This window comes from Strongylocentrotus purpuratus, unplaced genomic scaffold (genome assembly GCF_000002235.5).
Source record: "Strongylocentrotus purpuratus isolate Spur 01 unplaced genomic scaffold, Spur_5.0 spur5_scaffold_10, whole genome shotgun sequence".
NCBI lineage: Eukaryota > Metazoa > Echinodermata > Echinoidea > Camarodonta > Strongylocentrotidae > Strongylocentrotus > Strongylocentrotus purpuratus.
Window position 1 is genome coordinate 11,679,840 of NW_022145595.1, and position 72,089 is coordinate 11,751,928.

The following is a 72,089-nucleotide window of genomic DNA, read 5'->3' on the forward strand; positions in this document are numbered from 1 at the left end:
GTATATGGGACTACACGAACATGTGGCGTAAAAATCCATCCCGATTTTTACAATGTTACATGCCATATTTAGAATATGAAGGCATTTGAAGAGCCATGCTTTTCAGGGAACATGTTTTATCTGATGTTCCTCCACACTTGCATAATAACAATGATAACGCTCACAAATTATTTTTCACCTCTTCCCAGAACTCGACCTTCTCTTTAAGGTTCATTCAGATATGACACGTATTTGATATAGGTGTAGCATGGTGGAATACACTGGGATTAAAGACGAGTGTGAACATGCTGATTAGTGCCTAAACTTGAAAGTAGCCACTTTGAAGAAATTATGAGTCCAAAGGGGATAGTTGATTGATAAATAAGTGGCTTTGAGATAGACTATGTAGTTGGAGGGACAAGGGAAAACTCTTAAGAACAATTTATTGATAAAAGACTCTTAAAGTTAGAGTAATTTAAATAATCCTTTTTCCTTCTCCCTACCCCTCTCCTACTCAGGGGCGGATCTAGGGGGAGGGGGGATTCGGCGTTTTAACCCCCCCCCCCCCCCCTCTGGCCGCCAAGTGAAGAAGAAAAAAAAATTAGACATAATTAAGTGAGTGGTTGTTGATGTAAATGGGTGAACAAGCTTGTGTCATTAAGTAGATAAGAAGCACGATATGTAAGGGGATAAACGACTTGAGAAACAAAGAACTGTAACCTTTTCTTTAATAAAATAAACGGTGGAATAAGGAATATTGTACATCAATAGGCAGTAATAAATCTCATATTTCAGCATAAGGCCTACACTTAATCTTTAGGGTGAGGTTTCCTTTAAGATCTTTTCATACCCTTGTACTTGCACATGTTTAAAGGTAATTGGTAACCAGATGAGAGAAAGTGGTGCTTAGGTAGTGACTTCAATGCTAGATGTACAATTAAAGATAATCTGAAAATTTGAGTAAAAACGGACCATTATTAATGATACAAATTGGGAAAATCTGATTGATTCCTTAATTCTCCCAACTATTATTACAATTTAATTACATTTTAGGTGAATGTAAATTGTCACAAGGCAATACATTGGCTCTATACATACCATTGCTGACATTTAAGTGTTGAAAGATTTCTAATAGCCTGTTTTATGTCTTTTTTTTCTTGGAAAAACGGTTGGGAAAATTCAAAAATGGTTAGGAATTTACTGTTAATCACTGTTGGAGTGAGGTGTTGCACTGCACAGTGATGCCTTAAAAGAAAAACACAGATATCTTTGTGGTTTGAGAATTTGTTCAGGATTTTTTTGCATGTCTGAGGGTTAGTACAGTAGAAGGAATATAATAAGTAACATTTTATACCAAAATTAAAGGTATTACAAAGTTTTGGGAAATTTTGAAAAATGGGTGCATAGTGATTCTTTACAATTTTGATATATTTGGATGCCTCTGGGGATGAATTAAAAGGACTAGAAATTTTAGCCCCTAAAACACTTCTGCTTTCGAGAAAAATTAAATATAAAGATTTACCGGTGCTCCCTGTAAATTTTGAAAAATTTCAAATAGCTCCTACGGCCGTACAATGGTAGCTGCGACCATGAAAATCTCAGAATATGTAGTTGTGGTATATAATTTCCGAACGGGAATAGCTAATCGGTCGATTTTAGTCAAGAAACATTTTTTTGTTTTCAATGATATTTTATTTTCTGCTTTTCACAAACAAGAACAAAATTTATAATAACAAACAATAACAAAATCAATACATAAAATAATCTGCATGTTCATATTATTCCATAGAATATGATTTTACATTCACAGCTAAATAATACAAAAGAACTTTTACTATTTACATCGATACTTACACCAATGTTCAAGACACTCCTATAATGTTTTAAACAAAAGATGGCGCTAGACCGCATTTGACAAGTTTTTTTCCTTTTCTTCCTTTCCCCAATAATATTTCATTTTCTCCATTGCTTATCACAAACAATAACAAAATCAATACATAAAAAAATCTGCATGTTAATATTATTATATAGAATATGATTTTACATTCACATCTAAATAATACAAATGAACTTTTGCTATTTACATCAAATAAAGGATGAAACATGCATGCATGAAAAAGGCATGAACATAAAAAGACATTTAAGAGAAGAAAAAAAATGAAAAAATGAAAAATACTTACATACACACATACACACACGTGCACAGACACCCACTTAAAACATGCCTACATTTTGTGGGAATCTCGACCATTATATCAGCCATGTCCATTCCATTGCTTCTATTCGCTTTCCTTATTTTATCTATTCTGCACGAAGCTATTCTAAATTGTCCCACTTTCTAAAATGATATGTGAGTGTACCTCGGTCCCCAGCTAATTTCTTCTCCTCCTTTCTATTTTCTAATAATCTTTTCTTAATCTCCAAATAAGTTGGTGGTTTTTGTCTATTTTTACTATCTATAAATATCATATATTTTATCAAAATTATGATATGATTTAATAACTGTTCCTTCCCTATGTTAAACTCAACTACCCCTACATGGATACCTTTCCAATTTATATTTGTAATCTCTACTAAATTAAATAAATTCCCACACTCTTCCCAAATTGGTTTTACTTTCTCACAAAGACAAAATAAATGCTCATAAGTTTCTTCATATTTACCACAAAAAGAACATAAATTACTATCAACCATTTTAAATGTATATAAATGTAATTTAGTATATATAATATTATAAAGCATTTTAAATTGAAATTCTCTAAGCTTACTATTCAATGTGCACTTTCTAAGTCTTAAAAATATTAGTTGTATATCTTTTCCATGAATATTATAAGTCTGTTCTAAATGTCGTTCTGCATACGATTTTTCTACTCTCTTATTTAATAAAAAAGCGTATATAATTTTTGAGGTTATTTGATCGAACATATATACCTTTTCAAACATAATAATATCCATATCTAATTCCCTATCTATATTTGAGTGAGTATTTTTATTTAAAAATTGTTTCCATGAAGACGGGATGCCAAGAAAAATATGTTGTATTTTACTAATTTCTAAACTATTTAAACCTTTTCTTTGAAATTCCTCATTAGATTTTATATTACCTTCCTTATCAACAATATGATGCAACTTATACACATTTTTGTTAAATAATCCCTCATCAAAAGGAACATGACCATCGATAAAAACAAATCTATTACTATAGATAATCTCATTCCTCCTAGAAACACTTTCCTTTAACAAAAATATTCTCGTAGCCATCCAAACATCCAACATGTCTCTATAAAATGCTGGTAATACTAATTCAGATATACCTACGGTTGCATTATTATAAAATATCAAAATTCCTCCAGCATCTTTAGTTAAATAATTAAAATATTGTTTCCATCCCATGTTTGCATCCCCCGTTAAAAGTCTCTTTACCCACATAATCCTCTGCACTAAAATAAATAAATGAAAGTCCGTTAATCTTAGTCCACCTCTACAATAATCCAAGAACATTACATTTCGCTTTATCTTATCATTTCCTTTCCACAAAAAGTCAAAAACCAGTTTATCCAAATCTGTAAATACCCAATTTGGTACTGGTGTCAGCGCCGATACATAAATCAATTTTGACAAAATAAATGTTTTTATCAATTGAATTTTCCCCATTAAAGTTAAATCTCTTTGTTTCCACCAAGACAACAACTTTTTTATTTTACTCAAAATTTCCTTATAATTTGTCCTTTCCTGAATTTCAACATCTAAAGAAAAATATATACCCAAAATCTTGACCATTTGTACTACTTTACCAAATGGAAGAGCAATATTTTCATTTTGAGAAGGGCCCAACAATAATATAAAAGTTTTTTCTTTATTAATTTTTAATCCAGAATTTCTAGCAAAATTTTCAAACAGTTCCCCCACCTTTTTAAATGAATTTGAGTCCCGAATAAAGAGAGTCATATCATCTGCATAAAGAATTTGTTTTACATGTACGTTATTAAAAGTAAATCCTTGAATTTCAGGGTCTTTATATATTGAACGAGCTAAAATTTCTATACAAAGTATAAACAAATATGCGGACAGGGGGTCCCCCTGTCTAACACCTCTCTTAATATTAAAGTACCCAGTAGATGAGCCCCCATTAAAGACACAACTTTGAGCATTATTATATATAGTCTCCACCCATCTACAAAATGATGGTCCAAAACCAAATGTAAACAAAACCTTCTGCAAAAAAGTATGTGAAACTGAATCGAAAGCCTTTTCAAAATCAATTATCATCATATATCCAGGTATTTCATTGACTGATGTATGATGAATTATATCATCTATCATTCTAATTGCTTCACCTATATTTCGATCCTTTAGATATCCCACCTGATCGACAGAAATTAAATCATTTAAAACTTTTTTAATCCTTATAGAAAGCACTTTAGTCAAAATTTTGTAGCCTACATTCAATAAAGATATTGGTCTATAATTTTTTATAAATAAGGGATCTTTTCCTTCTTTATGAATCAAACTAATGACCGCCTGCTTTTGTGATGAGGAAAGTTCCTTCTTTCCAAAAGCTGAATTTACAGAATCTACAACTAAATTTCCTATCAAAGGCCAAAAGAGTATATAAAATTCGACACTTAATCCATCATTCCCCGGGGATTTATTTAATGCCATTTCTTTCATGGCTGCAATACATTCACCGTTTGTTATTTTACCTTCACATAATGCACGCGAATCTGAATTTAATTTTGGTAAGTCCTGAAAAAAATCATCCACAAAATCAATTTCCTCTTCTGATTGAGCATAAAGCTTACTATAAAATGTATATATTTCTTGCATAATATTTTTTTGATCAAAACTTATATCTTCATCAATATAAAGTTTATTTATCAATGTTTTCTTTTTATTAGACTTCATTAATTGGGTAAAATACCCAGTGTCTCTTTCTCCGCATTCATAGTGTGATGCTCTAGAACGAATTTTAATACCTTCATTTATATAATTATAACAATCCTGTAAGTCTTTTTTGTTTCGTTCTAAGTCATCAACTTTTTGCTGGTCTATTCCATTCAGCAATTCATTTTCCAGCTTCAAAATATCTTCTTCCAAATATTCAATTCTTTGTTTTCGTTGTTTCGCCTTTTCTTTTGAATATTTTCTACTAACATTCCTAATTTTCATTTTCAAAAAATCCCATAAAACTCTTTTATCTTCTATCTCTATTCGAAATTCTTCTTTTAATTTAATAATTTCCTCTTTAATACAATTGATGTATTCATTATCTTGACATAAACTATTATTTAATTTCCAATAGGATCCCTGAAACTTAAATGAATACATTAACTTATCGTAAAATTGCAATTGAATGGCTGAATGATCCGGAGCCGTAGAAGGTATTATATCACATTTTAATACTACATGTTCTATTTGCTTAGAAACAAACCAATAATCTAATCTACTTTGTATACATGAATTTACTTGCCTATACGTAAACTGTTTCTTCAATCCATTCCTTACCCTCCAAACATCCAGCAACTCAAATCTATCTAAAAATTGTTCAAATAAAATATGAAATCGAGACTGAACATGGTGTTTACTACTTCCAAAATAATCTAAATCATTGTTTAAAATAATATTAAAATCTCCCCCAATAATGATTGCATTATTTTCTTTATTAATTTCTTTTACTATTTTTTCAAAATTGACCAAAAAATCAATCCTTTCTGATTCCCTTCCTCTTACTGGCAAATAAACATTAGCCATTATCAAGTTCATCCCCTGAATAATACATTCCATTATAACATATCTACCATTATTATCTGAAATAACATTTAACATCTGAATATCTAATTTATTATCTATTAAAATAAGCACCCCTTTACTATGGTTTGTCCCATGACTAAAATATGAACTCCCATTCCAAAGCAATTTCCAAGTCTCCTCCACTTCAATTGTACTATATGTCTCTTGTAAAAAAACAATATCAGCACCTTTATCTTTACACCACGTACAAATTTTTGCTCTCTTTGACTTTTCTCGAATTCCTTTGACATTTAAAGAAAGAAGATTACATTTGATAAAAATATCTTTACCTTCCATAGCTATATATGAATATGAACATGTATTCTTTCCTCCCTATATAAGGTTCTAATACACAGGATGGCAGAAGCAGGCTCAATAATATATAATTACTAACAAAATCAGCATACTGGTCGAGATCCCCAACTACGTAGGCAATGCAATTAACACTCACATACAGCTCACACAACACACATACTAACTTAACTAAACGAAATTGTAAGATGTATACATTCCTTTCTCGTAACTTACAGTGTAATTGTATATTACAAAGCTGGCTTACATTCTTAATTCCTGGCCAAGAGGCAAACAATGTCTGCTCCTTGTCATTAGCGTACTGTATAGTGACCTTACATAGATATTCAAATAAGTTAAATCTTGAACTGAAATGTAGTCTAGTGCAAAACACAATATGCATCATGGCAAAAGAGGACAATGACCTGTCATTCGAACAAATGCTTTCTTGTATTAATATGATTAGGTGTTTAATACCTATGTAAAAACTAAAGACACATAAGAAATGTTTATATAAATTGCGTTCAGATAGAGCTCTCCTATTAATATTCTGACAAGAATAATTTATATCCATCATAAAGCCATACAAACAAAAGTTATAAAATATCCTACGAGAGACAGACATTATGCTGAAAAAAGATTGTATCAAAATCATCCATCCTGCAACACATGCTTGCAAAACAAGTCCTTTAAGAACTCTTCTGAAACATCGAATATGGTCAATATACTTGATAAAATTTGTGTCAAGTAGTTGGAAATATAAGAACATGCATAGTGTATACCTTTGGAATCTATCCTTTTCATTTTGTCTCTTGCCTTTATAAAAATTTTCAAGTAGATTGAATCTTAAGCCAATCTGTGCTCTGGTGCTAAAATCTGTATGCATCATGAAAGAAGACGAAAATTGCTTTATATTTGAACAAATGAATTCTTGCATTAATGAAATTAGATGTATAACTCCTATGCATAAAGACAAGACACATAACAACTCGTTATTTGTACTATGTAATAAAACTCTCTTAAATACACAAAATAAATGTTTACTCATCATTAAGCAAAATATTATCTTACAAGAGATAAACATCATGTTGACGAAAAATTGTATAAAAACCATCCAACTTGCAACACATGTATGCAAAATAAAAAGTCCTGTAAGAGCTTCTATGAAACATTTTTCCTCCATATGGTCAAAATACATGAACATTGGTTCAATAACTTCAATCTGTAATAAATCATGAAAATAAAATATATATAGGCATATCACTTGATAACTTGATGATATATGCTTCAAAATGAAAAAATTCTTGATGTTTCGTACACATTGCTGCAACAAAATCACATATAATTCAAAAATAAACAAAGCGAAGCAAAAGAACATGGTGCTGAGCGATTTCTCAGATCATCTGTGGGAGCTCAATCCTTGAACTGCGCTATAATTAGACCCAAAGTGTTGTGATAAGAAATATGCTAGCAAGTTAGGGACCATCATTGGTGTTCGCATGATCTTCTGAGTGGACTTGAGCAGTAACTACGCGAGTCGAACTTCTTGAAGAGTGATCTTGGACAAACGTTTGTTGGCTCACAATATCGTCGGTAGCTGCAAGGGCCTGGGCCAGGTTGCTGCTCAAATCCAGGTCAGCGGGTGGGCTCTGCGTGGTGTCGGTAGCTAGACTTCGGTCGTGAGGAGGAGATGCGTGTTGTGTAGACGTGCCTTCATGGAAGGGTGTTGCAACTGGGGCCGGGGTTGGGGATCCGGTATAGAAAGGGGCAAGCATTCCACGGCTATCTCTCCATTTACCAGCAGAAAAATGGTAACGCACTTTGTTGAGAAATGCTCTTTGTACTGTATCCTTCCATTTCTTTTTCTCATCTCGATCTGACTTGGTAAGATCATCAATCACAAACATGCTAACCTTCTGTAACTTCAACCTTTGTTGAGAAAGGACGTATCGCTTATCCTGGTATGACAGCATTTTCACCAGCATATGTCGAGGAAAATCTCTTATCTTAGGACCATCTCGATGAGCCCTCTCTATCCCTCCTTCCAGACCAAAGTGAAGCTTAAGGAAGTTTCTAGTAACCTCCATTGGATTTTCATTTGCATTTTGGTGTAGCCCAACTATACGAAAGTTGTTTCTGCGCGAAAACCGCTCTAACCTGTTTTCAGCAACAACAGCTTGCATCAATCAAAGTACGTTGATCATGCTGCTCAATTTTGGACTCCAACATTGCAACTTTCTTCTCAAGTGGGTCCATTCGTTTCTCCAAATCAGCAGTACGCTTTCCCTGGAATTCCAGGGCTTCTTCAAATCCTCCTAGAGTGGCCTTGATGTCAGTTATCCCCTTTCTAACGAAATCTTCAAAGTCCGACTTACTCGAATCCACATACGTTGAAGAGGGGATTGGTGGACTAGAGTCCCCCGAGACTCCGGGGACTTGCTTAGCGACAGGTCCGCTCCGAAGATTCAAATACATGGTTGATTGGTTATCCCTCGTGGCCATACTGATTACTGTGTATTATAAGAGCTCCCACGTGCACACGTTCTTACGCTTCAGTCATGATCACCGTACATTGTTTTACAGCTTAATGAATATTTGACCTTGAGAGGGAGCTATACAACATAAAGTGTTTATTATTTACAATTTCATAACTTAAGAGTCGATTTCGACCGCGACAACGATCAGTGAATATTGTAGGATCGCATATGCTTCCAATATGTTCATTTGAACCAAATTCACGACCCCATACCAAAACTTTGTATTACCTTTAAGCAATTTTGTCATCTACCTTCAACAATGTTACCGAGTCACTTCAACAAATACTCAGTTCTGAGACAAACTCAAAGATAAGCAATGACAGGTCCAATGCAGTCTGCGAAAGAATTACTCAACAAAGCTTTTTATTTCTGTTATTTCTTTTGTTTAATTATAATGAAATGCACATCTAAAAAGGGATGAATTCTCTCTAATATCCAGTAGTTTTTTACTTTCATGAGAAAATGAGAGAAAAGAATCATTTCAGAAACGAGAAAGAATAAGAAAGATTAAAACAATTGTGGATTTTTTAAGTTGTGATCAATTAATCCCACTTGAATTTGCACAGCTTTAGTTGCCTTGTACACATAGTTATTCAAAACATAGTTGCCTGTCCTGTATGACATCCAACATGAAACAATAATGAAATTCATCCCCATTTTGGGAATGAATATAAATTATAGAGGGGTGCTCTAAATATTTTTTGTTTAGAACCAAACAAGTTGAGAGAACTACTTGCAATAGAAGTCACAGACTAGCCAATTTGTGTTTGATCAAAAACTTCAGACTTCACAACTTGCCCTTAATCAGATCTTTTTCCAAAAACTATCTCTGATAAGGTTCTCTTGTTTTAAATAGACACATCACTCACAAATTCCTATGCTTTTAGGTTTGACTAGATGACAAAAATATTTATTTGAGTTGAATTACACTGATTATTTCAGGACTCCAGTACTGTTCAAGTTATGATCTAAAAATATACATGTATTTCCATAATGGCTATACAACAATTAGACTTCAAGCATTGTTTGAAGGTTCATACGTTTTTTCTGATGCCTAACTGTGTCCATTGAGTTGTAAAACTATACTAGCAGTACACATAAGAAACGGTATGACCCATACTCACAAAAGAGGTTTAATTTTACACCATGTTCTAAACAACTAATTGACTAGGGCTGGCCCAAAAAGGTCTCCCAAACCCAAAATGTGTCTTCCTTTTTTTATACAGTGTAACAAAGTGAGTTGTTCTCTTTCTTTTTTTTTTAAATAAATGCATTTTTCCCCCTTTTTTTCAGTAGACAATACATTAGGCATAGCTCATTGCACTATTAAACATGTACATGGGTATATATACAAACTTGACTGAGGGACAACGAACCGTGAGATTATTTGGGCAAATATTTCAGTCTTTTTGTGTTTCTCATTTTAATAGATACACATGTAAAGGTAGTCTGTTGAGACATGCTCCATTGGCGCTAAATTACCCACTGGGGTAAATTAAGAGTTATGGAATTCCTGAAGAACATCTAAAAACCTAACCTAACATGGAACATCCTAAAAAGAAAAAGCATATTATGTGTCATCTTTATGACACATTCATGAATAATTTTCTAAATTTGCAGCTGAACTGGTTTTCCATAAGAAAAATTTCCATGTGTCTTCAAGAAATTTTTTATTAAAAAAGAGATCAAATACATAAATGTTATAGCGTTTCTACCAAAATTTCATATATATATATATATATATATATATATTACACATTTTTAATTTTAATAAACAAACTAAGAATTATTTCTCCTTTTTTTTTCTCAATGGAAACTGATTTAAACATCACATGGTTGTTTTTTGGCAAAGCGATGTCCTCTTCTTTGGCTCTTAATTTGAAATAAATTAACTTTGTAAAAATGTACATTCATTTGGTATATAAAGTAATTGCATATGAACAGTCACCTTTAGTAAAAAAAACAAAAAAACATGTACATGTAATAGTAAAATAACCCAAATTCAATGCAATCGTGACAAAGTAATGTCTTCACTTCGATATTTCTGTAGTTCTTGTAATGCATACAACACTTAATAACATATTATATACTTAGAGTTAAACAAAAGAAAACAGAGAAAAATACAAACTGGTACCCGTTTACTAACCAAACCACTGCTGGAAATGCATTTCAGCAGTGGTAGCGAAGTTGCTAAAATATCCTGCCTTTAAAGAGCTATTTGTTCAAATTCATTAAGGTAGGTTACTAATCTATTTAAATTTTCTTCTCAACACCCCTACTGGCACCCTATAAGAAGCACCTGTTAGGAGTGTGAATTGGTATATGAAACGTTTGAATACACAAGAAAACTTGTGAGTTACTTTGTAAATGGTAATGTATGTCATCTTCAGCATTCCTTTGTTATTCTCTACATTTTGCTGATATAAACTACTTATTAAACTGCGCATGATAAAAAAAATAAGGAAAACAAATATTTGACAATCTCACTCAAAATCCAGATTTTTTTAATTAAAACAGGTTAATTGACTTTGTTAACTGCAGCCATTTTAGAGTTCAGCAATATCCATGGACTTATCATTGCAGTTAGCCAGGGTCAAAGGTTAGCGAGATCCATAGGTTTATCTGGAAGAGCGTTCTCAAATGCTGGGTTCAAATGGTAGCAAGGTCCATAGATTTATCCGGGAGAGTGCTCTCATAAACTGGGTTCTCGTGCATGTAATCAACAGGACTATCGTATTCATTGTCGGCACTTCCCCCAGTCGGGTAGTTCTCTAGTCCATCAAAGTCTATGATAATTAAAACAATGTTGAAATCAATTATTAATTCAGTATTCAATGGGTCAACTTGCATATTAATTAGTTAGAAATCTATATATTTTGTAGCATGGATTGATAAATCTGATTATTTATTGAGACAATTACCCCCTGGACAATCATCCTCCGGATAACTACCCCCCCCCCCCCCCCCACCAGGACAATCACCCTCTGGAAAATTACCCCCCAAGGACACCCCCCCCCCCACCCCACCCGCTGGAGGACAATTACCCCCATGGAAAATTACCCTACCCCTGAACCACCCCCAAGGACAATTTATTTTTTACTATGATAATCTTCCACACTAACGTGAAAAGAAGAGCTCACAAATTCTCAGCTAAATTCCTATCTTAGACATCTTACCGGTACCTCCCGATTGTCTACGGTCTCCACCGTACTCGCTGGACGTCACACTGGACGATTCCCAGAACTCGTCATGTTTCCCGGACCATAGCAGCTTGGCTTTGGGAAGGACCAAGAGCAACAGGAGAATGAAAGCCTGGACGATGGCATTGATGCTGGACATCAGCGAGCCTGCATCGAGGTCGACAACGACGACAGCAGCAATGATCCAGGCAACCATGACACACAGGCAAACTTGATCAAGGACAAAAAACAAACAAGGAGAGAGGATAATAATAATCATAACAATAATAATTTTGCTAAATATATTACTCATTGCAGATGTAGTATCGAAAATAATATCACTAGTGATATTCGTTTGTCTCGCAATGTATGGTCAACAAGATAACATTAGATTTTATCACCTGACAAAGTGTTGCAGCGGCACACGAAACGTTGTGATCTTTTAGATCCCTTGTTGACCATACATTGCGAGACAATCGAATATCACTAGCGCTATTATTTTCGATAATAATTATTTTGATTACCCAGGGTCGCCTCATGAGCATCAATGCTGTTCTGCCCGTTGGCCCTGCAACTGTTTTTACATACCCCATCAGTTGCCAGGTACCCATTTACACCTGGGTGGAGAGTGGCAAATGCGTATAAATGTCTTTCCAAAGGAGGTTTGCAGCAGGGTGGGATTCGAACCCTATAGCCTTCAACCTCCACATTATCTCCTGTTTAATTATTCTTGTTCGCCTCCTTTCCTTTAGTCTTTGTTTCTTTCTTTTTCCTTTTCTTCTCCTTCGATCTTCAGGCTCCTTCTCGTAATTCCTATTCTCGTTGGTGCCAGGCTGGGATTTGAATCCTCGAACCTTGAATTGAGGGTCAAGTGAATGTACCACTATAACACAACACCTCCACTCTAGGATCGAAGTAATAAAATTGAAGGTTAACATTTTTTGGATGATGACATGATAAGCATCAGATGCTGAAAGACTTCTGGGTTTTTTTTCGCAAAGATGAGGTTGTGTACTGGTCATGAAATAACCTGTGAAAGGCACTGTGTAGAAATTTTTATTTCTAGGTGGCATTGAACTACAGCGGATGCAAATCACTATTGTCCTGCAATTGACAAGACATTAATCTACATTTGCCACACTCGATTGACCCAGGTGAGGTAAATGGGTACCTGGCAGGAATTAATTCCTTGAAATGCTAGAGTGCCATAATGGAAGCCATGCTAAAGCCGGAGTAATAATTGTGGGGCGCCAGGAGTGTTAAACCTGACAGACATAAGCACTATGCAAGAACCCACTATTATTATGATTATTATTATTAGCATGTGTATGACAATGTACAGACATAAACCGAGCCTATTCTTATTGATGGTTGCAACTGCTTCAAATCAATTGCAATCTTATAATCAATGGCAACTCTGTACTAATGAGATACAAGTTCGCCATTGATGGGAGGACTCGCTGTCCACTTTCAAATCAATCACAACTCTTTGTAAGACAGGGCTCTAGCAATCATTCATGAGGTGAATTTAGTATTTTGCTGTCTGTTTGTTATGTATACATACTCGAGAGATGATTCGGTCAAACCTGTCTATGGCGACCATCCAAGAGAAACACAAAATGAGGTCTTTGTAGACAGGTGGTCACTAAAGCAGGTTTGACTGTACTTGGTACTTACTTGCGATAGTTGCGATAAAAATCGAGAACTCTCTTGTGAAGACCACTTTGATGGAGCACCAGGCCTGGATGGAGATGACCAGCGATACAATCATCAAGAGATATACATAGAGAAGGCTAAGAACTGTATCCTTTGACGTGTGTCCACAGTACGCAGTAACACTCTCCTGACCCGTCGTCGACGCGTAGCTTAAATGAGTCGGGGGTTGTTGAACCAACCATTGTACCAAGAACACCACCTCAATCATGATGAAGACGAAGAATAGCAATGCCTGGCTGGAGTTGTTGATGAACGGCGCCCTCTTCCCAACGATGCGACGTTCCCGGATCCCGATACGGTAGAGCCGGACGAGCAGCAGGAAGACGGAGACGTAGCAGAAGGCGAAAGCGATTCCGGTGATGACACGCTGTAGGGCGCAGATCATAGCTGATTCGGGAGACGAGTTGATGGGGACCAAGATAAACAGGAGGAGGATTCCGAGGAGGAGAGTGAGATGAAGGAAGGAGGACATGCCACGCGCCAATGGATTGTTCCATCTTGCTATCAGGATGATGATCATGACAGCAGTGAGGAAGGCCCCTGTGGCAGCTATGGCAATCAGGATGTAGAACTGGATGCTACCAATGGATGTGAATGCTGTTGCGTTACCACCGCCAGGTATTCTTGAAGGTGGTGGAGTTGGTCTAGTGGATGGGAGTGGTTCGCGGGTGAACGGTGGTAGTGTGGTGGGTGGAACAGAGCAGGTGTCTTGACAAGTTGAACCTGGACTACACTCGGATTGTGCTGGACCTCGATTAGAGTTGGCATCAAATAGCTGCACTCCATCTGTGTTCAAAATCAATCCAACTCGATTCCAGCTACCAACCTAAACGATAAATCAAAACAAAGTTTAAACATTGAAAATCTAAATGTTCATCCTTAAAAAGATATCAAGTTTACAAATGATAGTGAATGTTTATTATAAAGCTATTAACCAGTTAACAGACCAAAGCACTTTTACAGTCTTATTATGACCTCAGTCAATGGGTTCAATTACAGTGCACACTTTCCACTCCGGAGGGAGCATTCCATCCAGTCGCACTTGCTAATCTAATGAAATGAAATTTTGCATCCAACCAGGGACCCACATAACACCTGGGTGAAAAGTAGCGATTCAAAATTATTAAACAGCTTTATTTTTATTAGGTTTTTAAATCCATAAGGTATAGTAAGATCAGAGTCTTAAAGTGGGGGTTCATAGAAAATCACAAATATGGCAAATAGCATATTACTAGAAACTGGTATGCTAACAGATGGCCATCATGCAAGTTTTAGGTCAACTACATATCGGGTGATTTATAAAAATACAAATAAAACAACCTCCATAGCATCGGGGATACCGGTATGCGAGAGATTCGCCGGAAAATAACGATGTTTTAATGCCGTCACAATATGAAACAACCATGCCCAAGCAGACGAAATCCCATAAAGAATGAACATAGTTGCAATGCTTTTATTTCTCAAATTATAATGAGTTTAGTGTATATAAATGTGATGGAATTTTACACCATTCAAAAAGGGATATGACCCCCATTCTGATAACTAAATTCTTTTGTTTGTAAATACACAGGATAAGGTTTAAATGAACAGTCAAAGAAAACACACTTTCAAATTAAAAAACCTCCGGAATGATAGCATAGACATCATTTGTTCCCTCTTGAACGCCGAACATGCCGCGGTGTATGCAGCTGAAAATACAATGGTGTCTTATTTTGTTTACAAGCGACGGATTCCTTTATTTTTTAAATCCTTGCATTTTTCATCAAAATAATACCATGCACGGGGTTTAGAGTGAGGCAATAGATTAAAAATTTCGTCTGAGAGCATTGAAGTTAGAGAAATAACTGAAGGAAAGATGACAAAACAGGCACTGAAATTGTGTGAGATGTCATGGGACATCGTCTGCGTGTGCACATCATGTTCAACATGTGACGTCATATCTCAGCTTTTCAAAAGATGCGCAAGACTCGAAAGAAAAAGTCACAAAATTTCAGTGCAAGATTTCTTGCGTAAAAAAATTATCGCGAAAAATGTCGAGGGGGGGGGGGCTTCTAAAGCCCCCCCCCCTCCCCCCGGGTTAAATAGGGTTAAGACTTGTTGACTGTTTTGCCGCCGCGTTCACTAGCAAACTGGCAATTTGTAAGAACCTACGAACCTGTCGTAGAGGCCACCTCTCTACAAAGGTTACCTGTCTCTAGTGGTACCCTATGCTGTCTCCCTCTATTGAGAAGAAACATGTGATGTACCGGTAGAACCTTTCTAGAAAAACCACCTATCTACAGTGGCCAGTTTTCCCGTATCCCTTGGGTGGCCTTAGACGGGTTTGACTGTACCAGTAAAAAAAAAGCCGATATGAAAAACTGACCTTACTGAAACTGTTAGTTTGACCATCCTGCTGTCCATTCCAGATATCAAATTGACCAGCTCTCATTCCATTGGTCAAACTGATCATTTGACCTCCAATACCAGTGAAAGGCACATTAGCAATTGCATATTGCAGCGTCTCAGGGTTTGCCGTTGCCTCTACGAAGCTGGCACACAAGCCGTTGTAGTTCTCACCACAGAGCTGCCATAGGAGGTTGTGTGTCCCTTGTGCTACGGCACTTACAGCATTGATGATATCCGAAGAAGCACCACCATACTCCAACACATCTTCAAGAGATGCGTGGAGGGTTCCGGAACAATCCCCGTCGTTGTCTACATCGCACTTGAACTTGTCTTCAAGGTATTCTACAAACCAAGGACTGACACCCTCGTCTGTTGGATCAAGGGCAGTGAAGTACTGCTGGAAAGCTACAGGAGGTGGTGGTGTGAATAAAGCAAGGGATCCTGCAAAGCTCTGGCTGATACCATCAGCGGGGTATTCTTGAGGGAAAGCTAGGATGAACGTCAACCTTCTACCGCCTCTAGCTTGGCTTGCTTCCAGAAGACTTTTGGTCTGGACAGCGTCTGCAAAGACCACTACCACATTGATATTGCCATTATCTTCAATCTGTTGTAGAACGGAAGCTGGGTCGTTACCAGTCAATGCTGCTGTTAAGCCAACACAGATATCGGCCTCATATGATGCTTCAAGAAATGTATTGAATACTGCAAGAAAGAAAGAAAAGAACAAGTATTGTGGAATGACAGAATAATAATATCTATTAATTATTAATTTATTATTAGATATATAATAACTACAATTTCATTTTCTATGTGCTTTACATTATAAAACTGAAACAGAAAGTGCCATACAGAATAATGGTTGCAAACTTCCAACCAGTAACTTTTCTATAAAAATAATATTGATTGGTGTACTTTAAAGGGAGTCATCAGTTTCCATGTGCAGAAGGTCATTATTTAGTGACACCAGACTTGATGGAAATGTCATTATGGGTGAACAAGTCTGCACACAGCAAACCTGTAGGTCAATCAAGAAATACCCCCTCATCTCGCTAAAAGTCTTCCGGTGTTGCAAATGTCAGAGAAGGACTTTACCATATGGGGTAAAGCCTGGTGGTCATAACACTGAAGGTTAATTCTGGTGATTGACAACACCTGTTATTGGGAAAACAACTGAATAGTGTCAAATTCCCCAAGAGAGCCCACGTCTATGTGTCTTTAAAGGTAAAGACCAGTTCTGGTCATGCGATTGCATTGTGAAAGAAACGTTGTGGAATCTTGGTAAAGTTACAAGCGCTGTACACAAAAATATGCATAGGGGACTACACTAACATGTGGCATTTAAATCTGTCCCGATTTTATGATTTTAAATGCCATTTGGCATTTGAAGAGCCATGCTTTCTAGGGAACAATTTTTATCTGATGTTCTTCCACACTTGCATTATACAATAACACTTACAAATTATTTTTCCAGAACTCAACCCTCTCTTTAAACATTAGACTATAACTCACACGTATGCTGTTGCCTGTCCTGACCATCATAGACCGCACCGACGTAGCTCCATGAATAGTGCATGAGAAGACTGGCTAGAGCATCGGCTTTATCATTGTAGCTTGCTGTAATGCTTATTAGATTGGAAGATGGATTCCCCACCGATGAATAAGATATCTGAAAGATGGAGACATAGATCATTTCTTATAAATAAGTTTGAGGATCAACCATTCTCTTTGGTTTACAGTGTACTGTAAAGAAAAGAGAACGGTCTGTTCAATTGGATGAATTTCACACTGATGAATAAGATATCTGAAAGATGGAGACATAGATCATTTCTTACAACTAAGTTTGAGGATCAAACATTCTCTTTTGTTTACATTGTACTGTTAAGAAAAGAGAACGGTCTGTTCAATTGGATGGGTTTCTCACTGATGAATAAGATATCTGAAAGGTGAAGACATAGATAATTTGTTACAACTAAGTTTGAGGATCAAACATTCTCTTTTGTTTACATTGTACTGTTAAGAAAAGAGAACGGTCTGTTCAATTGGATGAATTTCACACTGATGAATAAGATATCTGAAAGATGGAGACATAGATCATTTCTTACAACTAAGTTTGAGGATCAAACATTCTCTTTTGTTTACATTGTACTGTTAAGAAAAGAGAACGGTCTGTTCAATTGGATGGGTTTCTCACTGATGAATAAGATATCTGAAAGATGGCAACATAGATCATTTCTTACAACTAAGTTTGAGGATCAACCACTCTCTTTGGTTAACAGTGTACTGTTACGAAAAGAGAACGGTCTGTTCAATTGGATGGATTTCACACTGATGAATAAGATATCTAAAAGATGGAGACATATCATTTCTTACAACAAAGTTTGAGGATCAAACACTCTCTTTGGTTTACAGTATACAGTACAGAAAAGAGAACGGTCTGTTCAATTGGATGGATTTCCCACTTATGAATAAGATATCTGAAAGACAGAGACAAAGATCATTTCTTACAAACAAGTCTGAAAATGATGCCAAACAGGTTTATCGTAGAGTACCGATTCTTAAACTTACCTGAGTATATTGATATTCCTGTGAGACTGTTGCTGTATTCGACACCATGTCGGGCCTTCCTCCACTCAATACTGCGGCAATCTGGAACCACGGTTGATGATTCTGAGTCAATGCACCACTCAAGAATGAGGAGAGCTCGCTCACACCACGACTAGCACTCTGACAGGTATCCAACGCAGTAGCGCCGAGGGTGATACCCGGTAGGATGCTGTCATCCGAGTTGATCTCATTGATGGCATACAGCAGGGCTTCGGCATCGACGACACCCTCGATGCGCAGTGAACCGCAGTCCGTACTGACGTCCTGCGGCTGGTCGTGTGCAGCAAACAAGGCTGCTATCTGGAGCTCGCCTCCCCGTTGGATGACCGTGGGTCGGGTGGCCGAGGCTTGTGAACATTCTGCGCATCGACCGGTACAGTTACTCTGTAGAGAAGAGACTTCTACTGCATCGTTGTAGAATTGAACATTCTTAGAAATCACAAGGTAACCTGATTCCCACGTTCCAACCTGGATTTATACAAAAGAGAAAAAGGGAAGAAAAAAAAAATAAAAGAGAGAAAAAACTAGATGGAACTTCGACTGCGCGCAGTCGAAATGATGCCTCCGTCATAGAGCAATTTTACAAACCAAAACAGAAGAAATTGTTCAAATTCAAGTTCAATTGTAATCCATTAACAAGTTCTCAGAATATCGTGATTACAAGCAATTTCTCATATACATATATGACCCTTTGATCTTTGACCACATGACCCTAACATCTACTCAGTTCATTGGCTCTGCAAGATGTCCCGAGTTAAATAGTAATCCCTCTGTCAGTTCTAATGAGAATGCGTTCACAAGCTATTTTTGCATACATAATGAGCCCATGACCTTTGACCTTTGACCTCATGACCCAAGAATCTACTCAGTTCATTGGCTCTGCAAGATACATACATGATCTAAGTTTGGGAGGAATCCATCAATCTGTTCTAATGATAATGCGATCACAAGCTATTTTTGCATGCATAATGAGCCGCATGACCTTTGACCATGACCTCACGTACGTACAGACGTACGTATGGACGTATGGACGGACGGACAACCCGAAAACATAATGCCTCCGGCTACTTCGTAACGGAGGCATAAAAAGGATTTTGATTATAAAATTTAAATTCCCTCTGCACTAGTTTTGCCAGGAGGGATTATCTCATCAAATCAGCTCTCAATTAACATAAGAAAAAGGGCATCATGGGGGATCAATGGGTACCGCTTAGGCATTATTGGCTGTATAGAGGGTGCAAGTATAGCTATAAGTAGTGCAGTGGGGCTTTAAACCACTGCCATTGAAACTTTTCCTCTTTTCATTATTACTAACATCAGTCTTATTCCATCTTCATATTGCAAAGATTCCTCTTGATAAAATGGAAATCCTTCAAAATTGAAGACATGATTTTTTTAAAGCAACTCTCCTTCCCACCCCAGCCACTCACCCCCACCCCCCAAAAGGTCAAATTTGGGTAAAATATCTTCATGTTACTCACCAATGAACTTGTGTTTTAATAATTAATAAACTGCTTACATGTAAATATATTCCAACAGTTTTTGTTATTTTCGTTATAGATAATGATGTTAACCAATTTTCTTTTTTTTTCATGTTCCATCAATTACCTTGCCATCGACATCACCCCTCTAATAATTACACAAAAAGTTTGACACAAAAAAAGATAGAAGAATTAAAACGGCATGACAATGGTGGAATAAATACCTTGTTAAAAGTAAGGCTGTCATTAAGGTTGATGATATTGTATCTAGGTTGACCATCACCTTGTTCATCAAATGCGAACTGTCTCTCATCGGCACCAAGAAAATTGGCCCTTCTGATATGATCATGAACGATCAACGGATTGCTGTAGATCTCATCGCAGGTTTCGTACTCCTTCAAATTCGGACACAAGCTCTTTATGGCCCCGTCAAGTCCAACAGCAAATGCCAAGACAGCATTGATGACATATTGGACTTCTGTAGCCTGGGTGAACTTGTCACTGAAATCCTGGTAGCCTGGGGCACAAGGGGTATCAAAGCGGTATGGTTTGCCACTGATCTGACATTGGAAGACATCCATCACGTAATCTTGCCACCAAGGGTTGCGGTTGTTGTTGTAACTGGTGTGGAGAGTGAAGAAGGTCTCAAACTCTTGCGTGGTATTGTCTTGCAGCTCAACGATAAGTGCCCCTCGAGCCACCCTGGTTGCATTTGCTGTGATGTCCTTACGATTGCCCCAGGTATCGGTGCCGATCCACTGCAAGTCAAAGGCTTCCGCATCCTCTGCAGCCTCTAGGACACCCTTGGCGTGGACACCTGATGTCAGGAGGACAACCACCTTGGACTGAGGATTAGACATCAGTGATGAGACAATGCCAGGGTAGTTCACCACTCCTGTCGCAGGAACGCCTAGAGCCATAGCAAGACAGATTCCTGCATCCCTTGCATGCTTCCTAAACTCCGCATAGATATCATTCCCATAAGCATTATCAGAGTAAACAACAGAAACGTAAAACCAGTCGAATCTTGAAATCAGATCGACCAACGCGCTGGCTTGTTGGGAGTCGGAAGGTAGCGTGCGAAGGAAATACGGATATTCTTCGTCGTCGCTCAGTTCTGTGGTGGAGGCCCCAAAGCTCACCTGGTTCACCATCAAACTATTGAGCACATCTGCGATAGCGAGGGACGTATCGCTGGTCTGTCCACCTATTATCCCTGCAACACTCATGCTGGTTGGGAAGTAGCCCGTCCTGTACTCCACCGTACCCGCTACATAGTTAGACACCTCTCTGCGGGCTTTATCACTGCTCCCGCAGGTATCGAAACCCACCGCACCAAGCTGGAAGTTCTGCAGGATGGTGTCGTCATCGTTGACCTTGTCCACAGCAAAGAGGAATGCTTCAAGGAGCTGCATGTTGTATGTATCAACACGACCTGTGCATGTGTACTGATCGTCAGCCTCCTCAGAGATACTAAAGAAACCTGTAGGTCAGTGAAAAAGTCGATGGATCACATGGTAAATCACACAGTACAAGTACAGAGATCTAGATGAACAGGAGGGTGTTTCATGAAGCTGTTTGTCAAGTTACGCATGACTTTACGAATGGGATGCTCAATCACTTTTAACTGCAACACCTTAAGTTAAACTGTGCAGATGTAGATTAACATTCTTATTATAACAAGCACTTTTAATGCAAAGTATATTTTTTGCCATAATTTAATTGAGGTTATTGGAAATATTGTCACACTTTGTTTAAACATCAGGAAAAACTTTGGGCATCCTATCTTCATGTTCAAGTTGTTCGTAAAGTCATGCGTAACTTTACGAACAGTTTTATGAAACACCCTCCTGATCACATACATACCCACTACCTAAATGTGAATAGTTTGTATTAAACAAAGCTCGGATGACATGCAAGTGTCAAGATTTAAAAAAAAGTAGGCCCATAAAGTAAAAAGGGTAATCAATGTTTGCTTCATAAACTACATCCTGTGTGAGGAACCTTTACATAAAAAAAAGGGAAATTTTGATAAAAATATAACTGTCAATATGTATTTTCAAAGGAATATTAACCAAACAAAGAGTTTGCAGAGTGCAGGTGTCTCACTATGCTTATAATAATACTAATAACAATAATAGCAATCAATTGTCAATTCAATACCTGGAATGCCCCAATGAGGTGTAGAGGTGTTGTGGTCTAATTGATAAGTCTCTGGACTGTGAACCACAAAGTACAGGGTTCAAATCCCTGTTGCAGGACTAATGTTGATCCTTTGGCAAGACAATTTACATTTGCCACTCCACCCAGGTGAGGCAAATAGCTACGCAGCAGGAATTAAATCCTCAAAATGCTTGAGCGCTGAAATGGCAGCCGGGCCAAAGCGGGGGTTAATGATGGAGCACCAGGAATGACCATGTGCCAGACATAAGCGCTTTACAAGACTCCACTACTATTAATATTATCATTACCATGTATTAAAGGAGGGCATTGAATCTTGCTATCCAGCATTTGAATTTGAGGGTACAGTGACACAAAGACGTAACTCCATATTTTGCCAAAAAATGAGTATTTAAAATAAAAATGTTCCGAAACATGTGGGCTTTCCAGGAACACAAAGACTTAACTCCACCCAACACCCCGTTGATGTCAATGGCTAGTGAAACATAGATCTAACTCATTAAGGCCCAAGTGGACCTCTATCTTTAAACCACTTTTTCTCAAAATGGCCAAAATGGAGTTACGTTCTTGTGTCACTGACCCCTCGAAGTGCGCTTTTCCTCACCTCCTATCCAGAGGTCTCCTGGTATATAAGCTGTTTGACCTCTCCCAATAGTGTTGCATTCATCGCATATCCCTGTGCACTGTGTCGAGGGGTCAGTCACGGCTTGCCCATTCTCGTTATAAACTATCAAGTTTTCATCAGTCGTGACAAAGGCATAGGAGATATAGGAGGCAATCTGCAAGTAGAAAGAGAAGACGACAAAATGTAGGTTGTGTTTGTGACATGTGATATCGAGACCAGTTTCAATTGCAAGGTTTATCCCTTGCAAGATGTGACTTTAATTACAGCACAAACTTCCATAAGCCCCCGAGGAGAAAAAAAATCTTGATAATAAATGAATTTATGTACGGCACAAGCCCCCCCATAGCCCCCCCCCCCCCCCTCCCCCCACATAATTCTAGGATTGTGCCTGCCCCAAGGGAGTCGGGGATGGTGCATGAAGTCCAGTGACCGATGTTTATACCCATGTGAAGCAAAAGTCACGCTTGTACATCTCTATTGAAGGCGATCGAGATTGGTCAGTGGTAAAGTGGTCTCGTTACCGAGAGGTCTCAGTTTTGAAACTATTAAAGTGGTTTCGCTATTGCCTTTTGGTAAGGCATTAATCCTCATTACCAAGTCCCACCGAGAGCCGTCGGTTTCATGGTTGCTAACATGCTTTCTTAGTAGTCGGGTAAACTAAACCATCAAACCATCAAACCAGCGGGGTGTTTCACAAAGATTCTAAGTTGAACTTATCTCTAAGTTGGACTTATTCATTTATTTATTTATTTATTTTGTTTTATTTACCCAGGGTAACCCCATCAGTGAGTAAAACACAATACTCGGGGGCCCTGCAATAGTACAACACAAATTACAAACATGTAAATGAATACAAAACAACAAATATTACTAAGACATCAGACCTGCACGAAATATTAAACTTTTAAGAAAAAAAGAAGAAGAAAAAAACAACTATAAGGCTCCCACAATACCTCCGCTTGCTGGAACCAACTGGACAGCAGGGTCCGAGGCACTACCTCTAAACACTACTCTCCCTCGCCACCCCATATTGAATTTTTATTTTTTTGTTTGTTTGTTGATGTGTTTGAGTTCATACCAAATCATCTACTGATTTCTAATTCTCCAATATGAAGTAGCAAAGGACTGCCTAGAAACAGCGCCCCGAATACCACTATCCAGCCGATTCCAGAGAACGGAAGCACAATGGGAAAAGGCTTTTTTACCAGCCTGTGTGCGGACAAGTGGCACCACAACACCATTGTGCACTGCATTTCTTGTCCGGTGTGAATGTATACTTTCTGAACGTACAAAAAGTTCAATGAGGTAAACTGGTGCTTCCCCGCGGAGTACACTGTGCACTGTTTTGCATTTATGGAATTGCCACCTTTCTTCAATTGAAACCCATTTTAATTTGTTATATGCCTGTTCAATGGGAGTAGAATAATTGACTTTTAAGATCAACCGGGCCATTTTCTTGTGTTGTCTTATTAAACCGTCTTTCAAATAGTGTGCACATGTGGACCATGAATTGCTACAGTAGTCAAAGTAAGGTAATATAAGTGAGTTAGCTAGGACTTTAGAGCTGTCAACCGTGAGGTATTTTCGGAGTCTACCAAAGAGTGCAAGTCGGGAACCAATCTTTTTCATTGTTTCTTCAATATATTTTTGCCAGGTTAATGTCTCATCCATCCAAACTCCAAGATATTTATAGGTGTTAACTCTTTCCAGCTCATGGTTGTCAACAGCCAGATTTATATCACCACAATTTGTAAGTTTCCTATGGGAACCAAAAAAAACAAAAATTATGGAAAGCCGTTAGCATTTATGAAAATATTTTGTAAAGTTATTTTAAAAGGCATAAAATGTTGATTCAAATCTTTCATATTTTCTATTATCAAGAAGATTTCATGTTCTTGATGTTAAAGGAATTTATAACAAGTCTAAAATACTTGAATTTCTGCTTTTGAATAGATTTTATTTTAAGGCTACAAATGGCTCTCCATAATATCTAAGTACAACTTAGAGATAAGTTCGACTTAAGATCTTTGTGAAACACCCCCCAGCTATTATTACAAGGTCTTACTTGAACAGGACTGAGACTACCAGATCCAGACTGCTGGTAGTTGTAGATATAGAAACTGGAAATCACATCTCCGACGGAATTAAAGCGAATAAGCGCTTGATCGAATGGACTGGTGAACGACTGCCGGGTGATTTTTTGGAACAGTTCACTGCCTTCACTGGCAATCATTTCTGTACAGATCTGGGTAGAGGAAGGACACTTCTCTCGCTGGAGATCATGAAGAGCTCTTGCCATGGTGTACGTTGCGTCCACGACATCAGCAACGGTTGGATCAAAGATATCATCATCAGATAGAGCTTCATTACCTAGGAACAAACAATATCCAGATCAAGATCAATTATGTAAAGACGTATCATGATCAAAAATTATAAACAAGGGAAACGCTCTCGGCGGTCTCGCCTGCATTACGCAATTCGATATGATGAAAAATTGAGGTTGGAACATTATTTATAGGCAAGGGTGGCCCATTAGCAGGCCCCCCAAAATGAAATCCTCTGAGTATAATCAGCATTTTGAAGTGAATATTGATTAAGAATCATGAAAAAATAAGAAAATTGATTCATTTATTCTCATATTAAGTTGTGAAAACATAATCCAAGTCTACTGACCTAAAATGAGCTTTGACCTTGTAACCTGGAATTTGTGTCATATGACTTGTGATACTTGATAACCCTTGGGTACAAGTTTCATGGAATTTGAACAAACACTTTTGAAAATATGCTAAAAATTCGAAATCTTGATGTTGATGCCACAAAAAAGTCTAAGTTTGTTGACCTAAAATGACCTTTGACCTTAACTTAGTGACCTAAATTCTGCACACATAATTGGGGATACTTGATTACCCTATAGTCCAAGTTTCATTGACTAAGAACTTATACATTCAAAATTATATCAAAATTTCAAAAACTTAACCTTAGGTTAAGTTTTCGATAAAGATGCCACAAATAGTCTAAGTCTGTTGACCTGAAATGACCTTTGACGTTGACTTTGTGACCTGAAATTCAAGTCACATGATTGGGGATACTTGATAACCCTATAGTCCAAGTTTCATTGACTAAGGACTTATACTTTCAAAATTATATCAAAAATTCAAAAACTTAACCTTAGGTTAAGTTTTTGACTTTGACGCCGCCGCCGTCGCCGCCGTCACTGGAAAAGCGGCGCCTATGTCTCGCTTTTTTGCTACGCAGGCGAGACAAAAATTGCTTAAAGCCCCACTGTACAACTTGTAGCTATTTGCTCCCTCTATATAGAAAACTTCCCCAATCAGTGCCTGTTGGTCCCCCATGATCCTCTTTCTCTTATGTTAATTGAGAGCTGAGTTGATGAGGTTTAATCCCCCCTGGCCAAACTAGTGCAGACGGGCTTTAAAGTCATTATTTCACAGAGACAGAGGCATATTATAAGGATCTACATGTACAGCTACAACCCCCTGCTTCCTCAATTACGCTGGATAGAATAAGACCAACACTGACAATCAGACAAGTCAAGATTCACTTTCTGATGCACCAAAATTACCAATAATTACACCTCATACAACCAAGGTGCATCTTTTGATAAAGCACGTAAGTTTTTTTGATAAGTTACCTAGACCAATTTTAATTTCACTTGCCTCTCTCAGTTTGAAAAGACTTCCAATTCATATTTCGATTTGGGAGTCTGCTTTTTTTTTCTTCCTTTTTTTTATTATAATTTTTTTTTTTTATAGGTGGGGATCTTCTCTTGCTTCCCATATTTCAGCTTAATTTGGTCCTTGCATCTGCACATTAGTGAAAACACACACCTAGATGGAAAACAAAAAAATGCTTTTACGGCATCACTTACCTGTACATGGGGTAGTATATGTAGACTCGTATCCATTGAGTTGACATTGAAAATGATCCATCCAAAACTCTGCAAACCACGGATTCCTGCTGTTGGTTTCCGGTCGTAGACTCTTCAGATAACTCACAAATGCTGGCGGGTAGGTACGCCCAAGCCTGCTAACTTGTGTAAGGCCTTTCAAAGTTGTGTCATGAAAAGAAAATGATTTCTGTTTTCAAGTCTGTTATCATCGTCTAACATCTCATAACTTCTATTTTGATAATCCCTCATGAATAGAATTCAAATCAACCAGCATCTTCAGATAAGGTTGACTTGGATGAATGCAGTACAATATTTTAAAAGACTTACCAAAGAATACATTTAAAATTAGAGATCATGAAAGTTGGAATACTAGCTTGTGCATAACTCATACAATGATCATGTTATGTTATAATTTGTTTTGTAAATATTATCCTGTTTGATATATTTTTGTTCACCTGTCTGAAAAAATAATTTTGCTTGATGATTTATGAAAATATATCATGTTTACAAAATGTCTCACTCATGCAATCAACCATCTATAAGCAAAATTGACGTGAGGAATAATTCAGGTATAAAAGAAAGTGATATAAAGCAGACCACAGACATGTAACTTTATAGTTGGACTTCGATATGTACCATTTCAATTGTTTTGAAACTGTTTTGAAGAAAACAGAAAGATTTGAAAATATTCAATTCAATTCAATATGGTTTCCTTTTGACAAAGCTTTGCAGCCACAGACTGAATTGCCCATCTTTTACAATTTCTAAATATCATTTTACATCACTTTGTACCATAAACAATTACATTCAAATGACAAATTACATTTATTTACAAATTCAATGCTTGAGAAATATGTAAAAATTAAATTATTTTTCATTACGTAAATACAAAATATTAACAGATAAGAATAAACATGTATTTGATTAGATACTGGAAGTGTAACAGTGAAAAAGTTACTGTTATTATTACTGAAATAATATAAATCTCACCTCTAATAGTATCGATATCATTCTGAAGATAATCGTCCAGGGGGAACAGAGAATTACCGACCAGGTAATACTGTCCAATGAGGTTCCTAGACGAGAGCTCCGATAGAAAGGTCTGGACCAAAGACGGTTCCAATAGAAGAACAATGAACTTAGCCTCAGACCTAGCTGCTAATTTATTGAAGGTATCATCCCAATCTGTGCTGGAATCGATTGATAGTGCTTGAGACACACAAATAGAGTTCTAAAGAAGAAAAAAATAGAAGATGTGTCTTTATCTTAAAGGCATTGTTTAACAATGTTAAATCTGAGATGCACGGCCCTACATGTTATCAGTGTATGTGATATGGTGTACCAGTAATATTGAAGCCCTACAAAATTGGAGCTTTAAAATGATCATGAAGTGCCTCAAAAAAGTAAAAATCTTTGAGTGACTGGTTTTACCTTACTTGTTTTCTCCAATAGACTGTAGTGTTATGAAAACCCGGCGTTAGGAAAACAAATTTTTAAATTTCGATTTCCAATCGCAAATATCTTGATTATCAGACAGGCAATCGGCTTGTAAATTTCATGAGGTTCCTGACTGACCTAAACTTTTAATTATGATTGCAGCATGAGCTAAATCCAGGATTTTGTTTCAGAATCTGAAACAAAGTTTCCTAATCCCTTTAAAGCTTGAGTTCTGGGAAGAATTTTGAGAGCTTTTTAATTTTTTATATGAAACTGTGGAATTACCTGGTATCAGAGAAAATGATGTCCCCTGAAAAGACGTGGTTCTTCGAATGGCCTTATATTGTAAATACCGGTATGACAATTAACAGCTAAAGTTTGTGGACCAGACTTTCAGGCGACGTTTTGGTGTAGTCCCATATGGACAATTCTGAGTACAGTGCATGTAACTTTTAGCAAGACTGGGCCAATTTCTTAGCATTTGGACGACTCCAAAACCTCAGGCTAAGTGACGGTATACACCAATACTTATTTGCCACATGATCAACCTTTTCCAATAGCTTCTACGCAGATCCTATCACAACGCAATCGCATGACTAGAACTCAACTTTATCTTTAACCATTTTGTACTTACATGTACACAGTGCATACTAACATGTAATTGTCAGGGGTGATAGTGAGCCCCCCCCCCCCCCTTGAGTAAAAAAAAAAAAGGATTCGGGGAAGAAAAGAAAATGGCATCTAATAACATTCCCCCCTTTTGAGTAAGAAAATTGGGAGAAAATTGGGAAAATCTGGAAAAATCTGGAAAAAAGGTGGAAAAAAAATCGGGGGAAAAACAAGAAATTATTTACCAGCCTTCCTATGCTTGTGAAAACAGATCTCGCAGATGAGAAGGTGGAGGTATAGAGCATCTGGACGTAGCGGATCCCCCTCGCACCCAGGGCTCTGGCCAAAGGGATGGTGTCCGCATACGTGTTGGGGGTCAAACGGGCCATGTTGGGAACGGTCCGTCTATTGGAGAGTTGACTGTCGTACGAATCGTACGCTATGAGTGGAACACCGTAGAAGGATAGGATGCGATTGACCGTCCAGATTTCATCGTCGCTCTCCGGGCCGATGACGCCGTAGACGAGCTCCTCGTATCCATCTTTGGTCATTCTTTGACCGGACCCACCGGTCCCAAAGTCTGCTTCTACTATGAATCGTTGGGCTGCTTCTCCTGTCATTAACAAGAATTTCAGAAATTCTTTGTTAAGAGAGTCTCCAAACAAAAGAAGAAAACTGTCTTAGGGGCCACCTCTCTATACACCTGTCTACAGTGATCACCCACATTGCATCCTTGTAGATGGACATGTGTGTTGAAGAACCTGTCTAAAATGGCCAACAGTCTATATACAGTGACCATTCTTTGTGTTTCCCTAGGTTGGCCTTAGTAGACAGGTTTGATTGTAATTGTATTAAAGCAAAACTTTCCTTGGTTTCTAGTTTAACAGACTCATCCTGTTACAACAAGTAGTTCATCCATTGAGTTTAAACTATTTTCTCCAAGAACTTCATACATACAAAGGATGAGTTTCAGAAGGGGCATTACACTACAGGCAAAAACCTTCTTTTTTTTCCCTTCACATGCCAAGTTTTGCTGGAACTTATATTTCAGATATATTCAAATCTCTTCATTGGTTAACAGTCTCAAAAGAAATTTTAAAGAATCATGTTTAAGCTGTTACTCATTACTTACAAAACGCTTCTTCATTCTTCACCCCATTACTTGTATCAGATTTTGAAATCGTACAACCCACAAAAATTTTCGCTCGGGTTTACAGCTCCACCTCTGAAGCAGCTTTTTTTTTAATGCTTGAAAAAACTCTGACAGTTTTTGCAATGTAAATGCTCTCTCACAAAACACTGGTGAATAACTCCTGTTTTTGCTCTCTTGACTCTCAGTGCTAACGCATGCAGAGCAGGGACAAGCGGCACGCGCGCTATACTCGCTAAGAAAGAACTAGCACACAATGGTGTAAAAGAGTCTGTTATCAAAATCTTGTGGTTGGGAAATATCACCCCCATAGCAATAAAATAGCAGTCGGTAGTGAATTTCGTGCCTGCAGTTTTGACCAATCAGAGCCCTTGAATCTTCATATGCGGTATGCAATTGATAAATTATTTCAAAGTTAGGGCAGTTTGAACTGGCAACAAAATTAAAGACATCGTGTAATGTTAAATCTGAGATGCATGACCCTACGTGTTATCAGTGTCTGTGATATGGTGTAATATTGAAGCCCTAAATAAATTGTGCTTATAAATGATCATGAAGTGCCTCAAAAAAGTAAAAATCTTTGAGTGACCGCTTTTACCATACTCGTTTTCCCCAATTGGCTGTAGTGTTATGAAAACTGTTAGGAAAACGCCAAATTTCCAATCATAAATATCTTGATAACCAGACAGGCGATTGACTTGTAAAAGTCATGGGGTTCCTGACTGACCTAAAGGTTTATAATTATCATTGCAGCATGAGCTAAATTTTGTTTCAGAATCTGAGACGAAGTTACCCAATCCCTTTAAGCAAAGACTAAACATACCAGCTACTCTCTTATTAGAGCAGGTGTCCAACCCGTCCATGCCAAGCGCTATGGCAGGCAAGAGGTCTGCGCCGTTGTTGATTTGATCCAGAGCATACAGCATGGCTTCCAGACGAAGGACGCCCTCGCGACGGATCGGACCGCACGCTTGAGTAGAGTCATCCCAGGAGTGCACAGAGAATAGTCCACCTAAGATAATGTCGCCACCCATATACACCTGAAATAACACAAACAGGTGAACAATTCTTTTGTAAAAAATGCTCTTCATTTACATTTTAAAAACCCACAGCATTTTACCGCTTCATATCTGATTGAGCATTAACATACCTAATTGATTTTGCACTAATACTTCCTACTGAAATGAAGTTCCTTAAAATCATATTTTCAAATAAATATACATGAAAGTCCCAAATTCATCATTTAAAAATGCATGGACAAAATTAGCGCAAGGGCAATTAATAAGGTACATCCCTGTATTGTCCTCTTAATAATAATAATAATAATAATAATAATAATAATAATAATAATAATAATAATAATGATAACAATAATTAAAAATCTTGATTCATATAGCACTTCAACAAATTATCGTCTCTAGGCGCATATATTATTATTACCCTATCATCGGATTCGCTCATGCACAATGTGCATCATCTCCACTCCCTGTGGAGCCTTCCAATCATTGTGGTCACCATAGTGCTATGTCAGGGATCGGACCTCATGACATTTGTATTTCCAGTCAAGTGCTCCACTAAACACTCCAACACCTCCTCATTTACCTTTAACCACTATCACAAAGGTCTATAGATGATTCATAGTAAAGAATTCCCCAAATAAACATGATACCTGTTGAAGAATTATTTTCTTCTTTCCCTTCTCCTTTCCTTCCTTCCTTCCTTCCTTCCTTCCTTCTTATAATCATTTACCAGCAAGGTGCCAATCTCCTCTATTTGCAAATAAACATTATGTCTATTGTCTACCACACCTGCATGAGCAAAAGGTTAAGGATCTCATTCACTCACGATACAGTTTAAGAGTAAAACTTAACCCCCACAAACTTTCCCAAAATACTGGCACTTTAAAATTTTCACACATTTTAGATGATTTGGTGTGGGAATTTCATTTTCGTGGCTGATTTTTTTTATTGTCACAGGATTGCATGTGGTCTGAGCTTATCATAAGCCATATCTATTATTCTATTCAAATAATTGGAGCCAAAATTGTCAATGTTACAAGAAATTTAACGGGGGGAAGGGGGTATCTGCAAGTGTACCGGTAGTTAACTATCAAAGAAAGTGATGTTTTAAAAGCAATGTAAAAGTCTGCCTAAATCATAATATCATAATTACGTACACCAATATCACACTTTTGTGTAGAGATAAAAAATTCCAAAATTTCCCAAAAGGGCCATTATTCATAAGGGTCATTACTCATAAGGACCGCTATTCATAATACGAAATCAGGGTCGCTATTCATAAACATGAAGAAGGGGCGCTTTTTATAATTTATATTGGGGGTCACTACTCATCAGGGTTGCTATTCATAATACGAGAAGATTGAAGATGAATAGCAACCCTCATTTCGTATTATGAATAGCAGTCCTTGTGAGTAGTGACCCCCAATGTAAATTATGAATAACGCCCCTTCTTCATGCTTATCAATGCTGAGCCCAATTTCATATTATGAATAGCAGTCCTTATGAGTAATAAACCTCAATGTGAATTATGAATAGCAACCTTCATCTCAAATTGTGAATAGTGGTCCTTATGAATAACGGTCTTTATGCCTTTACGATTAGTGACCCCCTTTCCGATTTATTAATAGTGGTCCTTCAGGTATAGGAAGTTAAACGTTATGAATAGCGGTCCTTATGACTAGCGAGGTTACCCCTTCAAAACACCGTCTTTGAAAATTTGACAATCACATCACATGCTTGTCTTACTCTTTCAAAACAAAAACCGAAATTTATTCTTTGATATAAACATTGTACAACACAAGATTTGTCTTGCATGCTAACCTTGAAATTCAGGGCTAAATTACTGACAAAATAAAGTAACAAAAGAAAATTTGATTGACATGAGAATATATTTTTATTATTTTACGAGGAATACAAGAGAAAAAACATTTCCGTTAAAACAAATTGATGAATTTGTTTACGGCATGAAATTCTTATTCTTCAAAGAGAGAAAGTGACAATACAAGGGAGATAGAGAGTACCGATAAGAGAAAGACAGGGAGTAAGACTGACATACAGAGAGAGAAAGAGAGTGTGTGTGAGAGAAAGAGAGAGAGAGATAGAGAGAGAGAGAGAGATAGAGATATGGAGAAAAAGAAAGATAGAAATATGGAGAGAAAGACAGAGAAATACAGAGAGAGAGAGAAAGAGAGAGAGAGAGAGATAACAGGAAAGAGAAATACAGTGATACAGGTAGAGAAAGCGAGAGAGGGGGAGATAGAAAGAGAGAGGGAGAAAGACAGAGAGAAAGACAAACATATGGAGTAAAAGAAAGACAGAGATACAGAGAGAAAGACAGAGAGAGAGACTAAAAGGAAAGAGAGAAATACAGTGATACAGACAGAGAAAAGAGAGACAGAGGGAGAGAGAAAGAGAGAGGGAGAAAGACAGAGAGAAAGACAAACATATGGAGTAAAAGAAAGACAGAGAGAGAGAGAGACTAAAAGGAAAGAGAGAAATACAGTGATACAGACAGAGAAAAGAGAGACAGAGGGAGAGAGATAAAAGGAAAGAGAGAAATACAGTGATACAGACAGAGAAAAGAAAGACAGAGGGAGAGAGATAAAAGGAAAGAGAGAAATACAGTGATACAGACCGAGAAAAGAGAGACAGAGGGAGAGAGATAAAAGGAAAGAGAGAAATACAGTGATACAGACAGAGAAAAGAAAGACAGAGAGAGAGAGATAAAAGGAAAGAGAGAAATACAGTGATACAGACAGAGAAAAGAGAGACAGAGGGCGAGAGAAAGAGAGAGGGAGAAAGACAGAGAGAAAGACAGAGATACAGAGAGCAAGACAGAGAAATACAGATAGAGAGAGAGATAAAAGGAAAGAGAGAAATACAGTGATACAGACAGAGAAAAGAGAGACAGAGGGAGAGGGAAAGAGAGAGGGAGAAATACAGAGAGAAAGACAAACATATGGAGAAAGAGAAAGACAAACATAAAAGAAAGACAGAGATATGGTCAAACGGAGAGTAAGACAGAGAAAGACAGGCAAATATAGAGAGAGAGAAAGAAAGAAAAAGAGATAGAGATAGAAGTAAAAAGAGAGAAAAACAGAAATAAGGACAAAAGAGAGAGAGAGATAGATAGAAAGAAAGACAGACAGAGAGAGGAAGTTGATTATGATAGACTCCATACCATGGTATTGTTTGTTGCTACAGCTCTACAAGCTTCATCGAGGCATGGTACTCCGCAAATAGATATCACAGGTTGACTAGAATCCCCTGTCCACAAGTCTACATTGGCTGGGTCAAAGGTCAGCATTCCATCTTGCCATGAACCAACCTGGGGAACAAAAATTATAAATGCAATCAATAAAATTGTGTATAAAAAGAATAATTGCGATCAAACAAGAGGTATATTAAAGGTATCTTTAAAATAGAGAAATGTAGCAGCACAAAAAGATGGATCCAGAACATAAACATTTTAGGGCATAATAAATAGTGATATTTGGTCATTAGAAGTTCTATTTTAACATACCAGTATATCTTAATGTAAATTTAGGTAACATTAAGCCTCATTGTACATGTATCTACCAGCGATCCGCCTCTTGACAATGTGGTTTTATGCACCTCTGTGTGATGAAATCATAATTTTCAACAGTTATGCAGTTTTGCATTCCAGACGAGTCTCTTTGTGCCACTATTTTATCGCCGAGCTACCTGTTTTCATGTGCTTATTATCCTATTTTCTAAGTTCATTACACAAACAAGACTATGACCTTCTATTCATGTCAATTCACCAACTACTGTACACGTACGAACACAAGTTGTTCATATTTACACCTTCTCATTTTGAATGTCTATTTATTCATTATTCCGGCAGATACGCTCAATGAACTTTAACAATAATCACCATATTTCATTCACTACAATAGATGTCTGTGGATCTCGCCAGGAATAAAAGGATAAAACACCTGTAAACTTGATTTTTGAATATTCTGATTTGTACTTAACTCTCTTGAAACCTTTGCCTACCAATATTCCCTCATTCCCATAGGTTTTGATACAGCTTCTATATACCCGCTTCCCTTAGGCATGGGGTTCATTCTTTGTTCCATTTAAAACAAAAACTTTTGAAAAAAATCTACACGTTATTATTTATTCTGTTCCAGGAAGGAAATCCATTTGCACACCCAAGTTCCCCGAACCCCGAAACCAGAATTAGCAAACACCAACAATTTGTAAAGGGTTTTCCCTGTAGAGTACATGGTAGTTCAAAAAAACAACGGTGTTTTAAATTTTCTTTTCCGCCATGACGGTAAATTGACCTCATGTTGTATATCACTGACATTTATGGATGGGATTTGATACCCAAGGAAATGGAAGGATTCATGCAGATTTAATCAAACCTCATGTCCAGATTCATATTTTTTCCACAACAATTCTTCAAATAACCGGTGTGTTGGCTCAGTCAGAAGAGCATCCGCCTCACAACCAGGAGGTCGTGGGTTCAAACCCCGGCCGCGTCATACCAAAAGACGTTAAAAGACGGGAGTTGCTGCTACCTTGTTTGGTATTCAATAATAAGGGATAGAGCAACGTAGAGCAACATAGAGCAACATAGAGCAACGTTGATCTGGCGCTGCTCAGTGGCTACCGGGCTCACGATCAATTGGGCAAAAAGAATTTCCATTTTCAGTTTAACTTAATAAAATTTGGAGTGGACTTTAAAAGATTATTATCATTATCATTATGGACCAATGCTGCCTGTAAGACCTAGTGGCAGCAAATATGAGAAGGCTCTTTAGTGTGCCAAAGCCTGGCAGAGCATTTGAGGACACGAAAGAAGAAAACAAAGTGTATATATCCTTTTCTTAAACATGATATTATTTATATTTTTTGCTTGATAAATCTTTATACCGGTAGATATTTGTCACAACTATGAAATTTTAGATGGTTACCATTTCGGTTTTTTTTCTTCTTTATTTTTCATTTTTTTTAAAATTCAGTTATGAATTCTGAGTTTTTGATCGATCGGGTGGGTGGTACATGCACAACATTACTTATTATAGGCTCTGTAAAGCTTGGCTTGTTAGAACTCTTGTGAGCAATGTGCCGCGGGATTCCATATCCTCAAACTGCTGGCGAACAGAGCAACAAGACCAAGCTCTGTAATTATTAGGATCTCTGTCCAGTAGTGCCGTGTTTGTGCCATCGAACTGGATCGACCAAATCAATTGATTCATAATATATATATATTTTTTTCCGTAACATGAGAGAAATTTTAATAGTTTCATACTATTAATTAAATGTAATGTTAACTTTTATTGTATAATTGTTTTAAATGGGGGCATGCTACAAGCACCCCGGGGCAACGTGTCTGACACGGCCGATTGTAGCAACTACTCCGAAGATCAAGATACATTAATCTTGATCTAAGGAGACACGAACGAACAATTATCATTATTATTTTGCTGTCCACACAATGTGCAGTGGGAAACACACAATAACTGAAGAATATTTTGCCCTGTCCCTCCATGTCACACTAGATTTCAAATCAAGCAGATAAACCGTGAGGGCAGTCTAAATTCCTTGATTCAAATCAGATATAGGATAGGCAGGCCTCTGACACATCTACTCAAGGAAATGTTGAATCATTCTGAATAAAACTATCATGTCACTTTCATTTTGAATTATATATTTCATAAATAACAGTGAATAGCAGTGGCCCTTAAATTGAGCCCTGCGGCACACCATATGCTTAGGGATGTGTTTTGTCACCAGATTTATAAATCGGTACAACTTTAGCCTGCTAAACTATTGCAAATGGTGCAGTTTATTCTTTGTTAAAGTGGGAAAAACAATCAAGACCGAGACAAACTTGCATGCATACAATGAAGTATTCAAAATGTACTGTCTGGAAAGGGTAAGCAGTCTCCTATAAAATTGATTTGGGAATAAGAAATAAGTTGACAATGTCTTTCATTGTCTGCCCCCCAATTGAAAGTTAAATGAATTGCATTGAATCTCATCTACACCCCAGTGCAGCAATGAAATCATATTTGTTTTGATTTGGCAAATATGACCTCCGATCCATGATCACTAGACCATTGAATAGCTATTATTCATTGTAGGATGATGTTTTCATACAAACGTATGTGCATAGCTAGCTCTTTGTATGCAGTACCTGTTTAACATCGAAAGGAAATTTTAGTAGAGGTCCCGGACTCCTCTTTCTTCAGACACCAAACAAACATCAACTTCAAGTCTTTTCATTTCTTTCTGTCATTTTCACTCAAATAGGGCCATCGAGATCGCAGGTACATGTATCTGAGTCAATTTTGTGATGCTGCCTCCCTACACAAACCTAATAATCTTACTTTCCTTTCAGTGTTTGTCATCATCATCATCATCGTCTCCATTACCTTTCCAATATTGTTTCGTTTTGTTTCTTACACGTATGTTGTAAGAAAAATCATTTCACTGTAAATTCACACTTTCTTTTCAATGAGATATTTCCAACACCCCCATCTTCAGATTTTCTAAACTTGACTTGGCAAGTTTTACTGATCAAAAACAAGACATCCAATGCATGATCCTGCATGAGTAATGAGTGTTATCTTTCAAGAGAGCTGTTTATTTAAAAAACAATTGAATCTTCTTCTTCTTCTTTTCTCCTCCTCCTCCTTCTTCTCCTCCTTCTTCTCCTTCTTCTTCTTTTTGTTCTTGTTGTTGTTGTTCTTCATCATCTACTTCTCCTTTTTTTCTTGATCTTCTTCTTCATCGTTATTTTACTTTCTTTCTTTCTTCTGCATCAATCTCTTTCTTTTTCTTTTCTTTTCATTCATTTTGAACCTCATAATAGTCATGCCCAACTGAACAGTTAAGTACACATCAGAGTCATGCAATATTTTACAGTCAGGTACCTCTTCAAATATGTTTAGGTGATAGGATTTCTATTATTTGAACAAAAAGTAAACTTAAAACACACCTCACTGATGTTTGCTTAAACATTCCGCTAGCAAATGTTAATGATTTATTACCTCATGACATATGATAGATGATAGTAAGATCAGCTCAAACTTCTAAATAATACTTTGATTTTTGAGTAATTTACCCTGATTCTAATTTTCCTATTAGTCAGAGGCCACAACCATTAAATATAATTGAGTACCTTAAATTTTGAAAGCCAAGCTTCATATGTCTCCTGCACTCATGAAATTAACAATTAAATTTAAAATAGATAAAATATGAAAGACCGTATTATTCAAATCTGTGCTTTATTACTTTAAAAAACTAATCATCTTCAAACCTAAACATCTTTTTTATAATACCATGCATCTCTTAAAGTGCTTTGAATCCAAGCATCCCATACAAAAATTCTGAACTTTAAAAAATCATGAGTAGTTCTACAAGTATTTGGTACAATGTACTTACGACATTGTAATAATTTTTTTGTCATACATGTATTATGAATATCATGATCAGTAGTAAGTAGGGTCATCTATTCAATTAATTTCTCTTTAACAATGTCAAAATCTACAGTTTTTGTAAATGTGTAGCATGCTAAGGCGGCTGATAACTGCTGCCGTCTGTGTCGGGCAGAGCAAGAGGATGTTGAGCACCTTGTTGCAACTTGCCCAGCCCTATCATCTGTGCATCAAGACCTTATCAAACGTATTAAGGATAAGCTCAACACAAAACAGTTTGCAGAATACTTGAGTCTGTCCCTGCCTGCGCTGTTCTTGGAGTTGGAGATCTTTCTCACTCCTGGACCCAATCAGGAATAGTGCCAAAACAAAGCTCCATAAAGATATCCTATATTTTATATGCAATCTTCACACGACCAGTCAAAGTCTACTTAACAACAGTTAAGTACCCCAACACTTAACCAATAGAAAGCCATTTATGGAACTTCAGCAGACTCACAGTGCCGACGATCTCCAATCTTAGCGGAGGAAGGATACAAGAGAGGGAGAGATACTTACATTTTGAAGTGAGTACCCAGCACTAGACGTCTTCATGTTAAAGATATTCAGCATGGTATTAGAAGCGCTTCCATCCTGTCTGAAAGCCTGTTGACCGTCCAAGGGGATTGATCTCACAGTAGCAAGCCATTCCTGCGGTGTCGCAGCCAAGAGCTGTCCACATACACCCATCATGCCGGGGCATTTCTTCTCCTGTAAAAGACGCACTGCTGACATCGCTATCTGGACGGCATCTTTGATTCCTTGATAGTATGGGCTCCTGACGTAGCTGTCGACAAACTGCTGGGCCTGTACACTCCCGCACTGTGGCCTTCCACCGCTTGGCGAACCTACGTTACATCTGGACCACAAAAAAAAGATGAAAAAAACAAAATGAACCATCAAATTATCCAAGTATTACCAGTAATTATTGAAATACCAGTTTGTCCTAAAAAGAAGTAAAAAAATGAATGAATGCATAGATGATTATCAGGGTCATTGAGGCACTAGTGGTGGTAAGAGGGATACATTCACGTCTTTCAATCGACAGGTTGAGGGTTCAAATCCTTGCTTTACCTACATGTAGGTTAACTGAATGGGTCTGTAGAAGGAATAAATTCTCTGCATTTCAATGAAAATTTCAGATTACTAGCAGGCCACCAGGAGCTTCACTGCATGATTACATAGGTACAATCAAATACAAATACTATTACATAGAGAATATTATTGGGAGAAATAGTACTTTTTATAGCTTCATCTTTCACTAAATAGTGAATAAATGACACACATCATATAATATCACGATATTCTTACCCTAAAGATTCCTGGTAAAATTCAACAAACCACGGATCAGCTGTAGTATTGACTGTAGCTGGAGTAAGGCCCTTGAAGTAATCATCAAAGCCCGAGTTGATGTCGGACGTTGTAGGAGAATAACTCTGCGGGAGAACACCTAGCACGCCCCTGGTGACCGTTGGCTGTTGGTCAAGGCTGGAGGGATCTAGTAGAGCCCGATGTCCAAGCACCTTAACACAAACAAAAGAAGGCAACTTGTTTGGAATACATTCTGAGAGCTTCCCCAGTTTAATGAGTAAGAAGGAAACTCTACTATTTCTCTGATACACCATCCTACTTCACAAGTTACTGTAAACGTGGAAATATTTGCGGTACATTAATTCGTGCGGTACATAAATCACGCTAAGATCGGCAAGCACAATTTTAGAACTCGCGAAAATGTAAGCATGACTTCTTATGCATGTTTTGAATGGGCTGCAACGCGAATTTAAAGGTAAAGACCAGTATTGGCAACGCCCCAATTTCAAAAAATGAAATGGAAGCTCTCATTACCAATCATGTGAAAGAATATGTTTTGACTAATACATGATGATAAAAAATTTGCCGGGAAACCGACTACTAATTCATATATTTGGTAAATTTATTTCTCTCATGGTCTGGTGAGAGAGATAGGGTAGTCCCATATACATCTTTCTGTGTATAGTGCTTGTAACTTTACGAAGAATGAGCCAAATTTCTTATCATTTTGATGATTCCAGAACCTTGCAGATGCTAGATGCTAGATGATCGACCTTTTCTGATCAATTCCACAACGTTTCTTTCACAATGCAATCGCATGACCATTACTGGTCTTTACCTTTAAGAACCCGCGAATATGTTTTGGGGTCGCACAAGAATAACAGCGTTTACAGTACATTGTAAGATTAGAGAGCATACACAAACAAATTTGTGTAACTGTTTCTCTCAGTTTCTCAATCTATCTTTCCCTCCCTCTCTTCCTAACCATCCCTATCTCTCTTTCTCCTTCTCCCTCTTCTACTGTATCTTCCCCTATACATTGTTGTATCTCTTCCCATCTACCCTTCTCCCACCCCCCCCCCCCCAACTCCCCCTCTCTCCCTTTCTTTCTCTCTTTCTCTCTTGCTACTTATTTTCTCAATGTAGCTTTGCCTCTCTCTATATATATATATATACAAACTTGGTTTCATCTTTCATCTCTAAATGTAACTCACCCACTGCAGCTCTGCACCTGATGCATCGGCGGCGTCATAGAGGCCTTGCGCAAGGTATGACGACGTGAACAGCACCACGACTTTAACCTTAGGTTTAGCACCGATGTCGGTCAAGACCTGATTGAATACACTCGCTTCAGCGGTTCCCTCAGGTATCCTACTCTGGACAGACACGCAGATACCGTTAGATTCGGCGATGTCCTGAAACGTCTGACCTGCTGACCTCTCTCCGGAGTTATCTGTAGTCACCATGGCAACGTAAGTCCAACCCATTCGCTTCAGGATAGCAACCAATGCCTAGGTAAATCACAAATGGAATACGCAATCCATGAGGTAAATAAAAGTATCCAAATATACATACACATGGACACATGATTAAGTTCAATTTGCTGAAATCCAACTCAGAAACACAGAATGCAGCATTTCTATTTTTTGTAAAATTTTACAAATCCCTGAACATTTATATAGAGAGGTTGCATAATTAATAATTACATAATTCTTCTTATTCTTTATCAGATATTTCTCAAATTTTCATCTACTGGTACCCTTAATTTTCTATTTCTACATCTATTCAATTTGACTTGATGCCAATGTGAACCCGTATCAGTCATACTAGTACCGGGGCCCCGTTTCATCTAACTTCTTACCAATAACCAATGCCAAAGCTCTATAACAACTTTGCTCTCAGCCAATCAAATGCAAGGATTTCAGTAGCTTATAACACGTTTTATAACTTGTCATTGAAAACAAGTATTATCATTATTTACTCATACTAAAAGCATTTACGCTGTCCGACTCTCGACAGATGACATCATTGATTTAGTTTTCTGGGGGATACTTGTATCGATATCATTTAGGGACAGAACCTTGAGAATCCAAGTCTTACTCTTGCGATGTCATCATCGGATGGAATCGTACGTGAGAAGAATGAATACTCGTTGTCTGACGTCAGCATAGCTTGAGTGGCCGCGTAACTGATGGCAGGTACCATAGCATCGGTCAGGAGGGCGTCAACGGCTGGACCCTCATCGTTAATCAGGTGACCAATCACAACTGAGAAAGAAAAAAACATGGAAGAATTTGACAGGAAATTTAGATAAATAAGCAATTGATGTATTATGCTTCATTCATATCCTAAGTGGGTGTATACAAAAATAATTTCTGCATTGAAGAAAAAAAAATCACTCAGTAATCTACTTTTAAAAACAATATTAAAAAATTAAAAATACAAAAACACACAAGTCAGTTAAACTTTGGACAAATAATGAACAAAGTACACTTTTGCAACTTAATGAGTATAGCATCTTTTTAAATGAGATTATAGCATTGTTTTGTATTAGTTTGTGAGGTGACGATTTATATCTTACTTACTTGGTTTAAACTAAATACAGCATTATCACATTACGGTGTATATAAGTTTCTGAGGTGGGGGTTTATGTCTTACTCAGTTTAAATGTAGCTTTATCACATTGTTGTGTATTAGTTTGTGAAGTGGCGGTTTATATCTTACTTACTTGGTTTAAATGCAGCACTGTCACATTGTTGTGTAGAAGTTTGTCTTGTTGGTGTTCTGTCACCCAAGTATTCCATCGCTCTCTGCACGGCAACCTGTCTTGAGTTGCAAGTGTCCCATGCCTCCAAACCTGTCAAAATAAACATTAAATTTGAATTGAATTGATATGCCCTTTTAGAATATTCCATGATTGCAGACATACTGAATTGACATGGATAACAATCATACAAAAATGCATACAAATCAACAAAGGGATATACTATTACAAAAAAAATAAGATTATATCCCTGGGGGGGGGGGGGGTACTCACATATTAAGACATACAGGGTGTGCCGCTCTAATGGGTAACTTTTTCCCAAAAATTCCTTAAACATGGGTCCCACTTTTAACAAAAATACCATTAAAAATAAGTCCATTTTTCTTTTTTCGAGGATAATGCCCCCTAATAATGGATATGGGTTTTGAGGCTTGAGCGGCACACCCCGTCCAAACCAAATCTGAGTATCCCCCTGGGGATTATATAGACTACAACTAGGTTCTATAATCATCAAATTCAAAGCTGCTTGTACACATCATTCCAAATTACTGACAATGGCAGAGAAAATTGAAGAGAGAAGTTAGAGGGGTTGAGGGAAAACAAGAGAGACCACCCCCCCCCCCCCCAACATCCACACACAAAAATATATATAGTCTGTGGCATACTATAACTATACATGTAAGTGCACGTAGGTCTATAGACTAATACAAAATTAAAATGTGGCCCTGAAATCCCCCCCCCCCCCATGCCCCTATCTGCAGCAATTTTAGACCAAACAGGGCACATAAAGGAGTTGACAAACTTTTTTTTGGGGGGGGGGGGTGCAAGGGGGGGTGCTAGGGTGGGGGTGGGGACTTGTCAGATAATTTTGAACTTATTCGCCCCCCTCGATCATGCAAATGAAATGCCCCATCCTTTCCCCACCCCTTCCCACAAAACACAATCTGGTTTACTTGTAAGGTCCATCTTAACTTTTGAACACAAGAAAGAACTTTGAACAGCTGTATGCACGTGCCCCCCCCCCCCCTCCCCCGATAAAGATAAATTGGGGATTACAAACACAATATGCAGCACTCGGGACTGTTACCAATTTTGATTCCATTTGTAGCTGTTGCAGCATCGTTGTTTATTGTATGAATGGCAGCTTCTAGTAACTGAATGTTTTGATGGTCTGAAATGCCATTTCCACATGAAAACCCGTCTCCACTTGCAGCGTAGAATGGAAAAAGAAATCCAAGAGTAATGTCCCCCGGAATAATGCCTCTGCGATCGCTTTCACACTGCGGACGAGCAAATGGGAGGACGGCAACGAAGATCAAAAGAACCGCTCTTTCGATGTTTCGCAAAGTGATCATGATGGGCTATACATGTATTCGTCTGAATTCCTGCAAATCCAAATATTTGAGAGTAAAATTAATCAAAATTCACATTTTTGTGTTTTAGTGTTGCTGTGAAACACAATAATAGAAATAATTTGAACAAACAGGGTCATACAATGTAACAATATACTCAGGGAGGAAGAAACAATTCTCCGCTTAAGCGGAGGGGATATTGCATCTCATTAGAAATGAGATGGAATTGGGATGGACATAATAATTAGTTTGCAAAAGCGTTTGAACCACATTTGCAATATAAGATAAACAAATTTTGACGGTAGATGCTGCAAAATACTTTCAAATGATCCCTCTTTTCGGTTAGGAATTATCCCTGCATGTCATTACATTGCCATATACTCGGGCATATACTCTGAGTAGTGATATTGTTCATATCACGCGCAACTAATCTCGACTTTCGAAATTATTTGTTGTCTCCTACTTTGTTCTGGAACTGTCACACCTCACTGTTTATTTTTCATTAAGCTTATGTTGATTCAGGCTAACTTTTATAAACTATTACCCCCCCCCCCCCCCCCCCCATCTAGCTTTCTCCAAGGAAACCTAGATCTACATTTAAACAAATGCTTACAAACTTTGAAGTTCGGTACCTAATTCGGTGGAGTATATTAAATCGGGGTCATTCTGCATGGCTGTTATTTTGATGGTACAATATATTCAGAAGAGTATAGGGCTTTATACAGCTCATGTAATATGATTTTAGCCTAAAATGTAAAAATTTAAATTAACAAAAAAAGGACAAGTCATAATTTATAAGAGGAAACTAGGTTTTAGGTTACGTAGGAACCATTATGCAGTGATTATTTTTTCGGAAATAGAGCAATGTAAAAACAAACAAACAACTTACAAACAAACTAGAGGCCGCCCTGGAATTAATTAAAGGAGACCCCCCCCCCCCACCCCCAATCATTCAGAAAACCTCCCAGAGATGCCAAAATAATCATGTTTTAACGGACCTCAGTGATCCTATTAAACAGAAAAGAGATGTAGATATGAAGATCAGACTCTAATTTCCTTGGGTGATCAAACTGCTCTAAAATAAAAGGTATACAATTTCAAACAATAATGAAATGCAAGATGATTTGTTTTTCTTCTCCGCTTAGTCGCTACGTGACCTGGCAAATAATAGAACATGAAAGTACAAGGGCGTCACTACAATACAAACTTTTAGGCTCGCAAAATTATGATTTTCTCTCTTCGTAAGGGTGCGGGGTGTATCTTGACAAACACTTCACCGATCAGGTCGTCTGCTCTCCCCCACAACAATTACAACAAAAAGTATTTACTAGAAAATAACGCTAAAATCGAGTCGCTGCTCGTGTATAGAAGAGTTGCACAATGCTTCGTTGTAAACATTGTAAGTGTACATCTAATGTATATGTTTAAAAGTAAGTCTTTTTTTATAGATAATTATACAAATAAATTTTGAGTCATTTGGACGCATAATATAAATTATGCGGAAGTTTTTTTTCCATAATTATAAAAGATTCCCCATCATTTTCATAACAGTAATCTCGACTTTCAAATTCATAACTTTCTTAATCCTTCATTTTTTTTCACTATCGAAATTGTCTTAGTAATATGGCCTACACACGACGTCAGTAGCTCACAAGTTCACGGTATAATAATACTGAAGCCATAATAATGACCCATTATAATGTACAATATTGATAATTTAAGGCATAATTGATTCAAATAGGCCGATTTATTAACAATTGAAATTTGTATGGATATTTCTTTCCTTGGGATACTGACGAGTTGTTCCACTATTAATAGACATGAATAAGTGAACTACAATACTTGGAATCCAGTCTGCATACACCACTTGTTGCTATGTTGGACAAGCCTCGAGTAAGCTGTCAGGTTGTCAAGAGCAACCTTTGTTTAAAAAATATGCACAACATTTGGAGAATTATGTTTGCAAACCGGTCAATTGAGTCAAACTGGATCGAGCTGATACAGTATCAAATCGAGGGAATACATGAATAAGCAGCATGCATGCAGTAGTTGAACTGTTACGCTCTGGGACATCCATTGTGCGTGGTGGAACGGACTCGGGGACAGAATGGACATAAAATCATGGAAAAATTCAGAGAGGTTGGATTTCTATTCAGGCAGTGTTTATGTTAGGAGTGAATTCATTGTGAACACAAAAATAGTTAAGGACATGGCCAGCCAAAAGCAAAAAAAAAAAAAACAGTTCTCATGGAAACGAACTTGGAAACGAATGGTTCTTGCGGCTCACACCGAGGTCACACCTCCCTAAAATTGCATTTGATTTGCGAAATGATTACAAATCCCTCTTCTCCTTAAAGGGAATTGTTAACATTGTTTATAATTTCAAAAAACGCTTTTAGTATAGTTCACTGGAATATTTTAACCTCTTAACAAAATTAATTTATACTTTTTAAATCACACTTTATATCAGATCATGTTTGTTCTTTCTGTCCTCGACCGTCTCCGTCTCTCTCTCTCTCTCTCTCTCTCTCTCTCTCTCTTTTATCTTTCTCTCATCTCCTCTCTCTCTAATCTCTCTTTCTCTTTCTATTGATATCTTTCAATCTATCCATACCACTTCCTTCCTATATACGCGTGAGCTAATTAGAAAAACAAGAGTTTACTGCATTTACCTTGTTTCCGCTTCTGCATTTAATATACATGACACAGGAGAGAATTAACATGGAGTATAGACGCAGAAAATACAGTTACATGTTTGTGTATGTCAGAGAGGACTTGTTTATTTTTGTTACCAGTGTAACGTATTATTATTGTGTTAATAGCCTGACCCATAATGCCCGACAGATAAAATCACCGCAATCCAGGCCTATGTGGATTTCCTTTCAAACTTATTTCAGAAATTGATCGTAGATCGAACATAATCATGCAAACCTGCTGTATATCTACATCACCATGCAAGCCGACACTTACAAGCAGCATATAATCACGATTGTAATAGAAGTGCGAGAATAGTATATAGGCCATATAATATAAATAATAATTATTCTTTTCGTTTACTCAGGGAAGCCTCATTATCTTTAAAGCTGTTCTTCCTGAGGGTCCTGTAATGAGTATTACCCCAGCCATTGCCAAGGTACCCATTTACACCTGGGCGGAGAGTGGCAATGTGGATTAATGTCTTGTCAAATGACGTAAGTGCCTGGCTGGGATTCGAACCTTCAACCATTAGATTAGAATCACTATACCACCACACCTTAATTTCCCACCAACTTTTCTTTCATTCAACTCAATTTGAGTAAACAGCCCCAAATATCTTAGGTGAGTTTAAATTATTCTTTAAAGTAAGCTTGAAACGCTTTTAATTATAGATTATAGATGTTTTATTATAAGTTAAATGTACCGACAAGAGCAGGTACCTGGGGCGAATTTCAACTTTCTTTTGTGTTTGTGCGCTGATCTGGTGTCTTTTCACTTCAAAGTTTGTTCACGAACAAACAAATAAAAAAAATAAAAAATATATTCTCACAATTTTGGGGTATCTTTTCACTTGCAAATACGCTGACAGCACCCTTAATTCATCCCCTACGACATCCTAGCCCCTAGATGGTGACGGTGCATGGATGGGCGGGTACACGAGGATACCTCTTAAGACTGCCGTCCATACTTCATCATAACTCTACGACAATGCCAATACGTTAACAAAAGTATAGATTAACAAAACAGATTTCAGATCCACATTATAGCGATAACCATTTGAATGAAAGCGAACTCTCCAAAAATGAACGACTATAGAACTTACCAATGAGAAACGATGCAGAGACAGCCACAGCCTACTACTGTATCATGGCAAATAATCCAACGATGTGAGCAAATAATAGAGATCAGAAGAATAATCACAGGAAGGCGGAAATATGGTTTGATTTGTACTGCTGTGAGCTGCGCATTGAACTTCCAAAGTATAAAACGATTCTATTGAAGGAGTGGTATAGTACACAGAAACTTGGTAAACAGCACAGTCTTGCATTGACAATGCAAACGTTCAAGTTGTGCCGTTCAGTTCGTGAAGTTCCAACACTGTTTAAAAAAAAGTTACCTGTGTAGTTTTCCGAGTTCACACGAACAGTATTCTATTGCTAAATTTAGTCGCGTGCCCTTTTTTTCTCCAAGTAGAATAATTGACAAATCAAAATCAAGAAACTATTTACTTATTATACTCATCATTCTATTATTTAGTATCATTATAATTTTTCTCGACTATTCGACAATGTTCGATGAGACGTTCTATTTTCAACTTTTCATCATTCATATTTCATTTTTATGTACATAAATATAACTCTCCATTCTTACCCTACCCTTGGAATAACAAGCTGCGATAAAAATACTTTTTTGGGGTCGAATCTGCCCTTGGCGTTGCCTGGTATACAGCCATGGCAATGCAAAGTGTTGCGTTAGGCCCTACCCTTCTTTAATAACAATCGTCCATATACATTGCGAGGTGTTTCTCACCTTATATGTTTGTATTCGACTGTACTGATATTTGGAGTGGCTGACGTCATGTACGTTTATATCTGACACAATTTCAGGTGCCCTTTTGAGACTTTTGAGAATAGAATTTCATCCGGGGGCATAATAGGGGGCATAATATATTCTCGTGTTCAAGAATATACATAAAGACGTGTGCTAGGTTTTGTTTTTGCCTGGGGATGTACTTCTTCAACTTTGAAAGAAAGTGTTAAGCCATTGCGTTTCCTTACCAAAGGTTTGTCATTCTCTTAACCCATTGCCTACTGTAACATGGAGGCCCCCAGGGCTCAAATTAATTTTTTGTCCACGGGGGCTCTTCCAAAAAAAAAGAGCCCCGTGAGCCTTCTCACGGGGGCTCTTTTAGTGCTGACGGGGGCTCTTATTTTAATACAAATTTCCATTGAATTGGTACCCATGAAACTCCTAAATTCCTTGGTATTTTATCATTATCATTTATTTAAGTCGGCAATTTCCCTCTTAGAAATGTATTTGTTACATAGCTGTTATTGACTTTTATCCCCGTGATGACATTCTCTCCATTTCTTCCCGGTCGGCACATAATGTCCTCCTCATTATTCGGAGCAACCTTATTTACATTCTTTCTTTACTTTAAGTCTTTACCATATCCTTCCAAAACACAGGGGCGGATCTAGCTTTTTGCTAAGGGTGGGAGGGGGTAACCCGAATGCGATGTGGAGTATTGTCCACGAGCTGCGTAGCGGCGAGGCGATTTTTGTTGTTGCTATTTTGAACCCCCGTAAGTGATGTTTACATTGTCCACGAGCCGCGAAGCGGCGAGGCGATTTTTTTTTTTTTTGGTGCTATTTTGAACCCCCGTTAGTGATGTTTTCCTGGCATCTACTGACATCTTCTAATACTGTGTAGGTCTGGACACATGATAGCATTTCCTATGCACATCACATTTTCACTTGGCAGCCCAAGGGGGGGGGGGGGGGGTCAAACCCCCTAAACCGCCTATTCCCCCCCCCCCCGTCATATTTTTTAAATCATGTTTTTACAAGAAGTTCAGAGCTTTTGCATCACATAAGCTTTGCTATAGGGCAATCGAACATGTGTGATTAGTTCATTTGTATGAAACGGACTGACGAAAGTTTGAAATAAATCGGACACGTAATAAAAGAAATATGGATGTCCGAATTTATTGTGATCGCTAAATCTATGCGAATCTCAAATTGGCTGTTTTGTAAGTGGATTGTAAGGTATTCATGGACAACTCCTGCGTTTGTCACTTGACAAAAAATATCATTAATTTCTGTGTTTAAGTGCCCCCCTCCCCTTGGGGTACTACTCCAAATTATCATAGGTTACCTGAAAACAATCTCCTGAAATACCTGAGTATACATTTTGGAAAAATTGACACTTTAGTCATTTTATATACTGGAAGAAAAAAAAGGAAAATTGTTCGGCACTTCGTCAGTTTTATTTTGATACATTATTTAATTAATACTTATTTATTCTAAATACAGTTGGCACAAAGGAAGTACAATTTAGGTTATTATCTCACTCTGCTGCATTATTATTACATTTATTTGATCGATCTTGTACACTGGATCAGTGGTGCCAACTTCAATTTGTGAAGGAGGGCGAAAGAGGGCGCCATCCCAGTATCTAAAACTACAGCCATAAAACCCGTGGAGACAAAGACAATATGTTTTTTAGAGAAAATATACGGGTTCAAAATAATGGCTAGATATATATAGAAAGGTCATGTAATCGAAGCCTGGCACGATAAAATAGCGATTATAATAATGATAAAAACGTTGCTTATAAAGCGCATTTCTCTAAGCGCAAAAAAAAAAAAAAAAAAAAAAATTGCATCGGCCGGGAATTGAACCCGGGTCCCCCGCGTGGCAGGCGAGAATTCTACTACTGAACCACCGATGCTTCACGAAAGCAAGGCCAACACAATAAACAGTTTGAACAGTTTGAAATTACATTCTAATGATATGGTTTAATAATGTAACACTTTTATTGTCAGCAAGGACAAATCTTTTTATTCATTAAAGATGATTGTGATTCGTATTATAACAGTGTTATTAAATATCATGAATTTTGTCAGAACTTGAAATACGGTATAAAGATAGCCTTGATCTCTATTTTTATAAATCGACTAGAACCAGACAATCGTGACATCGGAATCGTATTGCATCCTTTGTTAGTAGGGGTCTCCAAACTCCTAAACATTAAAACAAAGAAGAGAACTCATATTGTTTCATCAGCATTCTTGGGCGGTTTTAATCTATGGACGAAATGTGAATCAACAAGTGATTCATTATGGGTATGTTGCACATTAGGAGATGGTGTCATTATCTTTTTCAAACCAATTTTTATATCCCTTTCACATTAAAAAAATTTCCTGTATTTCGCATTTTAATTCGGGGCACATGCCCTACAACCCCCTCCAGCTACACCATTGATTGTAAATGTTGACTGATATCTTAATTAGAAAGACTAGGAAGAACAAGTTGGAACTTGTAGAAAAAACACACATATATATATATATATATATATATACACTTATACACTTATTTTTACGATTAGGTAAATAGTACCAAAGAGATACCAGCTCTCTTTGATAGTACGAATTTCCTCGCCATTCCAAAGTAAACAAATTAATTGTCTTGTTTTTGGTCAAAGAGGGCGCTATGCTACATCTGCGTCGAGATTATGTATAGCTGGTTCTATTCATCAATGGAGAGGAAAGTTTAATTTTTCCTTTATAAAAAAAGAAAAGAAAAAAAGAAGCAGACATGGAGATTTATTTTAACTGGTGTTAACAGTGGATCTATAAACGAATTCAAGTCATTGGCAAATCCCATTCATTTAGGGGAGAGGGGCACAAACAACAGTACTGATCTGGCTCGTTTTCAATACACATTAAGTACCGATACACGGACACACCCACAGAATCAGTGTGCTAACTCAAAAGTGTGGCCCTCCCTAGCAAAAAGTTTTAGACCACTTTTGGGAATTATGATGTAACGCCACATACATTTTAAATACACCGCCAGTGAACAAGATCCATACGATATTTCGCTCTTGAAATCCGGCATCAAATTTATCTACATATTCCCCAGACGTAATACGCGCGTTGGCAACACGAATGAATACACACCTTCCCCTCGCACGTCTGTGTGCTCCTCCCCCTTCCTCCATCTACTTTGTTTACATGCCACGCCCCCTTCATGGGAACATACAAGGGGACTTTCCCGCGTGTATCGTCTATGTTCATTACGTAATGTACACGTTATAGAGATTAAGATATGCTTTGATTGATCAACCCTTTCCTTTTATATAACGTGTGTAGGTTTTAGAGGTGAATGACCAACACTGACCAAGCTTTTCACGGCGACACTGGACGTACACATACACGATTCGCTCATATTCATTCCGTAATTGGGGCTTTGGTGTAGCTGATGTCAGTGTGTGTGCTGGTAATGCATGTATAGTGAGTTGCGTGAGTTAGTCGCGGGCAGCGAGAGAGAAAGAGAGAGAGGGAAATAAGGAGAAAACGTGCGTGTACGGAAAGCGATGTATATTTCTGTACCAGTTTTCGTTGATCTCACGTTTTACTCTCATCCATCGGGTTTCTGTGAGTGTCACATCGTTGCTGCGTTATCCCATTGAATATTCTCACCAACCGGTAGACATCTCTGTCTACATCAGCGTCCACGCAGCTTGTGCTATGTACTGAAAGATGTAATCATCATCACGTCATTTTCGCCTTGGAAAATAAGGGTTTGTTTTTCAGCACCGAAGGGTGTTCATGGTGGGCGGCCACCCGTTTACTCTGGGGAGTTAATTACTGAGGGATTCGCTGGCGATCAAGTGTGTTTTGTTTGTGATCTCCGGGTCGAACTTCCCTGCATCGGGAGTGCAGACAACGAATGTGAATGTAGTAACTTCTCGCGCAACCTGTAGATTTAGCGCAGCTTTGCAACATTGTAAGCCGGTTTTTAGCACTCGTGTTTGATACCGGGTTGATTATACTAGTATACAGCAGTGATGCCCATCAGCAGATGTGCTATGGAGATGTCTTAATTCGTGAGCATTTCTTGTCCGTGTTATATTGTGAGTGTAAGCTGGTGGATACTTGGACGTCATCGACTGTTTCATTGTCGTCATCGTCGTCGTGATCATCATCCACCATGGGGAGTTTAATGGAGCTGCAGAAGGTTTTACGGCAGAAGGAAGAGAGGATAACCGAGCTGCAAGCCCTCCTCAAGTATCGAGATGAAGAGCTGGCGGAGATGCGAACCAAACTTGATAAATTCATGTCGGTTTTACCCACCTCACCATCTCTGGTGAACATCTGCCGTCAGCCAAGGTTGAAGCGAGCCCTAGGAATCTCCGCCGAACCCCAGACACAGAGGTCGGTCCAGGAATTGACGGCGCAGGTCTTTAATAAGTACCCCAAATCAAAAAGGTAAGAGGAAAAAAAATGGATGAATGATTGAATTTGGTAGATAAATGGCGACGAGATGCGTGGTAATTAGAACATTGAGGTGACAATTGGATTGAATTATGATATCGTTCGAAGTTACAGGTATGAGAGAGAGAAATATACTAAATCATAATTACATCCTATCCGAGAATTCAGAGTGTCAGGCAGTGGCGTACCTATGGGGGGGGCAGGGGGGGCAGAGTGCCCCCCCTGACGGGCTCCAGGAAAAAAAAAGAAAAAGGGGAAAGAAAAGAAAAGAAAGGAAAAGGAAAGAAAAAGAAAAAAGGAAAAGGGAAGAAAAAAGGAAAGAAAGAGAAAAAAGGAAAAAAAGGAAAGAAAAAAGGAAGAAGAGAAAAGGAAGAAAAAGGGAAGAGAAAAGGAAAGGAATAAAAATGGGGAATTAAAAAAAAAAAAGACCATGGCCGTACGCACCAGGGGGGGGGGGCAGTTGACCCCAGATATATTGAAAACTTACAGTTTTTTTCCTGAAAATGTAGTGTAGGTCTATACCAAATCCTTCAATTCTACTTTTGAAAATGCAAAAGTACCCTCATGACCAGTTCGGTCGCTCGAACTCCCTTCACTCCTTTTGCTTTTGAAATTCTTCGAAAACTTTTAACGCATCTTTCCCCCTCCCCCACCAGAAAAATATTCCGCATACGGCCCTGAAAAATGAAAACAAATGAAAATAGGAAAATATAAGTGATATAACAAATTTGAAACTCTTCGCTGGCGCGAACTGCTTGCTAGCCTATTTTGTATTAAATGTTTTCACTTGCTCGTCCCCCTGAAAAAAAGAAAAGGATTAGTATTGCCTGGAATACAATTGTGCCTGCCCCGACGGGCCCCGACCTGCAACCATGGCAACAATAACACACAATTATGTACCAAATGTTACTAAAAGAGACTAATTCATTTTTCTCGCTCGCTACACACGCTCGCGAATAAAAGGAATTGAATCGCGTTAAACGCGATTGCGTCCATCCTGACCTGCACCAATAAAAACAAGTTTATTTATTAATTTCTATTAAAAGAGAATTTATTTTTTTTGCTTGCTCGCTATGCTCGCTCGCCAAAATGGAATTGACACCGCTAACGTGCCCGCCCCAACCTGCAATAACCAGTTAATAATTATGTACCAAACGTTATTCAAAGAAGTTTTGGTGTGCTCGCGTGCTCGCCAAAATGGAATTAACATCACCTTATAGACATGATTGTGTAAGCCCTGCCCTGCAACAAAAAATCTGAAATAATTTTATGAACCAATTATCATTACAAAAATTTTGCTCGCTCGCTACGCTCGCTCGCCAAAATAGAAATAACACCGCTTTCAATAATCACGTCCCTGACATGGAACAATGAACCCAAGTTTATATACCATATTTTCCCTATAAAAGAGAAGAGATTTTTTTTGCTCGCTCGCTACGCTCGCTCGCCAAAATAGAAATAACACCGCTTTTAATTATCACGTCCCTGACATGGAACAATGAACCCAAGATTTATGTACCATATTTTCCCTATAAAGTGAAGTGATTTTTTTTTTGCTCGCTCGCTACGCTCGCTCGCCAAAATAGAAATAACACCGCTTTTAATAATCACGTCCCTGACATGGAACAATGAACCCAATTTTTATGTACCATATTTTCCCTATAAAAGAAAAGTTTTTTTTTTTCACTCGCTACGCTCGCTAGCTCGTGGAATGATGTGCCCACCACTAATAACCTGCTACAATATCATTAAAAAGAGAAATGTAGGGGGTTGCCTGCCCGCCAAAATGGGATTGACATTACCTTAAACACGATTGTGCCCGCCCCCTACCTGCAACAATGAAACAAATTTTATTTAGCAATTCATTGAGAGAAAGATGTATTTTCGCTCGCTAGCTAAAATGGGTATAACTTCATCCTAAACATAATTGTTCCCGCGCCCGGCATGGGACAATTGAACCAAGTTTAAGTGGCAATTATTAAAAAAAGAAGTGATTTTTTTTCTTGCTCGCTACACTCGTTTGCAAAAAAATGAAATTAACGTCGCTAACAAGTGAATGTTCCCAGCCCCAACTTGCAACAATACCAGTTTATATACCAAACGTTACTTAAAGATTTTTTTTTGCTCGCTCGCTCGCCAGAAGTGAAAATTAGCATCGCCTTTTTTGTTTGTTTCGGTCGCTTGCCCCCCCTGACGGAGTACCCCAGGTACGCCACTGGTGTCAGGGTGGAATTTTCTTAAGAAAAAGTTTGTTATGACACATTTTCATTATTTGTTTTGATGGTTTGTTTTACCTAATGTGCTTAGAAAGCATGTGTAAGTTGGTAAGTAAGCAACCAGGGAACCGACGGCTTTAAGTCCTCACCGAGGGACTTGGTAATGCGGATTAATGCCTTACCATAAAGGGTACTAGCGCAGCGAGTTGGTTTTGAACCCGGGATCTACCTCCCGGTTACGAGACCACTGGTCTACCACTGAGCCATCCCGTATCCTCACGTCAGAGTTAATAAACCCCAAATATGTGGATGTTTAGCACGTCGATTTTATTATAAATCCACATTTTCATTTATTTGGTCATTCGATTCATACACGCATACACCCTATCTCTCTCCTCTCCTCTCCAATCCAAATGCAGAGAGTAGAAATCTTTGAGGAGAGTCACATCAAAGGTACTCTGTCCCATTTGCTGGCCAACAAATGAGTATGGTAAAACCGGTCACTCAAAGATTTTTACTTTTATGAAGCACTTGTTTTGAGGGCTGCAATATTACACCGTACCACAGACGCTGATAACACGCAGGCCCATCATGCATATCAGATTTTTTAAACTGGCAACCTTGTTAAACAATTTCTTTCAGGATGACTTAGATTTGGAGTTGAATCCACTCCAACATTGAAATGGAATCCACTCCGAAGCAGTGGTTTGAATTAGTAAACTAGAATTAGTAAACATTTTCTTTCTTAACTTTCTTTCCACTTTTTATTTAGAAACTTTCTGAACAAAATCTGTATACGTGACACTCTATTCCCCTACATACTCCTATAACAGCGTCATGTACACCCCCTCCCCCTTTTCACCTTTATAAAACGAACAAAAAATGATCCCTGATAATATGAAGAATTCATTGTTTCTACTGTACATTTACGGATTTCGGGAAGTGCAGCATCGCGTTGCCAAGCACGCCTCATTTTCCCGTGAAGCATCGGTGGTTCAGTGGTAGAATTCTCGCCTGCCACGCGGGGGACCCGGGTTCAATTCCCGGCCGATGCAAGTTTTTTTTTTTTTTTTTTTTTTTTTTTTGCGCTTAGAGACTTCGGTGGAAAACACCGTTTTTATTATGATTTTTATTGTTAATGTTATGTTATCATGCCAGGACTGGAATACATTACCTTTTCTATATGTACATTGTGTTGCGGGTAAGCCTGAATCCGATGACCGGGGTAATATTGCATATCTGTAACGCGCATTGAGAAGGCCTGCGGTCCTGAAATGTGCTATTAAAAGAACGAACTATTATTATTATTAGTGTCAGGGTAACGCAAAATGAATCTCCTGTTAATGAATTTAGTATTGGGGTGACGCGAAACTTTTTATTTCTTGTAAGGGTGCCATAACTATAAACAAAAATGGTTGTAAACGCTGTTCTACATGTCTTTAAATTTACGACTATAAGTAGAATTGCTGTTTTTTGTTTTTATTGTAAGTTCACTTTTCATTTAATTTTCTCAACCCCAAGGAACAAAATTGTTGCCATATTAACACAGCTGAGTGGGCTATCCACTTTCCAGCCATTCTCTATCATTATTCTTGATACTAGATTTAACTTTCTGTTTTGATGTATTGTTTTTATATTGTGATTTGGAAAATAAATACCATACCATACCGAATACCATCACTTGTAAACAACTTAAAATAGCTTTCCTGTATAAAATGTCGGGTACATTAGATACCCTTCTATATATAGCCTTATGCAGATCAGGGGTTTGATATATGACTGTGTGAACGCTATTCTCAATGCTCCACAGGTCATCTGAACTCGCTGCATCAAAACAAATAAATGAAATGTTTACGATTCGAGTTCATAACCTCAATGAAAAATGTCCATCTATTCTTGCGGTTTTCTGCAAATTATCCATGCTTTATTTTGTGGTTAGTGGATTGTTTTCGGGTGCTTCCAACTTCTTTTATTTTTTAAAATGACAATCCACAAATACGTTCTTTTTTATATATATTTTTAAATATTCATGGACAAATTATTTCGGTTTTATTCAAGGGTGATGGTCATTATGGATTATCCCTGAAGCTGTATACTATACAGTGATTAAGAAAGGTAGGCTTATTCTCTTAATCTCTTAAAATGACTGCATAAGATTAACTCAGCTTGATTGCTCATCTGAATACAGAATAACAAACAAAATTAAAAATAGAATACTTGGAACAAATTGTTATTTTAAAAGAAGATTTGCAAAGTTATTCAAAATAGATACATCAAAGCTAAAACGTTGACAATTATAGCTTTTTATGAGATACATGGTAGTAGTATACCTATTCCTTTGTCTTATATTGTGACGTTTACATAATACTTATTTTCAATTTGGAAGTATCTTTAGAAACCAAAACTCTCCTTGTGGGAAAACATGGTGGATTTAATTGACATGTATCCTCGCGTTGCCATGGTAATTAGGAGCTAAACGCTATTTATAAGTGATTCATTAGGCACGAAAGCAACGAGTAAGATGATAACACATACTTCAAAACTGCATGATCAGGCGAAGTTTGAGATTAGCGTGTGTTTAGCATAATTATTCCGGCAAGAATAGTTTGATGGGTTATTTTGTGGTAGACTTTGTATTCCCTCAGCAGATTTTGATGTTCGTGTGAGTGGTGTTTCGATGAATATTGCACTTCACCCGGTGCTATACAAATGTATTTCTTTTCATTAAAGGCAGGCTTTTGTATTTGTCTTTTAGTACCGGGGACGTCCAACCATTATATAAGTGAGTTTTATCAATGCAGTCCAGTCCGTTCTCGGTAGGCCAATATAGATAATTGAATTTGATTTGTTTTTCTTACTCTATACACCTATAGTAAGACCATGCATTTGAATAATCAAAATTACTCACCTGATGAGTAATTTTGGTTATGATTTGAGTATTTTGGGGGTACAATCTATTATTATAGAGTGCATTTCAATTCAATCATCTTGTTGTAGGTAAGGCAGAAACACATATTATAACAGGGAAGTCTTTCGTTCGTAATTAACGTTCGTATGTATGACGATCAACGTGTTTGGTATACAACGAGAGAATGGGAGAGAGAGAGGGGAAAGAGAGAGAAGAGAGAGAGAGAGAAGAGAGAGAGAGAGAGAAGAGAGAGAGAGAGAGAAGAGAGAAAGAAAAGAGAGAAAGAGAAGAGAGAAAGAGAAGAGAGAAAGAGAAGAGAGAAAGAGAAGAGAGAAAGAGAAGAGAGAAAGAGAAGAGAGAAAGAGAAGAGAGAAAGAGAAGAGAGAAAGAGAAGAGAGAAAGAGAAGAGAGAAAGAGAAGAGAGAAAGAGAGAGAGGGGTCGGGGTGGGGTAGGGAGATGGAAATTATGGAGTACAGAGAGATAGGGAGAGCGAGAGACCGAGAGACAGACAGAGAGGGGCGTAGATATATATGTATATATAAAGAGAGAGAGAGAGAGAGTTATACATAGAGGGGTGGATATAGAGAGAGAGGGGGAGGGGTGGGGTATGGAGATAGAGTACAGAGAGAGACAGAGGGAGAGACCGAGAGACAGACAGAGAGGGGCGTAGAGAGAGATATATACTATCAGATAGATACATTTAGAGAGAGACAGACATACATGTAATACATAGAGGGTGGAGAGAGAGAGATATATACAGAGAGAGAAAAGGAGAGGGATTGGGTTGGGTAGGGAGATGGAGTACAGAGAGAGACAGAGGGAGAGACCGAGAGACAGACAGAGAGGGGCGTAGAGAGAGATATATACTATGAGATAGATACATTTAGAGAGAGACAGACATACATGTAATACATAGAGGGTGGAGAGAGAGAGATATATACAGAGAGAGAAAAGGAGAGGGGTTGGGTTGGGTAGGGAGATGGAGTACAGAGAGAGACAGAGGGAGAGACCGAGAGACCGACAGAGAGGGGCGTAGAGAGAGATATATACTATTAGATTGATATATTTAGAGAGAGAGAGAGAGAGAGAGACAGCCATACATATATACAGAAGGGTGGAGAGATAGAGAGAGAGAGAGACAGAGAAAGAGAGAGAGAGAGAGTGAAGGAGATGGAACGAGATGAGCGGCTTGAGATGTTGTCATTAAGCAGACTTTTCTCATTACTCGGTCTGCAGACACACAGGCACCGTGAGTCGCCTAATTAGCACCGTGCTAAACAATATGGCTCCTAATTATAAGACGTTTGAGAGGCGTGGCATGCATGGACATTATTCTTATAAATCAGGATCGCCTCAAACGCTAAGATTTATCCATCCCGAAGCGCCTTTTTAAAACATATTGATATGATATAGAGAGAGAGATGAAAGTCCCATTATGATAATATCGGTTCTCGGATCCCCCTGCAACCTCCCTAACCCCGTCCCCCAAAAATAAATAATTAGAAAAAGAGGAAGACAAATTTACCCAAACTAAGGGAGTGAGAATGATGTAGAAAGAGAGAGAGAGGGAGGGGAGAAGAAATAAGAGAGATAGATAGAGAGAGAGAGAGATGGCAGAAATAACGATATGGTGGACCCATTTTTAAAAGTTCAAGTGTATGTCAGGCATTGAATGACAATTATACGGATGACAAGGTGCGAATAAAAACTCAGTCAAAGTCAATATTGAATATTACCAGTTTATCGACTTATTCGAGCATGGAAGCCGATTGAGCATGTACGGACCCCATTTGATGAATCTATGTACGAGCTCGATCAAACGAAAAAAGTCATAACAGCGTTATGGCCATAATATTCCATTCCATGTCATCAACACCATGACGTTTAGTTGATTACGATGGCCCTAAATACTGAAAATTTGTCTCTAGTCGTACATGCAGCAAAGAGACCAAATCTTTCTCTACGTTTGTTGTTGCCTTTTTTTCCTCGTGAAAAATAACGAGTTCATATTTCTGCACAAGTTTATCTTCTCCCTCTCATAACTTTTCTCACACCATAGTTTGTTGGGGTGTGTACTGATTCGTTAATGTTTACACAGTCATGCCCATGTTCGTTTGGACCGTGTGCTCGTGTTTGTACAATGATTTGTATGATTGTGTACGTTTACATAAACAAACATTTTATTTCCGTTTGAGTACATTGAATCAGATAAACTGTATAGTAGTGTAGTGTATCGGCAGAATTTGACTATAGGTCTTGTAAATTACTGAAACAGGGAGAAGATGGGGGGGGGGGGGGGACAGACATACAGAGAGAGAGAGAGAGATAGAGACAGAAAGAAGTGGGTGTACATTGTGGAATAGAGAAGAAAGAAATTTTGCAGGTGTATGAAATAACGTGCTTAGGTCATCCATAATATCAAATCAGCGTCTATATATAATTCAATCTCACAAAAGGAGTATCTTAGCTCTCTCACTGGCAATTCTCATACAATATTGAGGTTAATTAAACATGACAACAATGTAACTGCGACATTTAACAATTATTGGACCTACGGCGTTCATTCCTTTTCGAAGACTTCGCAATAATTGCCTACTGACTTGAGTTTCGTACCCGGGACCTCGCGAATCCAAGACCGCTGTTCCACTGACATTTGCTCTTAGTCTTTTGCTTTGGATGTCATTTGGTCAAAGATAAAGTGAAGTGAGCCTGTTGAAAATTCATCCACTCTATCAACTAAAATGTAAAGTCGCCATTTAAAGGGGCCGAGGCGTGACCACTTTTCCAAAATGTCAGATTAACACTTTTAAGCATGCGAGATTAAAGCTAAACTTTAGTACTGGTAATGCGATTGCATTGTGAAAGAAAAGGTGTGGAAAGGATCAGAAAAAGTTGATCATGTAGAATGTAAGTATTGGTGTGCACTGCAAGGTTCTAGAGTCATCAAAATCATAATAAATTTGACCGAGTTTTGGTAAAGTAACACGCACCGTACACAGAAAGCTATATATGGGACAACACGCATGTTGTCGGGGCTGGTACTACCTTGATTTCCTTGTCTTTCTATGCTCATTACTCAGCCAGTATACATTTTCTTCCAAAATTGTTTGGCACATGACATTTATTTGTAATCTTGAACATTCGGTGTAAGTTTCGTTTGATTCTGTGAGAATTCATTTTCTTTTTTTTACCAGTACTGGAGTTTCTCTTTAAGTCTTAAAAGTGTTAGATCCAGCATGTTCAAAGTGTTAATCGACCTGTTTAACTTTAAGGAAGCAGAAAAAAGTGGTCTCTCCTCGGTCTTATTTCAATGGTGATTTATTATGTTATTTTTTTAGAGTGAACGCGCGAAATGTGTTTTGACGAGTGGTACTGTCGCCGAATACAGCTCCAGAGCAAGAATTCATGTGCTACAATGATGCCATTGAGACAACTATCCAGACGATCAGACCAAATGTCGACTACTATAGAGGACACATCCTACTCGATCACAGTGCCATCATTCTTCGCTTCGCTCTCCTGTTTCAGCTTGGTCGAGGGCTTTCGATAAGAAGATACACTGGGTTCACGTTTATGAAATTAATATACCGTTCTTGGCCGATTCAAGCCCTTAATTTCAATGCCAATTAATTTTCATTGGACAGTCAAAGTAGACCGGGTATATAGGTCGGGCGGCTTGCTTTCCTGAGCGTGGGCCGCCTCCATCTATTGTATCCGTTGGGTGCGAGAAGACAGAGGGAGGCGGATTGTGAGAGGTTTTTTGTTTTTTCTTCAGAGGGATGGTACGTTTCCAAGGATGCTGTACCGCTGCCTGGCCTGCTTGTATGGAGTAGATTTTCATTTATCATCGTTACTTCAATTTTATGCTCATGGTATTATGTGATATTAGTTCCGAATCACAATTAAAAAAAAAATACAAACAGAAGATAAACCTACAAATGAGATCAAGAATATAGTAATTGGCTGGATCGATATCCCGCTGAGCTTTGTTGAACAAACATGGTAAAACTGTTCATCTTCAGAATCCAGAAAATCAACATGTTAAATGATAAGTGAACGTACATTAAAACAATGCGGCGATTCTACTTTTAGTCGCATAATCTCATCGTCAGTGTAAATTAATAAACGTAAAGGCAGTTATCAAAATAAGCAAAATAAGCGTTTACGTAGTTATTGAGCAGCCTTTCAACCCTCTCAACACCAACACCAACACCGAACACTGTACTTGAAATCACTCATTGTATAAAAACATAATAAAGTTGTTACTTTGATCAGATCAACATAGCTTGTTCTATGCTGGAAAACAACTAGGAACTTCCTTAAATTGATGATTTCAAAACAGTCTGGGACTTCCCCTTCACAATCTTAATTTAGAAGTAAGTACAATTTTGAGTGTTTGAGAAAATGCATCACGTGGTCATGAGGGTTAATCAGTCACAAAGTGTGTAAACATTTACCTATGTCAATATCATTTTTCCATACTGATCATATATACAGTACACTCAACATGTTTAGGTTTCAGAGTGCAAATCATTATAGAGATAGGGAGAGAGAAAGAGAGCGAGAGAGGGAGAGAGAGAGAGAGATAGATTCCATAGATAGCATGGGGTGGTACCTAGTGTTTACATGATTTTCATACTTATAAGGGGTAGAGATGTGGAGATAGTGAGAGAATGTGAGAATGAAAGGGTCGAAAAGTAAGGGTCGCCTGGGTCGAGTGCGGCAAATGTAGATTAAAAAAGGACTTGCCAAATGACACTAGCGCTGCGGCAGGAGTTTGAACTCCGTACCTTGTGGAGCACAGTCTGAAGACTTATCCTCTAGACCTCAACACAACTACGGTTACTACATAGGAAGACGAATCACATGATAGATGATATGGGCGAGTGAGTAGACGAGACCGTGTAACTGTCACGTGATAGATAGGATGGGTGAGTGGGGGAGTAACCGTTGATGTAGGTCACTCTCAACCGTTTCGGCCACTTTATGTCGCGGTATTGACAAGAAATGGTGCATTGTACGTGATCTGGAATAAAACGTGGACTAAGATGGCGACCAGGACTCTAGCCTCCATTGATTTCTACTGTCCGTTCAAGCCCAAAGGCCCTGCACCCCCCCCCCACTTCCTGGAAGATAAGAGGAGTAACTCTTTTTGGGGGGGAGGGGGGGGGGTGTCCGTCCGAGGTGGGATTCAGCTTCATGCATTTTTTTTTGAGGGGGGGGGGCATATACATGGAGAAACAATATATCGACATTTTCAAGTGAAAATTTAGTTTTCTCGTTTCTAATTTTTCATACCAGGATCTAGATGACTGAGAGTTGAATATGAGTAGATTATCAGCTACGATATAACTTGACAATCTGACAATATTATGATGAGAATGAGGGGGAAAAAGGCCTTTTTTAAATGATTTTTTTTTTTTTTTACTATTTACTGTTTTACTGCATGGTCTGATTAAGGTAAGATAAAACTGTCGTGCTTTAAAAAAAAGTTAATACTAACATTTGAGTTGCTTCTGACTATTTTGTCAGCTTGAGTAGGAATCGATCGAGAGGAGATGGAGGAGATAAAATGAGAGAAGAAAACATGAAACGGAGATGGAAAGCAGAATTTGACAATGATGATGGTGATGATGGTGATGATGATGCCGATGGTGAAAATGATGGAGACGATAAAACAGAATAGATGGATTAACATGAGAAGGTGGTTAGGAGTAAAATGAGAAGGGGATTAGGATTAAGATTAATATAAATCAGAGCAAGAGGAGGAGAGGAGGAGAGGAGGAAAAGGGACGACACGGCCGGTGCACGTTCAATGGCCGTGTTTCTTCATCTTGTCTTGAAAGTGTTGTTTTCCGTTTGGAGGTTAACTCAACATTTCCCAATCAATACACGCTGATGGCCACGTCTTCTTGCTACTGAAGAGCACGTAGAGAGTCTAGAGAAGAACAGATTGCTCTTCAGGTAGTCTCATCACTCCAGTCCTCTTATAAACCATCTCACAGCATCTGATGATATACAAATAATACGCAGTAGTGAGGGCATTAGTAAGCATTACCCACACAAGGTACCTTTGGAACAGTGTGTTTGGACTGTTTTGAAGGTACCGACTGCGGGTAATTTTACTAATGCCCGAACAGAATAATGTGTATTTTTTGTTTTTATAAGATTATGTTTTATTTGTTATATAAAATGATGTTTTATAACATGATTTTACTAATGACCGGTCATTATCAAAATTACGTGTTAAGCAAAATGAAATGGAACGATTATAATATTGTTTGGAGCATAGACATCAGTGTCCCCGGTTGGATGGTCTAACGCCAATGTATTTTTTTTTTTCATGAGGAGATGCAATTTTCCCGACAGTTTGTTCAGCTTCATAATTTTGATTTAGTTCATGTAGACCCCCTGAATAGTGAGATCATAAGATGGTAATTTCTATTATTTTGTTTAAATTGCGATTGTCCTAATAGTAAATTTGTTAACTATACAATAATACCACTAGCACTATCTCATCTGTTAACAATTATCATGTTCCTGCTCCTGCTAAACGTATGTTTCTACTACTACCGGTTACTAATATTACTACTACTACTACGACTACTACTACTACTACTATTACGACTACTGCTACTACAGCTACTACTTACTACTTATAATACGACTATTATTACTGCTGCTGGTGCTACTACTACCATAACTATTTCCTCTGCTTCTTCAGGAGTATGATACTCGTGTTTTAAGTACCGAAAATCAAGTTCAAGTGAGGCTTCCTAATATTAAATTTCACGATTTTTGTTTTTAAGTCTGAAAAATGATCCGCTATGCGTTCTCAATCTGAAATATATATCCTCACAAATATCCATATCGTCTTCATGCTGGTATGTGTATGGGTCAAAGTGTGCTTTGATCAAACGATCTACCATTTTTTGCATATTTTGTTGTTTTCCTTTTGTCCCCTTATCGTCACAACATCAAATTCTGTAGAATTTTCAGGAATTATGAATATGTCATGTATGTCCTATCTGTGAAATTTAAACATTAGCAGTGTCCTTTTATTCAAATTATGCAAGGAAACTATTGAGTGAGTGACTGACTTTTCCCCCCTTTGGTAATAACATACATAAAATGAGCTGTAAAGATACATGAGCATTTGTCGACATCAATAACCCACTTTTTGTAATGGCCAAAATTAAACTGATTGAATCTTTGCGCAGCACAAATCGTACGACCATTCGGTACAAGGGTCTGAACATCAGACTATTTACTAAATAGATTGCAATCTCTAAAGTCGATTCGACAACTAACGGTTGTTATTTTCCCACTAAAAGCAATTTTCAAGCTCTTTCGTTTGAAGGGAAGTTTAAAATTAGTATTTAAAATCTTTTTAAAATCTTTAAAATGCCGTTAGAATCTAACTTTTTTTTTTGGGGGGGGGCTGCAAATGGGACATATTACCTTTAAGACAGGTTTCACTGTAATCCTTCCTGCTTCTCTGCGTGTGCCGTGGGTCTGCGTGCAAGTGTGTCTGCAGACTATGAACTCGTCATTTTATTGATCGCATGAAAAGAAGAAATCCAAGTTTAGTGGATCTCAACTCGTATGTTTAAATAAGAGAATTGCTTCAGGTATAAACCATGGACCTACTGTCTATACATACGTTTTGTTGTCTGTTTATAGGGTGGTATTTACCGTGTTCTGATCAATGTCCTCTATAAATATACGGGTATATGCTTGTCCGTTTTCACATTGGTGCAAGAGGAGAAAAAAAGGTTAAAGGCATTGTTTAAAAATGTTTCCAGTTTTACAAATCTGAGATGCTTGGCCCTACGTGTTATCAGTGTCTGTGATATGGTGTAATGTTGATGCCCTAAACAAAAAATTGCACTTCAAAATGATCATAGAAGTGCTTTAAAAAAGTAAAAAATCTTTGAGTGACCGGTTTTACCATACTCATTTCCCCCAATTACTGTAGTGTTTAAAAAATTGTTGGGAAAACAGTTTTTGAAATTCCAATCATGAATATCTTGATAATCAGACAGGCTATTGGCTTGTAAGAGTCTTGGGATTCCTGACTGACCTAAAGGTTTATAATTATCATTGCAGCATGAGCTAAATCCAGGATTTTGTTTAGAATCTCAGGCAAAGATACCCAATCCCTTTAAAAAGAAGGTTGATCTTCGGGAAAGGTGAACAATGTTTTGTGAGATTTGTTATCATTGTGGAAAAGTATCCCCTTAAAAGGATGGCTCTTCAAATGCCCTCGTATTTGAAATATGACAAATGGCAGCTAAATGTTGTGGACCACAACTTTCATGCCACGTGTTTGTGTAGTCCCATATACACATATTTATGTGTACAGTGCCTGTGACTCTTAAGACTGATCCCATTTCTTATTATTTTGATGATTCCCAAACCTCACATCAACCTTTCAAATCGCTTCTACACGGTTTCTTTCACATTGCAATTGCATGACAAGAACTCAACTTTATCTTGTAAAACTGTGGAAGAGCATTATGTGAACTACACCTTGATTAAAAAACAAATATTAAAAGCATAGACACAATTCATATAATAAATCTAAAAGATTGTGTCTCCAGTGTGATTAATGATGTGATTATGGATATAAACAATAAATAATTTGCTAAATAATTATGTACTTATTGGGTGGAAGTGTATCTTTCAATCCTCGAGGAATGTTGTACTTTGATATTGGACTTAAACCTCTGACTCAGACATTGCATTATGGTAAACATAATATTAGTTATAGAAGTAATTTGAAAACAAAAACAATGATGGTAAAATGAAAAAATGAATGAAACAATGAATTAAATGAGTAACCATAGTACAGCGAAGCCATAAAGACATACAGATCGTCACAGACCCGTTTTTATCATGAATTTAATACCACGGGTAAAATACGAAGGGAAGGAAAGTATTAGTTATAGAAGAAATTGGAACACAAAAACAATATTGGTAAAATAAAGAATTTTTTTAAAAAGATGAATGATGGGAATTACCATACTATTACTACAGCCAACCCTTAAAGATATACAGATCGTTACAAACCTGTTTTTATCATGAATTTAATAACACATGTAAAATATGAAAGGAAGGAAAACATGAACAGACTGTTTGATAAGATGTTAATAGAGAAATCCGTTTTGTGTCAGGAAATCGAGATATCCTGCAACTCCGGATCTTGGTGCTCTAGACTCGTATCAAATTAAAGCGAAAGCCGAGATGCAGTTAAAAATGTTAATGGCTTATCTTTATATAGAATGTATAGAGTTCAGTAAGGCCCCGTTCAGAATTGGATGTAGCAGAACCACGGCGTTTTTTTTTTTTATTAATTTTTTTTTTTTTTTAATGATGACGTAAAATGTCTCACGGGTTACATTTCTGTATCTGTTTACACTAAATCAGTGCAAACGGACCTTTTTTTGCGCACAGATTAATTCATTCTTACGTTTAAAAAAATATATACACACAAACTACACACAATCACACATATGTATATAAAAACTGCGGTGGTTTGGTGCACCCTGTCATATCTGAACGAACCTTAAAAGAGGTCTACATTTACACGAACATTCTTAGTTTTTTAATGAGTCTTTACTGGAAAATTGAAGCGGAATAAAACTGATGTTATTCCATTTCTACTACGAAACCGAAACAATATGTATCTCTCTCTCTCTCTCTTTCTTTCTATCCCCTTTTATAAAAGCAGACATTCCTTTTTCAGGACTATCCGCAAGGTGAAACAGGAGAATTATTAATAATGATTGAAAACAAATAACCTTTAACTGGACGACTGCTTACATGTTATGTAATTATACCGACGATCAATGACTTATTTGCAAAGGTATGCACAATGATTAAATCACCTGATCTGTAATTTTATTTTATCGTCATTTTACTTTGATTTGACAAATTATAACAATCTCTTTCATTTTCTATCATACACTCGTGCTGTTGTTTTGTTCATAATGCAGATGCTTCAATGTGATTTCATTTGTGCGCCGTGAGCATTTGATTTTAAGCCGATTTGGCGCCTTACAAATCTCATTTATAGATAATATCATGTATGATAATAATTACTATTATATTTGTAGTATAGTAGTAGTAGTAGACTAGTAGCGGTAGAAGTGGTGGTGGCGGTGGTGGTGGTGGTATAGTAGTAGTAGTAGTAGTATAGTAGTAGTAGTAGTATAGTAGTAGTAGTAGTAGTAGTAGTAGTATGAGGAGTAGTATACTTGTAGTAGTAGTAGTAGTAGTAGTAGTAGTAGTATCCAGTTATTAATGTAATTTCAAAATTCTGTTTCATGGATGTTCAAACAAAATAATATGTAATAACGTTCACTAAACGGAACAACACCTGTTTTTCTTGTATCCATCATAAAATCCCTTCCTGTCTAATGTTACCCTTTTCCCTATGCGATTCTAAACGAGTTGGTTATCTTGCAAAAAATGTTGGCAACTATGCTCTTTTCAGTCATTAAATAGTCCATTAATTGGGGTGAGAGATAGGTCCCTACACGTGATTCGAAATATCTCATTAAGCTGGAGATTGAATTCCACTTTCTTCTCTTCTACTTGGGCTTTTAGTTTTTAACATCATGAACTAAGTGGATATCATTCGTGACATGGATCTAATTCATGTGCTCTACGTTGATAATCAACCCAGCTTCCAGTAACAGGTTCACCAATGACAAATAGTTCCCAGAGGACTAAGTTAGTCTTCTACATGCATCCATTAGTGGCTCCCATTTGCCATTACCACCCCGAGATCCTCTCCCATAGTAATTTATCTCCTTCTCTGTTAGACCCCGCCGCCATTTTCCATTTCAGCCCCCACATTTTATAATGTATGGGACCGTTGCAGCAGAATAGTGTAATACCCTATTACTGTGCGATGGGCGTCCTATAAGATTTTACGAAGCACGTCGACATCGATATTGCTTGTGATTTCTTCACTCAGTCACACTGCCGGACCGACTCCAAGCCGACCGTTTTTCGGCCGTGGGGTGCAGTGTAATTCTCGGTCGGTCACGGGTCGATCTGGTGTTGGTCTCGTTGGTATGACTGAGGTTTTATACCATGTAGGGATATAAGAATATAACCGATAATGCAGTCATATAGTTGGAAACCTCTGTCACACCTCTAATTCATGATTCTTTGATTGTATGTATCGCGAAAAAAGTAAAAACTTGAATAAGTAATGAATAAATATACACCTAAACTAATAAATAGCACCATAAATAGCACCATTCCTCACCATCATCTATTACTTTAATGTTTTGTTTGACTAACTCATCCCTTAAATGAAGAAGAAAAAATGGGAACGACGCAGAAATCACACTAATATATTTTTTGAGCGTGTGTAACCATCTGAAGGGCCCCTCCCCTCCTCAATCTCTGGAGTATACAATCTGACAGTCGCGGCTTAAATCTTGTCATGAGCAGTATTTCATTGTAGCATATTTGTTATCTTGTAGCATTTTACATCTTGTAATATTTCCTGTCGGTGAATATTTATTTGTATGTTGATAAGGCGAACATGATACCAACAATGCGTGACAATGTCTACATTCCTGATGCGAAGATAATCTATCACCATCATAAAACAGTTTGACAGTTTCTTTGTCATGTTTTAGTTCTCCGGGCCATTCAGGAGATATTTTCGAACACGCATACACTAGGGGCGTTCACACCTGAAGGGAAAAAAAGGAAAATGAAAAAAATAAAATAAATAAATCAATCAATTTTTGTTGTTGTTGCGTGTGTGGACAGAATATTTTCACCAATCTTGCGATCCAATTCGCAGTAAGTCGTGCGATTTTTTTCAGAGTAATCGCGATGGTTTGCCGGGCGCTGTGTGTGTGAATGGTATTGAGAATCAATAATCGATTTATTTATTCCCAGGATTCCAAGCGCGCATACATCGTCGAGATTCACGCATGCGCAGTTCGGAGGTTCTTGCCGTCGAGCGCATATTCTTCTTGTGTGCGATTGGTCGCCAACAAAAATCAATCTTTGCATCGCGATCCAATTCGCACTAAATAGACATGTGTGAACGGTCGCAAAAAAAAAAGAAATCGACCTTTGCATCGCGATCCAAATCGCACTAGTTGTTATGTGTGAACGGGCCTAATGTCGACTAAAAGACACCGACAGGGATAAAGCATCTTTTGTTGTATATTTTGTCAAATTTCATGACTGAATAAAGGAAATGGGACCATTCACATGTCATTTTGACACGCATTGGTAATTGACTTGAATTGCTATAGATATGAATTTAATCCCCGAAGTTGTCAACTGTTTGGCACATTAATACAAAAAATACATATTTCCATGTAGATTTTTTTCCATATTTGCATTGTTGTCTGTGGTCTTCAAAGCAGTATAACAGTTCAGTTCTAGCTTTTGATTTCTGTCACTGTATTTCAACAGCTTGTATATCGCTGTGACTCTTACAGCTAGCATTATTAGTGAACTCAACATATTTGTTATGAGGTATTTCAACCTTGTTTTGCAAATAAGCAAGTTATCTTATACAGTATGGTTTATTCTAATCTTGCCTTGCCATGTGATGCTTTGGAATATAAATCGCACAGGTATTATGACAACGTGCACAAAATCAGAATGGAATAGAGTTCTTTCGTGCATTCCCTTCAACAATATAATGTTTATTGGCAATTATAAAAAGTTAATTACCATAGAAACTACTTGAATACATTGGTTTGCTGTGCAGAATGATTGTTGTTCAGCGAAAGTAAAGTCTAGCGTTATTTGAAGTATGATCAGACCTTTACCAGGAATAGCATCCACTTTAGTTTCTATTAAAATGTGTAACAAAAGAACTCTTGTATCAATGCCAAATCTGAGATGCAAGGTCCTACGTGTTATTAGCGTCTATATGTTGTGATATTGAAGCCCTAAACAAATGCGTTTCAAATTTCAAAATTATCATGAAGGGCCTTAAAAAGTAAAAATCGTTGAGTGACCGGTTTTACCGTAGTAATTTCCATAATAGACTGTAGTGTTATAACAAAAACCGTTTGAGGAAAATGAATTTTGAACTTTCGATTTCAAATCACAAATTTCTTGATAATCAGACTGGCTATCGGCTTGTGAAAGTCATGGGATTCCTGACTGACCTAAAAATTTATAATTATGATTGCAGCATGAGCTAAATGCAGGATTTTGTTTAGAATCTGAGACAAAGATACCCAATCCCTTTAAGTTCAAGCCTTGTCTCTAAGAATTTCAGTTCTGTTTTGCAGCGACCGCATAATTATGGAACGTGAGACTTATGAAAGCTGACATTCATTTTAAAATCCCTAATTGCAGTCTTAATATGTTTTATCAAAGAGATATCTCCTTGGTTTTATACATGAAATCTCATCACCCAACTATGAGATTATTATGATCAATGATGATTAAAATGAGATCAGGATTGTTATGGAGTGATCTTTTCTTTCACAGAATGAACATTAAAGTGTATATGAGAGAGAGAGAGAGAGAGAGAGAGAGAGAGAAGGGGATGGGGGAGATGCTATGTTTAGTTTATTTCAGTGGTGGATCTAACATGGGCACAGGAGGCTGGTACTCCAAGATCAACTTTGTAAAGCTAATTGCATCGCAGTAATTGCAACCACATCTTTCTTGTTCTTTTCTGGAATTCTTTTTCGTTTGTTTGTACGGTCACATAGTTAGGACATCATAGCCCCGCCCCTGTGAACGACGGGGGAGGGGGGTGGCGTCCTTATTGAGACTGAGAGAGGAATATAAACTGTCATTTTAACAAGATGCTTGTTGAACTGTAGATGGTGGTAGCGTTAAGTACATATAAACGGTCAAAGTTCAGGGTGGAGGGAATGACCTTGGCAGAACATAGATCACTGGTCGCATCTCTTCCGCATCAATCACCAGTAGATGATGAATCACCAAACATTATCTTAATAATTCATCAAACTCCATTTTCAATTAACGCCCAAGGATGAACATCATACATTCATAGCCGCAAATATGGTGTTTGTGGTGTACATTTATTTTTAATAAAGGACGCTTCTGACCATACACAAAACGTGTCATGAGCTCCATATTGCTGCCTATATTTTACGCCTCCAAAATGCCGCAGAGAATAAAAATGATCATACGATATTCTAGTGAAGGACATCGCATGAAACATCATTTATTTCAAC

At 37.7% G+C, this 72,089-nt stretch overlaps 1 protein-coding gene and 2 non-coding genes across 3 annotated transcripts; 1 reads left to right on the forward strand and 2 right to left on the reverse strand.

Annotated features, from left to right (window-relative positions):
• Positions 1-10,989: 10,989 nt before the first annotated feature.
• On the reverse strand, positions 10,990-43,805 carry LOC582405. The gene is made up of 20 exons (XM_030979506.1): positions 43,513-43,805; positions 42,390-42,518; positions 41,762-41,928; positions 40,876-41,172; positions 39,662-39,873; positions 38,870-39,209; positions 34,078-34,224; positions 30,701-30,917; positions 28,973-29,340; positions 27,672-27,912; positions 26,661-26,834; positions 24,837-25,141; positions 22,751-22,925; positions 20,190-21,448; positions 18,446-18,952; positions 17,390-17,546; positions 15,858-16,582; positions 13,454-14,318; positions 11,774-12,007; positions 10,990-11,383 (listed from the first exon to the last, which is right to left on the reverse strand). The coding sequence occupies exons 1-20, from the start codon at positions 43,778-43,780 to the stop codon at positions 11,247-11,249; spliced, it is 6,924 nt and encodes a 2,307-aa protein (XP_030835366.1). The 5' UTR covers positions 43,781-43,805; the 3' UTR covers positions 10,990-11,246.
• Positions 43,806-50,135: 6,330 nt separating this feature from the next.
• On the reverse strand, positions 50,136-50,206 carry TRNAG-GCC. Its single transcript has one exon. It is a non-coding gene; the product is annotated as a tRNA-Gly (tRNA).
• A 5,748-nt stretch (positions 50,207-55,954) lies between these two features.
• On the forward strand, positions 55,955-56,025 carry TRNAG-GCC. Its single transcript has one exon. It is a non-coding gene; the product is annotated as a tRNA-Gly (tRNA).
• The last annotated feature ends 16,064 nt before the right edge of the window (positions 56,026-72,089 follow it).

Bases quoted from the DNA above. Each gene is read 5' to 3' on its own strand.
- LOC582405 (XM_030979506.1), bottom strand. From the start codon at position 43,780: ATGATCACTTTGCGAAACATCGAAAGAGCGGTTCTTTTGATCTTCGTT. The intron at 14,319-15,857 runs GTCAGTTTTTCA...TTTATCGTTTAG, and splicing joins AAACTAACAGTTTCAGTAAG to GTTGGTAGCTGGAATCGAGT. The intron at 12,008-13,453 runs GTAAGTACCAAG...TCCTTGATCAAG, and splicing joins TTTTATCGCAACTATCGCAA to TTTGCCTGTGTGTCATGGTT.